This window comes from Vipera ursinii, assembly GCF_947247035.1.
Source record: "Vipera ursinii genome assembly, chromosome: 6".
In the NCBI taxonomy this organism is placed as follows: Eukaryota; Metazoa; Chordata; class Lepidosauria; order Squamata; family Viperidae; genus Vipera; species Vipera ursinii.
Window position 1 is genome coordinate 18849903 of NC_139515.1, and position 59415 is coordinate 18909317.

Below are 59415 nucleotides of genomic sequence, written 5' to 3' on the forward strand. Positions count from 1 at the left end.
GCAAAACTTTACGTACTCATTGGCTTACTCATTATGCACTGCCCTGATTTTAACTACAGATTGTTGACTAAGCCACAATTGACTGGATTCATACACTGAATGAAGCTAAGCTAATCCAACTGAATTTTGATTTAATACAATGTGCAGACCAAACCAATAAGGTGTAAATTCTGTAAATATAACATTAGGAAGCTAAGGTATGGGCTTTAAGCATCACTTTTATTTTTTTAAAAAAAATATTGACAATTCTTCAGAAAGTTAAATTGACCTCAGCTTTACAGATTGTCTTCAGATATAAACTTAAGCTATAAGATGATTTATGGATAACATAAGAAGTAAATCCACCCGCTGTCATTTACTCTCATCAAGGTTATAACATGAGATGTGGGAACTCTGCCACAGCCTAATTCTGATTTTTTTTCACATATTACTAAGCCAGATAGGTTACACAGCAGACTTTGCAGAATAAAAAACAGATTCAATTAGTACTTGGAACAGTCATGTAATTCAATTTATTATGAAGTCAAGCTACACAGAATTTAAACAGTGTTGGGGAACTGCAATGAAAAAAACAGCCTGAAAACCAGGAAAAAGCTTTTTAAAAATGAAATATAGCCTTCTTCATGAACGATAGCTAAAATACATAAGGAAGTTGTGAAGAAAAATGGTTACAGCAATGTGTCTGTAAAACCTTGAAAATACAATATGTGAAAAATATTTTTCTTTTCAAAGAAAAGAGTCTGTAGTACAGTCATACAGGTTAAGAGGTAACAATGCAATTTCTAGAAGGATATGCAGTTCAAAGATTCTAACTCAATGCAGTTTATCTCCATGAGCTAATTCAGCAAATATGCTAGACCTCCACTTTGACAACTAGGTTAGTTTACAGAGCAGCCAAGGAAGTCAACTGTTTTGCTCAGTGCCTTGCTCACTTAAAGCAACCAAATCACTTTGAAGAAGCAGTATTATAAAGATGGTATAATAGAGGACAATGGTCCTCAGAAGCATATTTGGAGGTGGACTGCCTCTTGCCCATCATTTCAATGAGGGACTACATTGTATGATCCTAAAATAGATTAGCCATGTAAGCGTTTCCTGACTGAGACATTTTACCTTATCCAAGAGAATGGAAAGGTGGCATGCCATAATTTACTTAGGGAATAAGATTCCCTGTCTGTCATGTGTTTAATTAGTAAGCAAAGGAATGTGCTACAAGGTACAACTCATAAACTGAAACAAGTAGAATCAATGGTGATTAGGATTATTTCACAATCTGTATACGTCAATTTCAGTTTCACAATATTGTGTCTAATGTGGCATTGTAGATATGAAAGTGCTATCAACAATGCATTCATTTGCAAAGACCTGTATATATCAACCTTAGGCCTGAGCAAGTTAGAACTACAACTACCAAGAATAAGTCAAATCCAAGTGTTTTTATAAAGCTATGACCTAAGATCCAGATAGGGAGTCACATTTTATGGTTATCTCAACTGCATCATTTCTTTTCCTGATAGCACAATCAGGTGATTGAGCAACTTTTAATCTGGACATGTAACAGTGCCATCTAAATTTTCATTAAAAAGACAAACAATATAGAAGATGCCCATAAATTCCACCTAATTGTAGATTGTATATACATGCAGTTGGGTTAGTAGTAGTAATCTCCTCTATTACTGTGACATCTATTGTATTTCTAATTAATTTTTAACCTGTGTAAATCGTCCACATATGGAACATTTTATGCAGATCTATATATATGGTGTCCTTAGTTATCAATTTCTTCATAGTTGGTGTTATAATAACTAATACCTTTAGCAGGTAATTTTCATCCTTTCCCTTTCTTTTGATCATTAAAATGCTTTAGTCATTTCTAATCACATAGAAAGCAAGACCTTCCTAAAAATAATTCAGAATATATCTAAGAAAAATAATTGTCTCAATCTACTGTGACAGGTGAAAAGTTTGTACAGTATCAAAAATGAGATAAAATGCAATAGGTGATATTAATTAGAAATAAATATAACATCTGCAATAACATCTGCAATACAATTTTCTAAGAAAAACTGTTTATAAAAAAGCCAAATCCAGTCTAAGCTGACTATTCAGTGAATGATAATAATTCTGATATCTTATTAAATATAAAAGTTTTAAAATAAAACCTCGCTAATGTTTCACGTGGGTAGACTAGATAAATGGAATAAACTCTTAAGCTGCAGTCTGGAATGAGAAGGAACTTGGTGAAAAAATAAGGAACCATCAGTGTGTAAAACCAAAAAGAAGGAAATAAAATTCACAAGTCCTGAGTGGATTTCAATCCAATTTCCTCAACTTTGTTCTAAGAAAAGAACAAAGAACACATGAGGACATCTTGTGCTGACCCAACCTGACATAATGATTCAAACAGCATGTGGCATGTAAGGACAGCATAGAATACTAATCTTTTGTAGGACCTGAAACAATATACAGGATAAAGAAAGCAAAAACGTTTCTCTTTCATGTTAGATTCATCATCACTCTGTCCCACTAAACAGAAGATGTATTAATTAATTAATTAATTAATTTTATTTGTATACCGCCCTTCTCCCGAAGGACTCAGGGTGGTGAACAGGGCAATACATGTTAAAAACAGAATACAAAAATTAAAAAAGATTAAACAAGTGCCCAGAACTCTTAAATAGATTAAAACGCATTTAAAAGTAATAAAAACCCAACCCTGTCCCATCAGGCCAGGCCAGCTTGTTCAAAAAGATACGTCTTTAGATCACGCCGGAAGGAGCGAAGGTCGGGCGCCATCCGGAGCTCAACCGGAAGATGGTTCCATAAATCCGGCGCGCCCACAGAGAATGCCCTGCCCTGGGGGCCACCAGTCGGCATTCTTTGACCGGAGGCACCCTGAGGAGACCCTCTCTGTGGGAGCGTATTGGGCAGAGGGAAGTTGATGCCGGCCGCAGGTGCTCCCCAAGGTATTCCGGACCCATGCCATGTAGGGCTTTGTAGGTCAATACCAGCACCTTGAACCTCACCCGGAAGACAACTGGGAGCCAATGCAGCTCGCAGAGCAGAGGGAGGTTTTCTTTTCTTTTCTTTCTTATTTCTATATGATTGTACTAGTCAAATTTCAAGGGAAAATAGGCACTGCTCTCTATCTATCTCTCCCTGTAACTCTAGATATCAGCATGTATGTCTAAGGAGGTTTAGTTATCTTGTAAGCTGTTTTCAAAAGAGAAGTGGATAAAAGCCCCCAAGATAATTTTCTTATATATTTTAATCAAATCTTGGCAGCCAAGGATTTTTTACTCCCATCTCACCTAGATGTGGGATGGAGTCTCCAGGAGGGACATCTCCAGAAGGCAAGGGCTGACCTTTTCAGCCCTTGAGGTGGAGGATAGATATTGAAACGTCTTCTCTTTCACATAGGAATTTCCTATTTTGCTTCTCCTTTCTGTAAAACAAAAACTTGCTGTTGAATTTTGGCCCTTGGTGTCCCTTGTCTGAATTCTAATCTGGGAAGATCTTCAAGCCTACAGAAAACAGCTTAATGTGGTATTCCATGCCTTAAAGGTCATTTTCCCATTATCAACTAAAATGAGGTTCATCTCATATTTTATCTGAAAGGTATTTGACCATCTCAGAACTGCAAAAATGGGATCTGAAATGTGTTCATTTTTCCAATGTATATATTTTCAGAAATTGTTTGTCTGGCTTACACAATGCTCTTGTGACTCTGTTAAGTAATTTGTATGACAGTCATGGTTGTGGGCACAAAGTTAATGTGTAACCCAAACTAGCAGAAGCTGGGGCCACAGGACAAATTGCCCCAATTCTACTGGTGTTTTCTCAGTTCATACACTAATGGCATAATCTTTTTTTCATTTAGAATAGTCACCGCCTCTAGGTGGACTGGGCAAAGCTTTGGTCCCACATCAAGCCAAGAAATGGGTGCAGTGCAGTGGTGGGGATTCAATTATGTGAACAATTGGTTCTCTGTATGGATGCCACTTCCAGAAGTCCATTCTGGGCCTGGGCAACAAAAAATTAGCTACCAGTTCTGCTGAGCTTGTGTGAACCGGCTGAATCCCACCACTGATGCAATGACTCCTTCCATGTAATATCCTTGCACATCACTGGAATAACTCTCCATTAAATTATAAATGTTTATTATTTGGATGAGAAAAGCTGAATATAGAGATGTGTATCATTGATGAGGAGCTGGCAGTCTTTAGGGTGGGTATTTCTGCAAGTCTATAAGGACATACACCAAGGCAGAAAAACAATGCAACTTGTACACTAGAAATCTGCTTATAAGTTGCACCATCATGGAGACAAGCATAAATACATATCTAGAGAACAATCACTTAAATAGAAAAATGCAATGTGTGAACTTATTTAAGTCAATGGCATTCTTCATATTTTTAATTTAGAGGGCTGCATTTGGATCAAGAAATAGTCTGTTTTACTCAAATGGATGGACCACTAAGTTTATGACTGCTATCACTTTATTTTTCCTCTTTTGAGAAATCATTTCAGACCCTGAAAGGATTTCAAAATCCCCATTAAAATGCACGTTAAAAAAATCTTCTTTCAATCCACTATAAACCAATGTGCGGCAGCAACTGCAGCTTAGTTGTCATTTCAAAGTGATCTTTTTCCATATGATTTTTTTAAAAAAAATTGAACTGCAAGTCTAAAGACCACAGCATTTTCTGAAGAATTGACAATGAAACATGCAGGGTTTCTTGAGGTATTATGGAGTAGTATTATATGAGGTGGGGACGCGGTGGCTCAGTGGGTTAGGATGCTGAGCTTGTCAATCAGATGGTCAGCAGCTTGTGTAAATTTTACGTTCCTCACCCAGATCTTTTCCCATGTGTCCATTGTAATAACTTCTTGGATGTTCTGGGCCCATTTTATCATACAATCTTTAACAAGCTGAAAATTTAACAAATTTACACAAGCTCAAAACTTAAGAGAGAACTTTTATAAAATGTTTTATAGATGGCATTTAGATCCTAAAAAGCTTGCAAGTATGTATCCGAACTATCAGCCAAAATGCTGGACGTGTGGTGGTGAAGATGCAACATATTTTCACATATGGTGGACTTGTAAAAAGGTCAAGGCTTTTTGGATAAAAATTTGGTGGAATATGCAGAAGATCTTCAAGCAAAAGATAAAGTTTTGTCCGCAATTCTTTTTGTTGGGTATAATTACAGATGCTACTGTTGTGGACACTAAGTTGATGTTGAATTTAATTACAGCAGCAAGACTTTTAATAGGTCAGTATTGGAAGAAGGAGGAACTGCCGACTATAGAAGAATGGACTTTAAAGGTTTCTGACCTGGCAGAAATGGCAAAGATCTCGGCTTATTTGAAAGATCATTCGCAAGAACGCTATATTATGGAGTGGAAAAAATGGATTGAATATATCCAGAAGAAATATGGGACTAAAAAGTTTCATTTAGCATTTGAATAAGTCTTCCTTTCTATTTTCTTTTTTTTTCTATATGAAATATTAGTATTGTTTGTAGTTATCTTATATGAGCTAGAGAGTGATAGATTTAAGAATTTATTGTTGGTAGCATATGGATGTTTATGATTGTTCTTTGTTTTTATACCCTGTACTTAGCTCTGGGAAGTCGGGGGGGGAGGGGGGAAGGGGGGAGGGGTAGGGAGGGATAGGTAGGGGAGGGGGAGGGGGGATTGTTAAAGATAAAATGTATTTTAAAACTTTTCAATAAAAAAAAATCAGATGGTCAGCAGTTTGGCGGGTCGAATCCCAAGTGCCGCATAACAGAGTGAGAGCCTGTTACTCGTCCCAGCTTCTGCCAACCTAGCAGTTCGAAAGCACGTAAAAATGGAAGTAGAAAAATAGGGACCACTACAGTGGGAAGGTAACAGCATTCCATGCACCTTTGGTGTCTAGTTATGCCGGCCACATGACCACGGAGACGTCCTCGGACAAGCGCTGGCTCTTCGGCTTTGAAACGAAGATGAGCACCAGCCCCTAGAGTCGGAAACGACTAGCATGCATGTGCGGGGGAACCTTTACCTTTTTATTATATGAGGTATTATGAGTATCCATTAAGAATAATGGAATAAGAACACATGTACAAGTGCTTCCTTTCTGCCCTGCCCAGCCTTCTTTTGGAAAACAATTGGCTGATTTGTTCAGTTTTGATGAGTCAATGCTAACTGAGTTGTTTCTTTTGTTCTGATAAGCAAGTGTATTTGGCCTTAATCTGAATCCTCTTTCAAAATAAATCAGCAAAAATGATGATGTGACATGAATCAACAACAGGCCAGTTTATAGGCAAATCTTCGAGTCTGGCTTTACTTTTACTTTAAAGCTGTTTCTTTCTAGTTGTTCAGATCATGCAGGTTACAACATACAGGTCATTAAGCTGAACTATACCAAAGGTGAAGAACTGAAGTCACATCTGATTGGGAAAGAGCTTCTTCATGATTCATTAACTCCTTTTTAATCAACTTTCCTTGGCAGGGAAATCCCATGTAAAATATTGCTATTTCCTCCTTTAAAAGTGCATTTTAATCATGGGGAATAAAGGAAAAGAAATCCACATTGTGAACATTTATCATTTTCAGTGCATCACACATACCCACCCCCAACTCTCAAGAATCAGAATGTAGCAAAACATCCATTCTTCACACATAGATGTTCACCAGACATGAGTTGCAAAATTAACTGCACCAGGATACAAGTCAAATCAGGGGATTTCCCTATACATTCTACTTTAAAAAGAACATTAGGTAATGTAGCTTATTAACAGTGCAATCTTGTGCAGTGGCAGCTTTCCCAACTTGGATCTTCCAGGTGATTGGCAATTTAGGGACTTAGTCTCAAAACATTTAAGGGAGACCAGACTGGCAAAGATTTATAAAGGACCTTTCAGGTAAATTTAAATCAATAGTACCTTTCATGCTCAACACACATAAAAGAGATCACCATGGGTGACATTGCAATTCTCCTCCCTTTTTCTCTCACATCCCAACATTATTGTGGAATCTGAATAAATATCTGCAGTATTTGAGGAAAGAGTGCAACTTCTGTGGTATCAGAGTTATTTTGTTATGAATGTTTGCAGGCAAGAGGACAATTTGTCAGGTGGATATTTTTCCAGCAAGGGTTTCTTGGGTTTATTTAGATTTGTAGCTCCAGCGTGTGTGCCCTGACACACTCCAAAACACCTTTTTCTCTTTAAATTCAAGGTGGTGCATAACATTAATCTGAATCACCTGTAGCAGTACATATAGCAGAAAGTGTGGATCAGCACCAACTGATCAATCATTGCATTCCCTAAGGCTCATTCAACCCAAGCTTGGTGAATTATGTTGATCAACAACTTCAGCTGATAACCTCTCAGATAATGAGATACCAAAGTCAGAATGTGGGTGTATGCTTCAACACTGTACCTTTCAAATCATTCTTCAGAAAGTATCCTAGTATGCAACAATGATAATTCACATGGGTTTTTTTCAGGTAGAAATTAACTTAGGCTAAACATTTAAATAATCCAATGAGTTTAGCCTTCCTTCTCTAAAAGTAATAGCACCAAATAATTAGCCCGCAGAGCTAACTCTGCCCATCAAGGGAAACAATAGTGTGGGCATGTTTTCTTCTTTCTTGTAGATTGAAGCATTTCTGCTCTCAGGAAAATTCCTCACCAATGTTGGGACTTCCAGTTATGCTTCAGACATTCTGCTAGCAAACACATTCTAACTTTTTGTGGTCCACAACTCAGTTTTTCAAGCATCCGTTAGCATTTCACAATTTTGGTTTCTAACTCAGACTATCTGCAAGGCTGCCCTCAAGTGGAGTTAATTTAGAAAACCACCATTCTCAAGATATTGCATGCTAAAAGTGCAGTAGAAATAATGTACTTTTTAAATAACACATTTGGTATCCAGAAAGACCAAATCTAACTATTACATATTCAAGTTACCTATTTTAATTACCATGTAAACATACTTTAATATCCAGCTTTTTATTTTGATTTGAATCAAGATATTTTTATTCAGTTTAGAAATTATAACACAAGAATTAATGGTTTGATATTAATCATTAATTCTTGTGTTATAATTTCTAAACTGAAATTGGTGACATGGTGACATGACAATATGCTGCACTTTTTCTGATTTATTTGTCATGTCATACATACATACATAGAAATGTATGTATCAGCCCCAATATACAACATAACAAATCTATTAGTTTTCTGCAAATGTAACCATGAGATTTTCCTGAATCCTAGCACTACACAGATTTATACTTTAGAAAAAGACTGTGCCTAAAAGATTGACATATTTCTCTATGGACACAAGACTGTAGCAAATACACGTGTTCCTCGGTGAATCAGATAATGGAGAGAGGATGATGCTATTTAGAGACTGCAGATATAAATCAAATTGTAACATACCTGTGAACAAGTGATTCCACATTCTTTAATCCTGGGAATGAGCTGATAGCCATATGTTCCATAAAATATTGCAAAAATCTGCCACATAAACTTCATCTTTGGGATTGTTAAGCTTTTTTTTAAGTTACCTTCTTTTCTGGTTTTTATTATGGTGACTGTCCTAAAGAAACAGCTGTTTTACTCTGACAAGGCATTTAAATAGTGTAATAGTCCCACCCTCCCCCCCACCCCCAGTACCTTTGAAAAGAACTCCTCCTTTTAGTAGAAATCAACACTAAAGATGAGTCATAGGGAAGTTCAGTTGTTACTGGAAGCATATTCTAGGCTTTTTCTGAATTTAATAGCTTTAATTTTGAATCAGTGTTGTTTTATTTATTGTAGCTACTATGTAAATATTTTTCTCTTGTTCAATCTTAACCTAATTATCAACTTATCCTTACAAGGAGGGATATAATTGTGCAAGAATGTTTGTTAGGATATAATATGTAACAGACTTCTAACTTCTAACTGGAACTATTTCATTCTATTTTATGTAAGTTGATGACTAGAACTTACCTCAGGTTGTCAATAAGATGCCACAGTTGTAAGTAACAATGAAAAAAATATTATGGACATGATTCCTCCCACTTGCACTTTTTTTCCTTTTTTAATGTAATTTGTTTTATGTTTATATTTCCCCTTTTCCCCAAGTAGTTCAAGATGCTGTAAACAATTTTCCCCCATCAATTCTAAATGAATAAAAGTTCTTATGAGTCAGGTTAGGGTGAGGCTGTGTCTGCCTCAGAGGCAAAGCAGAAACTTCAGTTTCCAAATAGAAATGGACATCTCAAATATTTTATCCAGCAGAGCATTGGCAAGGACAGAGTTCCTTGCCCCAAGAGACTCATATTCTAATTATAAATTTAAGAGACCTCAGAATGGAAAATAGAAGAGTTTGAGGCAGGAGAGAAGCATTTACTATTCTTTCAATTATGTGTATTTAATAAGCTAAGCTTGGTAACATAATAGAATTTAGTAGATGTATGAAAGGGATGATAGAGAAGATGAACTTTCTAAGAACTGCATTGCCAAAATATGCAAATATTGGTTAACCAAATCATGAGTGAGTGGATTTGCATATATGCATATAATTCAAAGTAGCCAGTACCACTACAACATATTGTGTGTCACACAATCTCCCCAATTATCTAATTTTTGCCTTGAGGCATTTAAAGACTTTCAGACATCCATGGTTCATTGTACTACAAGAAAACAGATCCTGCAACAGCAAGGTTGGCCTCCAACTATTACCTAAAAAGTCTACTGCTAATGCAAGGCCTGCTATAACCAAATCAAAGAGAAACATCTTCCTTACATCATAATTATATGGTTTCTTCACCTTATTCATTTTTGGTGGGAGAGGCTCTCCAATTTAGTTGTAAACATTATTTCAGTTACTAATGAACTATTTCAATCTACTATTTCAATCTGCTATTATTGCTGTTAAATAGCAGGTTCTTTGGCGCAGGAATGAAGACGCGAAGCTGAGTACAAGGTAACTCATAGTTTATTTCATGCAGAAACTGTACTGGGGAAAAGGCTGCAACTAGCTGCAATATATAGTCTAGTCCCTAGGAGGCAGCCAATAGGTTTGAATCAACCATTGCCGCCAGGAGATAGCCAATTGCAGCACAGGAAACTTGTAATCTGGGTTTCTGGAGAGCTGTTAGCTGCTCCAGCAAACCACGTGGTATTCTTTAAGAGCCCAGTACATAACACCCCTCCCCTCTTAGACCAGACCATAATAACTCCAATTAGTCTCAACAATTGTCAAGACTCAATATCCAAACACACTAAAATAAAAGTGATAATAATAATAAAAGTTAAAAAAACAATGTAGGTTACAATGTTATTAAACAATGTCTCAATGAATAGGCTTCAAAAATGGCACTATTAGACAGTTACATTATAACACTAGTTTCTGTAGTGTACTGGCAACAGGAATTACAATAATATATAGCTCTTTATTTTACAACGTAATCTGCAAGATATGAAGGAGGCTTTTGTGCCCCAGAGAAATGTCTTGGAGTTCCCATCACTTTGTGGTCTAACCAGCTTACCCAGTGGGCTGGGTAGACTTGTGTCCCTTTGTGCTCCTGAGTCAAGGGGATTTGATGCACTCTGGCTGGCCTCTCCAGGTTGGCACACCCCAGAGTCAGACTGTTCAGCAGAGTAGACACAGCAGTTGCTGAAGTTTGGTTGGCTTGCTCCTTCAGGGGACCCATGTTGCACTCCAGGGCTCCCCAGTTCTCCCTCCAGTTCTACCTCAGTTAAGAAGGAAAAGTCCTGATAGTCCATGTGAGGACTGTCTTGGCTGCAAGTTTGAGGACCTTGGAAAGGACTTATGATGCAGTCCTCACTTAGTAGCCATTCTGGAAACCATTTCCTGAGCTGATCAATGTGTCATCTGACAACTCACCCTCCCTCCAACCCCACTTCATAAGATAGGGGTCCGGATGCCTTGGTAATTTGACCAGGAACCCACACATTCCCATGACCATAGTTCCTGGCCCAAACCCAATCGCCCATGTGCAGCCCTCTCGGGGGTTTTGGTCAAGAGGCTTCTGCTGCCACTCTATCTGGATGCAACCTATCCAGTTTAGTAATCAAACACCTCCCCCAACGTAGTTCTGCAGGGCGTAGAATGCTGGCAGAGTAAAAAATCTGCCAATCTGTGATGCCAGTCACCTATGACAATGCGCTTGAGTGCTTCCTTCATTGTCCTCACCATGTGTTCAGCTTGACCATTAGAAGATGGATGAAAAGGCACAGATGTTGTATGTCTGATGAGATTAGCTCTAAGGAAGGCCTGAAATTCAGCAGCAGTGAATTGGGCCCCATTGTCTGAAACTAAGACAACTGGCAACCCATGTGTGGCAAAGTTTTCTCAGCACCTGGATGGTCCTAGCAGTAGTCATGTTAGGAACTGGAATTACTTCCAGCCTTTTGGAGTGGCTATCCACTACTATAAGGAAGAGCTGTCCCTGAAAGGGCCCAGCGTAGTCTATGTGAACCCTAGACCAGGGAGTGTGCGTTTCCTCCCACCTGTGAATTGGAGCCTGTGGCATTTCAGGCCTAGATTGCTGGCAAGTATAACAACCATGGACTCAAGCCTCAATGTCCTTATCATAGCCAGGCCACCAGAGGTAGCTTCTAGCTAAAGCTTTCATTCTGACTATGCCTGGATGGCCTTCATGTAGTGATTGTAAAACCCTGTCTCTTAGGGGAAGTGGGAATTATGACTCTGTTTCCCCATAAAATGCACCCTTTATGGGCAGATAACTCATGCCTCCAAAATAGCTCTGAAATTCTGAGCCTGGACTTTTATCCAACCAGCCCAGGTATACCCATGACAACACTCTACTAAGTATTTTATCTGTGGCAGTTTCAGCAGCAATGTCCCCTGCATGGAGGAGAAACTCACGTATGTCCTGTATGGACAATATTCTAGCAGCTGGAGCTGGATCTGGATCCATTAGTGGCAGTGGTAGTCTGCTGAGGCCATCAGCATGGCCCATTTCCTTGCCTGGTTTGTGAATTAATTTAAAATTGTATGCAGATAGGAAAATAGACCAGCTCAGAATTCTTGGAGATAGTATGTGGGGGGGTTGTTCGTCTGTTGTGAAAAGTCCCAGAAGAGGTTTGTGGTCAGTGTATACCGTGAAATCCCTGCCATATAGTCATGGAATTTTTTTATTCCAGCAATGATGGCTAGGGCCTCTTTGTCAATCTGAGCATAGTTGCGCTCAGCAGAGGACAATGTCCTTGAGTAAAATGCTATAGGAACCTGTTTCCCATTTTTTTCTATGTGACTTAAAACTGCCCCCACACCATAAGGAGATGCATCACATGCAAGACATACAGGTTTAGACTCTTTGTAGTGAGTTACAGTTGACTTTTCTGACAATAGTGCTTTTAATTCCTGGAAACTTTTTTCATGTAAGTTAGTCCATTTCCATGGAGCTTTCTTATCTAGAAGCCTGTGGAGGGGCTCTGCTATTGCTGCCTTATGAGGTAGAAATGTGTGATAGAAGTTTAGGAGGCCCAAGAATGCTTGTAGCTCTCCTTTTGATTTGGGCCTAGGAGCCATTTTAATGGCCTTCACTTTAGAATCAGCGGGGTGAATGCCGTTAGCATCAATTCAGAAACCCAGGAATTCTGTTGAAGAAACCCCAATACTACACTTGTTCTTTTTTAATTTGAGGCCTGCTTCACGAAGCCTCTACAAGACAGCCCTGAGCCTACTAGCCAACACTTCTGGGGATTCCCCTGCAATAAGAACATCATCAAAATAAGGGCAGACACCCTGAATACCCTTGAGTGTACGCTCCATGATTCCCTGAAAAATACCTAGTGCAACACTGACTCCAAACTGTAAGTGTTTAACTTTGAAAAAACCCCTGTGAGTCACAATCATTTGAGCCGCAGCTGTGGCCTCATCAACTGGCAATTGCTGATAGGCCTGTGCTAAATCAAGTTTAGCAAAAATAGTACCCCTTGCAAGGAGGCTAAAATATGATTGACCACTGGGACCGGGTAAGCGTGTTGCTTGAGGGCTTTATTTAGAGTGCATTTATAGTCAGCACAAATGTGAACTTCCCTGTTGGCTTTAAGTGGGGTGACTATAGGAGTTTTCCACTCCCCACCATCAACAGGCTGTAACACACCCTGTTCTATGAGCTTATCGATTTCGGAATCAATTTTATGTTTTAAGGCAAAGGGGACCCTGCAAGGCTTAACCCTAATTGGAACTATGTTGAGATCTAACTTAAATGAGATAGGCGGGCCTGTGTATGTACCAAGGGTTTAATCAAAAACATCCACATATTCCTCGCATACTGGCGTGAGGTCTGCAGTTTGTGTCCAGTTTATGCCAGTAATCTGAATACCTAAGGCATCAAACCAATTGAGTCCAATGAGACTCGTTCTCTGGCACCCTACTACTATTACATCCAAGTGCCCCAAAAACCCTTTAAACTTTACCAACAAAGTGACTTCTCCCATAACTTTAACATGAGCATTTTGAAAATCCATTAGGATTATATCTGAGGGTCTTAGTTTGGCCCAATTGTTACTGCACCTACACACGAAGTTAAAAGTGTCTTGAGAAATAAATGAAACTGCAGAGCCAGAGTCCAATTCCATCTTACATGGAACTCCTTGTAGCTCTATCATGAGCTTAAGTTTGGGTTTGAGGGGGCGTCGAGCCCCGGTGCGGCATACGCTTCTACGGCTTCTGAAAAAAAACACACTAACTGGACCCTAGGCCCCAGTACCTCTCCTAGTTGGTTCTTCCGACTGGTGTTTGGGTGGCCGGTCTCTCTGGCAGGCTCTGCAAACCACTGCGATGTGGCCTGTCCATCCACAAGCTCTGTACATGGCTGATCAAAATCTGCAGTTGGCACGAAAATGGTTGCCACTGCACCCCTTACATCTTGGTAAGAGAACTGCTTTGTAATTGTCCTCTTGCTGCTGGCTATTTTGGTGTTGTGTGTTGGGCTGCTTTTGGAGTCAGTTGATTTCAGTTTCTTCCTCCTCGGAGAATTCTTCGGTGCGTTTGGCATCCTCAAGGTGGACCGTTTCTTCAAACTTTGTCGATTTGACAGGCTGCACTGTTTGAATGGCACCCCCGGCAGCTTCATTGGCCATCACCTTATCTTGTGCTTCAGAAAACGCTAAATTTGGCCTAGCAAAGAGTCTCTGCTGAAGCGTTCTGTCCCGTAGGCTGCAGACAAGCTGGTCTCGTAGTCGCTCTTCTAAATTTGAAAATTTGCAAAGGTGTGCAGCCTGCCTCAGGCCCGCTATGAACTCGGAAGCTGATTCACCCAGTTGCTGCACTCTTTGGTCGAACTTGAACCGCCAAGCCATTTCAGACATCTTGGGCTGGAAGTGCCCGGTTAGCTTCTTTTTGAGGTCTGCGTAGGAGACTGCTTTGGTCGGTGTCGGTGCAAAAAGGTTCTCGGCCAAATCAAAGGTTGCTGGGCCACACACGCAAAGTAGTATTGCGGCCTTCAGTCCTTCTTCTGCGATCTGATTGGCCCTGAGGTAGTTTTCTACTTGTGATAGATATGATGGCCATTCCTCCAGGTGTTTCACGTCGAATTCTCTCAGTTTCCCAACCTTCAGCATTCTTTTGCTGGTTCCTGCATTCTTCTGGATCCTGCTTCCAGGCTCAGGGAATGAGTACACTGAGCACAAGGTCACTAGTGTAGCTTGCTAGCCGACCTTGAGAGAGGGGAGAAATGTCTTTTCCCTCCGGCGTGTGCTGCCTTTCCCTCGTAGACTTCAACTCTTAATCAGTGAAGCAGTATCCCATCCTCATTGCCACTGTTAAATAGCGGGTTTTTTGGCAGAGGAATGAAGACGCGAAGCTGAGTACAAGGTAACTCATCGTTTATTTCATGCAGAAACTGTACTGGGGAAAAGGCTGCAACTAGCTGAAATATATAGTCTAGTCCCTAGGCCAATAGGTTTGAATCAACCATTGCCGCCTGGAGATAGCCAATTGCAGCACAGGAAACTTGTAGTCTGGGTTGCTGGAGAGCCGTTAGCTGCTCCAGCAACCCACATAACAATTGCCATAGCATTGTTTTAGTCCAGCATGCTGTGGCAACCCATCTATTTGATTCTTCTCCTCTACCAAGCTATCTTAAGACAGGCAGATGGCTGAGAAAATTAGCTTTCTGAAAAGCCATCAAGGAACAGCCTGGTATCCAATAACAGTTACAAAAATAAAAGCCATTCAAAAGAGGGAGCCAAGCATTGTAAGAAAGAAAAGCAAGCCCACAAGGCTTGAACACTGTTTCAACACATAGAGCTTCTTCTTAAATTACAACACTTGCTGAAATTCTTTCCTTGCGGCTCTCAAGTTTCTTCATTAAATATTGCTTATCTGAAATTGTGAGCTTGCCAAAATGGTTTATTCCTGCCCACAGGGTAATGCTTGACATGGCCTCCACACATGTTTTAACTTTTCATTTCTTCAATTCTTTGTAGAAAGAAGATTCAGGAGGCTCACTGGTGCAAAGTAAATTTACAATTGGGGCCAGGTAAACAGGTGGAGCACAGTGGAGACGCCAGCTAAGTGCTTCAATGCCTCCGACCCATAGATTTTTCCATTTTTCATAACTGTTAATATGTTGTTTAGTGCTCTTTCCAACCTCCAGAATCATCTTAAGCATTATTCAAACTAGTAACAGTAACTGCTTCTATTCCAGGTTTATTACATGTTTCAAAATTCAAAAATTAAACTAATCTGCTAATAAAGCAGATTATTCACCAGTGTGAGGGGCTCTCTTCACAAGTGGTTGCTGTAACCTTCAAAGAACTAATCTGTAAAATACTGCATTTTCCCTTTTCTCTTTCAAGAACAAATTACAGAAAAGGGAGAAAAAGAGGAAAGAGATAGGTTAAAGAGAACTGTAGAGAAGAAAAGAGCAAAACTATTGGATCCATCATTCCCCTCCGCCAAATTATGTCTTCATAGTGCCAAATAGAGGGGGAGATCACCTGGCCTCCTACTTTCCATCTCATTCTGGTGCTGTTCTATACATCAAAAGATTAAGACAGGGAAATAATAATAATAATTATTATTATTATAGAAGAAGAAGAAGAAGAAGAAGAAGAAGAAGAAGAAGAAGAAGAAGAAGAAGAAGAAGAAGAAGAAGAAGAAGAAGAAGAAGAAGAAGAAGAAGAAGAAGAAGAAGAAGAAGAAGAAGAAGAAGGAAGAAGAAATTGGAAGGGACCTTGGAGGTCATCTAGTCCAACCCCCTGCTCAGGCAGGAAACCCTATACCATTTCAGGCAAATGGCTGTCCAGTCTCTTCTTAAAAACTTCCAGTGTCGGAGCATTCACCACTTCTGGAGGCAGGTTGTTCCACTGGTTAGTTGTTCTAACTGTCAGGAAGTTTCTCCTTAGTTCTAGGTTGCTTCTCTCCTTGACTAGTTTCCATCCATTGCTTCTTGTCCTGCTTTCAGGTGCTTTGTTAAACTTTAGAAATAATTTGTTAAAATAATTTGTAATAACAAATAATTTGTTAAAATTATTTGTTAAAATTAGAGACCACCAATCTCACTACCAAAATTCCTCTGGGATGTGTGCAAGGAATAAGCAAAAGTCATTCTTTTTAAGATTGTCCAATATTATATTGTTTCCAATAGTTCTGGAAAGTTCTGTAGAAATATTAGGATAGATAGATAGATAGATAGATAGATAGATAGATAGATAGATAGATAGATAGATAGATAGATAGATAGAGACAGACAGACAGACAGACAGACAGACAGACAGACAGACAGACAGACAGACAGAATGCTGCTAACATCAGATGTTCTTGCTTTGACAACATAGGGAGATGCAGCCTTTTTCTTTCCTATGCTTAACCTCTTAGAATTAGATGATACTGGGGGAGGAGGAGGAATGTGATGGTAGTTAGTTAGATATAACAATTCAGGGGCTTTTGAAATAAGAGATGATAAGAAATGGTGGGTTGGAGAAGGGAGGGAAAGCTTTCATTACAAAATAATTGGAGAATGTGATTTATGACTGTTAATTAGAGGAGGGAATTGTGCTTTGATACCATTTGTTTAGGGGAGGGGAATTCAGATTTTGGCTTTGACCATGTACGTGCCGATGCTATGCAACTTGAATAAAGATTCTTTAAGGTAAACAATGCCTTGAAGTTCTTTGAAGAGTTTCATCTGTCAGAACCATGACATTAAGCTGAAATCTACAACCTTTCCAAACTAGCTAGGGGTCCTGAGCCCCAGTCGAGGCAATTATCTCCATTCCACAAACTGCTGCTCAACTCATGCCTCGCAGCCGCTAATCCTGATGACCCTGGGGCCAAGAAAATAAAACAAGCTTCTCACTAATCAATGGTTCAAAGACAATCAAACCAGGGATGGTTTGGCTTACAAGGGGGGGAAACTGTATTTGCCTGAAGCCCTCCGTCTTAATGCTCTCAAACACAGCCATGATGTAAAACAGGCTGGACACTTTGGATATCTAAAAACTCTGCATCTCATCCACCGGCAATTTTGGTGGCCAGGGCTAAAACGGAATGTGGAAAAGTATGTCAGGAGTTGTGCTGTATGTGCCACCATGAAAAGAATTCCAAGGAAAACCCCTGGGCTACTGCAGCCAGTGGCAGACCCTTCTCAACCATGGGAAGAAATAGCTATGGACTTTGTAGTAGACCTACCTGAAAGTAGAGGAAATACTGTCATCTGGACCGTGATAGAACTGTTTTCAAAACAGGCTCATTTCATCGCCTGCAAAGGACTCCTCTCGGCCCAACAACTGACTAAATTGTTCCTGAAACATATCTACCAGCTGCATGGTGCCTCTAAGCAAATAATTTTGGACAGGGGGGTGCAGTTCACAGCAAAATTTTCGAGGAGATTTCTTAAATTAATTGGATCATCTCAAGGTCTATCATCTGCTTTCCATCCAGCTACCAATGGGGCCACGGAATCCGCTAACAAGATGGTAGAGCAGTATCTCAGATGTTATGTTTCATACCAACAAACAAACTGGACTGACCTCCTCCCTTTCACAAAAGTGGCTTACAATAATTCTGTTTAGAGCAGCACCGGCTACATGCCTTTCAGGGTAGCCACAGGAAAAGAATTCAGCCCAATATCCGAATACCCTCAGTTGCCCTCTGCTTCCCAGATACTTGATCAATGGGTGAGGAGGTGGGAAGAAGTTTGGATAAACACAAAAACTACTTTAAAAAAGACTTCCAAAACCTATAAAAAGCAGGCTGATAAAAAGAGGGCTCCCCAAAGAACATTCCAAGTTGGGGAAAAGGTTTATCTGTCGACTAAATATTTATGCCTCAAATTACCCAGTAAGCAATTAGGACTGAAATTCTTGGGGCCTTTCTCCATCGTAAGGATCATCAACCCGGTCACAGTAGAATTGAAACTCCCTAAGCTTTTAGGGAGAGTTCACCCTGTCTTCCATTGCAGCTTGCTGAAACCTTTTCGGGGCTCCACTTTAAGACCTCTCACTAAGGAGTCACCTGGCCCCTCCTAGTGGCAGGTCAGACTCACTATGAAATGAAACATATTCTTGACTCTAGAATTTTTAAAGGGAAATTGCAGTACCTAGTATAATGGAAAGGATACTCATTGTCTGGAGCCACTTGGGTGAAACCTAGCGATGTGAAAGCCGACAGACTCATCAAAAAGTTTTATAAGAAACACCCTAACCAACTGAGGGATAATCCCTAATATATGCTTTTGTTTATGCTACAGGGTCTATCCTTTTTTAAGGGGGGGGCGAATGTCAATGCTGCTAACATCGGATGTTCTTGCTTTGACAACATAGGGAGATGCAGCCTTTTTCTTTCCTATGCTTTACTCTTAGAAATAGATGATACTGGGGAGGGAGGAGGAATGTGATGGGAGTTAGTTAGACATAACAATTCAGGGGCTTTTGAAATAAGAGATAAGAAATGGCGGGTTGGAGAAGGGAGGGAAAGCTTGCATTTCAAATTAATTGGAGAATGTGATTTATGACTCTTAATTAGAGGAGGGAATTGATACTATGTGCTTAGGGGAGGGGAAATCAGATTTCGGCTTCAACCATGTACTTCCGATGCTATGCAACTTGAATAAAGATTCTTTAAGGTAACTCGAAGTTCTTTGAAGACTTTCATCTGTCAGAACCATGACACAGACAGACAGACAGACAGACAGACAGTCTATTGTTCTTGTCACACTCCATCACCCATCCTCTGCATTTGTCTGCCTTTTACCCTATTAGGCTAGTTAACCTTTTTTGATATTTGCTGATGTTTAATAAACACCAAGTTATATTTTTGCTAACTATTTTGAGTGGCATATATGCTTTATCTGATCTTGATTTGACCTGAATGTTGAGACTGTTTGGGAGCATCCTGGGTGCAAACTCAACCAGGAAATTATCCACACTAATTTTCCAACAAAAGCTTCACTTAGGTTTTACAAAAAAGGCTCAGGTTTACTAGCCAAATACTGTATTTGCTGTCTTTAGGCTAGCTGTTAAAAGCATCTGTATTTTTACGGCAGCAATGCAATCATTTATATTTCCTGTTTATTCCTTGATTTTCAACACTTTTAAAGATAGTATGAGCCTTTGTCCCACCCAATGAAAGGATTAATTATTAGACGCCAAAAAAAGTTCTTAATATTGGATGATGGTGGTAATATGATATAGCTCTTCACTGTGGGATTTACAGAATGTACAGAAATGTTATCTCAGTGGGATCTGATGGTGTCTCCCTCAAATCACTACCACAAGCATAATTTGAAATCTTAGGGCAGGGGTGTCAAACTCGCAACATGACATGACGTGTCATGACATATCACAACTTTTTTGACATTGCCGGCAATGGGGTGGCTGCGGTTTCGCTATGATGCATCCAACCTGCGGGCCAACAGTTTGACACCCCTGCCTTAGGGTTTTGAAAGCTTGACAGAAGTTCTTTGAATTTGCATTAGTCAAGCAAGAGACCTTCTGGTGGTCTGTTTCATAAACATTAATCAAGACTTCAGTAATCTGAGGCGCAGCCAAATGTAATATAAACTGTGTGGAGAAGAGCAGCTGAATTCTTATGTGTAGCAATCCATTTGTAAAGAAGGAGAGGGGGGGGGAAGCATTGCCTGCAGCTAGAATGTGGTTGTTTGATTTGTAGCTCAAAGTATAGTATAAACACAGAAACTTTCAAAGTCCTCAGTCATGGAGAAGGCACTAATTCAATCTTCATCTCTAATTTTGGCCTAAGGGTGATGAGAAATTAGCTATAGGAAAATCTGAAATATCATAATTCCATAATATCTACACGTATTATTCTTTTCAAGTATCTCACCTAAAATCCAGACAGTAACATGCTATGGAAGCATGTGTGCATGCCCATCCCCACTTAAAAAAGCAGTGGGCAAGTGTGCGTGCCCACCACTTATGCCAATTGAGCTGTGCCCATGTGTTTGCCTGCCACTCACATGGAATCATCCCTTCTCCTCCCGCCCAGTCAATCCTCAAAGCCAGAAAGGTTGAGGAACTCTGGCCTACAGGGTTAAAAATCTGGGAATGATTTGGAGGAACATGTGATACATCCCAACATTTGCTCTCTAATTTTTTTAAAAATACAAATATTGTCATGACTTTGTACCAAAACAAACTTCAGAATTAAATCACAAAACTGGACTGGTAAATATATTTTTCAGTTTTGTTATCACTCTCAGGTTTTTGTCTACATTATACATATACTATAAATGTTTATGATGTACACTTACCATTTTAAAATAACCACAGACATACACAAAAGAGTGATAGTACAAAACAGCAAATGAAACTCCTTGTTTTTAAAGACTTCCCTATTCCTTGATTTATTGTAGAATTGCAGAAAGTTCTCACTAGAGGAGTGTATCTAACCCTAAAACTTAAATAAATATTATAAGTATAAAGAACCCTTAGGACAATAGATCTATTTGCAGAAACTTTAGAATGGTTAAATAAGAAGGTAACAAAACCCCTAAAATTTTGTGCTGTAGCCATCTGAAATTTCTTAGATCCCGAGACAGCTTAAAGTAAGCAAATATAAAATGTTAATCAGCATATAAATAATACCAGCAAGTATGACAAATAGGTGATAAATAGAATTCTAACCATGCTGAAATAATTTGAACACACTTCTGATGTGTTACTAGGAACAGATTTTCAGGGCAGACATGTGTTGAAAACATGTTCTCTTAAAATAGCAGTCTTAACTCAATGATATCTTCAATTAAGAGGGAAATTCAAGTACTAATGTTTCCTAGTTGTATTTATACAAGGAGAAAATGTATTAGATACACAGTCAGTTATCAGATTTTCATTGATTAGTGACCACATGGCCTATTCCCAGGATTCTTTATAACCCAAAGGATGTCAGTGGGTACATTCTCCACTTGCCTGAGTTGGCTGAGGGGATTGAGATTTTTGGGTATTATATTTCAAACAATTTTGAAGAGTACAAGCTTTCCCCAAAATTGTATTACACTGACTATTACAAATGGTCTGATTAGTCCATGGAAAGGTCTGAGCTGTTTGCACTGCTGAGGACAATATGGCATAGACATTTCAGAGGAACTCTGAACAAACTAGCACCCAGTCCTGGAGAAGCATCATTTCAAAGTTCAACTGACTCCCAGCAAAAATAATAGTGTAGATACTGTATGTTGCTAAAAGAAGAATAAGGAAAAGTACAGTTCTTTTCCAATGGTGCTTTCTTTCATTGTTATTGTTGTTCAGGGCAGTGAAGATGCAACCATAAATTTTAGCCTAGTAGGTTAGTGAACAAGTAGTTCATTAAAAAAAAACCACATATATTAAATTGTCGAAACAATTAATGTATATTACAAAGGTTTACATCTAGACATCAAATTGTCTTTGAGATTGACCACATAAAAATAGTAAAACAGGATTATTCTTATTTTTTATTATTATTACTATTATTCTAAATATGTTACAGGCAGTCTTCGACTTACAACAATTCATTTATTGACCGTTTGAAGTTACAATGGCACTGAAAAAAGTGTCTTCGCCCTTACAACTGTTGCAGCATCCCCCTGGTCACATGATCAACATTCAGGCACTTGGCAGCCAGCATGTATTTATGACAGTTGCAGCATCTTGGGGTCCTGTGATTGCAGTCGTGACCTTCCCAGCCAGCTTCCAACAAGCAAAGCCAATGAGGCAGGCTAGATTCCTTTACCAATTCACTTAGCAACTGCAGTCATTCACTTAACCATGGCAAAAAGGGTAGTAAAACTGGGCAGGACTTACTTAACAAGCACCTTGCTTAGCAATGGAAATTCTGGGCCCAATTGTGGTTAAGTGAAGAGCTACCTGTACAGCCAACCATGCAAAGAGCCTCTGGTGAATATAAAACAATACAAACTGTTAAAAACATACAATCTTACAGGCAGCCCAGATTAAAGCCAATCAAGCAATAACAAATGAAGTGAAATGAGAGGCCCTACAAAAATATCAACCCCAGGCCTGCGACCAAAGGCAGGTCTTAATTGCTTTGGGGAACCATAGGAGAGAGAGAGAGAGACCATTGTCTGGACTCTCTCCCACAAGATGACAACATTTAATAGAAAGGCCTGGAATGTATGATTTTGCTGGAACATATTGGGCAGGCAGAAACAGTTGAAGCTAGGCCTTGGGGACCTGAGGAGTAATGAATGTTCTGTACCAGCCTGCTACCAGCCCTGCAGAAAAGGCAGGGACAACCCCTTTTACAAGAAGGCAAGAGGCTGGAACTAAGCCTGTCAAATTTATTAACATAAAAACATAAACAGAGCAAACAGAGCAAAGAGAGCAAACACGAACCATGAAACAGGAGCTATTCAAACGGTTGCCTTCAGCAAACCAGCCCTCCCACGCATTCCCCTTTTAAACAGTTCAGGGCGTGGCTTCTCTCTGCCTCCTTCCGAGGTGCCCCATTGCCTTCCTCTGTTTACTCCTGATTGACTGCCTCCTGCGTCGGGCGTCCTTGAACAGGGCCAGCTGTGGGTCATCTTCATCCACGCTGTCAGGCTCACACAGCTGGGTCTGCGTCGTAACCAGGTGGGAGGGGCCTGGCTGAGGGCTCTCATCAGCAAGGTCTCCAACACCCTCAGCAACCTCTCCAACACCCCCCTCCTCCTCCTCTGAATCGTCCGACCCAACTGCCGAACCCACAGGCTGACCCTGAATCACAACAATGAAGCACTTTATAGGTAATGACCAGCATTTTGAATTGTATCCAGAAGCCTAACTCACAACACAAATGCTGCTCACATAGCAGTGATGACACACAGGAATACAGGAAGGCAGACATTATTGCTCAGGCATTTTGTATCAGCTGTAGCTTCCAGGTGGGCTTCATGGAGAGCACAGAGCAATAATCCAGTCTGCTTACTTAAGATTTTTTCCTAACCACTCTTCCTAATTCAGCTATGGACCTTGGCTAGAATCTGAAAAGGCAGGGTAACTCCGATCTCTCAGTACAGTTTCTGCTTAAATAAAGTATGAGTTTGTCTGTACTCATCTGCATGTCCTTGTTCCTGCTCGTCAGAGCCCACGACATAATAGTTTTCATGTCTTTGCGGATCTGCAACCTCTTTTAGTATCATAAACTAGTGTCATTCAGTGTTTTGCCACACAGGTTTACTACTGACAAAGCTAAAAATCAATATAGCAATCCCTTCTTAATAAGATGCTAACTTGACTTGTACTATCATTACCGGAAGAATATCTTGGGCAATCTTTCCTCATTTTTATTGTTTCATGTCAAATGTGGTGTTTTCCAGTTTATGCTAGTCAAGCACTGATGTCTGATTTGCCTACAATAAATAAATCTCTCCACTCCATATGACTACAAAGTAACATGGGTATGTAGTGTCCATTGCCTTCCTTCCTTCCTTTTTTCCTCAAAAGGGATGATAAAGAAGAGTAATCCACCAATCAGGAGCCATGGTGAAAATGGTCCAGAAAGAACACTGGGCATCACAATAGCCAGAATGGACAAAGGGACCGAAATCTGAAAAGCTGACTTTATTTCTAGCCAATTGACACACAGGCATCAATTGGGATAAGGCTACACTTTGGAAGAATCCTAAAAATCAGTTCTGTCTATAAAATCCAATACTTCCCTGGTGCTAATCACCTTTCTAGAAGAAACTTTTCCTATTTAAATATGTCCATCCAAATACTGATAAGGCTGATATGCTGTTATGCTGCCCATAAATGTTGAATGGTAAGATTTATACCAATAACAAAATTTTGTCAAATTCCTATCACAGAATTGCACAGGGTTTGGGGGGGGGGTTTACGAGGACTTTTTTAAAATACAAGGATGGTTCTTGAGTTCTGTTTTATCTTTTAGGGAATTGGTTGTAAAAAAAACACTATCTCAAGGCACATTGAATAGAGTCAAAAGTATTTTGGAAACCCATAATATGGAGCAGCCACCCTGGTCTTTGCCATCTTTTCAGGAGCAGAACACGGACTCATAGGTAAGTATGAACCTCCTTGTAATACAGTTGCACAAAAAGAGCTGCAGCATTTACAAGTTTTCTCCAACTGGAAACCATCTCCACAAACTAGGCATGGAGTCTTCTTGGTTTCGTTCCGTAGACCTTTAAATAGAGAGTAAACAATAATTCCTATCAACACGGAATCACATAGCTTTCTGTGTCACACTTAAGGTGTTTCTACAAAATAAAAAGTAAAACAAAAAGAAGTGGTCTTTGGGTCAAGGGTATTTGGACTCTTAAATGAAATACACATAAAACTTTCTCTAACTATTAGAAGTTGGGCTTCCAACAATTTCCAAGCTTTAGATGTTACCTCTTTAATTATTTCCCCAACAAGCATATACAGATAGCCCTCAACTTACAACAGTTCATTTAGTAGAAGTTACAACAGCACTGAAAAAAGTAACATATGACCATTTTTCACTCTTACAACCATTGCAGCATCCACATGGTCACATGATCAAAATTCAGATGCTTGGCAACTGGTTCATATTTATCATAGTTACTATGCCCCCGGGGTAACCTTTTGTGACCTTCTGACAAGTAAAATCACTGGGGAAGCCAGTTTCACTTAACCACTGTGTTACTAACATAACAACTGCCAGGATTCACTTAACAATTGTGACAAGGAAGGTCATAAAACGGGGCAAAATTCAGTTAACAAATCTCTCTTAGAAACAGAAATTTTGAACTTAATTGTGGTTGTAAATCGAGGACTACATGCTTAATCATTACATGGTGTTACTCATGGTTCATATGAAGCTGTTCATCCTTCATCCTCTCTTTGTTATTATTTTGAAAGCCTAAGGGGATTTTTTATCCTCTTTTATCGATAGACACTAGTCCTAAGTTTATATGGCAAGGGAAAAAGCCAAGAATCAGATATAAACTACTGCAAGATGTTAAGGAAAGAGGGGGTTTGGGTTTACCAGATCTGAAACTGTATTCCAATACTTGTTGTTTAGTCTGGCTAAAAGAGTGGGTGAACCTCCAGAATAAGAGGCTACTTGATTTAGAAGATCCTGAATTAAGATTTGGATGGCGCTGTTATTAATGGTATGACAAAGTTAAAGTAAACGTTGATTTCAACAACTAATTTGTTAAACGTGCCATTCTAAGAGTTTGGAATAAATATAAAACAAGGTTTTTTATGAAGATGCTTCTTTGGGTGTCCCCCCAGGAAGGTTTTTTTTAGAAAAGAAATGGTGCCAAAGCTAGACTGGTGGACTTATGGTAAAGTAATATTTTTTAATTTTGATGATCCTATTCTCAGGTCTAAGGAAGAGCTACAAACAGAAGGACATGTCTGCCACTGGTTTACAAATTCAAGGTGCTGGTTATTACCTATAAAGCCCTACATGGCCTGGGTCCGGGTTATTTGAGGGAACACCTGCTGCCGGCATCAAACGCCCTTCGCCCAGTGCGCTCCCACAGGGAGGGTCTGCTCAGGGTTCCGCCGGTGAGAGATTGTCGGCGGGTGACACCCAGGGATAGGGCCTTCTCAGTGGGAGCGCCTGCCCTCTGGAACCAGCTGCCGGTGGAGCTGAGAACTGCCCCCGACCTCCGATCATTCCGCCGGGGCCTGAAGACCTGGCTCTTTGAGCTCTCAGGCCCAGGCTGAGGAGAAATTTTTTAATTGGGGTTTTAATTGTGTACAGGGTTAATTTAATATTTTTTAATATGGTTTTAACTTTTGTATGTTGGATTTTTTAATTCCCTGTAAACCGCCCTGAGTCCTCAGGGAAAGGGCGGTATACAAATGCAACTAAATAAATAAATAAATAAATAAATAAATATTTACAATGAAAGATTTAAATTAGACAAAAAGACTTATGGTTTTGATTTTTGTTAAAAATGAATTGAAAATCCTATGTGTGGTAGTGATGAATATATTACTGCTAAGGTCTATAAAACATTATTGAATTTGAATTTGGAAAGTGAATATGTAAAGCATTGTATGATTGAATGGGCAAGGAATTTTGGATATAATATACAGCTTGAACAAAGGGAGAATATGTGGGGGAAAGGTTTAAAATTTACATTAAATTAGAATTTAAAAGAAAAATTTTATACGATGTTGTATCATTGGTATTTAACACCAGATAAGTTATCAAGAATCAAGAAAGTTATTTCAAATGAATGTTGGAAATGCAAATGTAAAGAAGGGACTTTTTATCATTTATGGTGGACATGTGATAAAGCAAATAAATATTGGAGTAGGAAGTATATTCTAATATAGAAGATTTTAAAAGTGAATAATACACCAGAAACTTTTCTTTTGGGTTTAATGGAAAAAGAATTGGGGAAAAAATGTTGGAACTTTGATGTTATATATGTTGATGGCAGCAAGATTACTTTATGCACAAAAATGGAAGGACGCTTCAATGGATGAAGGGTTGCAAAAGCTGATGGAGTTAGCAGAGATGGCTAAATTGCCTGCTTTGATAAAAGAAAAAAACACAATTACTTTTGTTTCTATTTGGAAACCCCTTCTGGACTTTGTGCTTGAGGTGGAAAAAAATGAAACGTTGATTTTGGGTTTTACTGAGTAGATAGATCTGTTGTTATAGAAATGGCTAGTTTATACTATTATGTAAAAGTTGAAGCTTGATTTTACTAACTTATCCTACTGCACCAAAGGGATTCAGAAGTCAATGGCTTTTCTTTCTTTTTCCTTCCTTTTCTACACTTTTCCCTCCCCTCGTTTTCCTATTATTTGCTTTTGTATTTTTGTATTTTATATACAGTACACAAATATCTCCCTAGCATTATTTTATAGCAATTGTTTTTAGAACCCAACCCAAGGTTGTAAAATAGTGTTCAGTTTTTTGAGTTTGCCCAGTCAAGGAGGAAAAAAAGGGAAGAAAAAGTAGCTGATTTTCTGTATATATCGTGCCAAAAGTCTTACGTGCATCTCTAAACACAGTCCCAAATGCTGTATGTATAATTTAAACATGTGTAGTGGATTTGTATTGATGGTGAGTAACAGCAGAGAAACCTGAGTAATCCCCTGGGAGAAATGCAAGAAATAAAGATGGTAGTGAGCAATTTACCACCATGGTTATATTGAGCAGTGAAATATAGTGTTTTCATTGACACTTCCAAAGCACCTCTAGTTAACAGGGAAAACAACATGGGTGAATCTATCCATATGGTATATCCATTCACATGTTAAAATGTTAGCATCCTGCATGAGGATGTAATCTCATGTTGCAAGTGTGCAAAATCAGGCTTCAATGGCTTGACTGTGAAGAAATTAGTCTTCAATAGACTAGAAAGTGGGGATTATCCCCACCTGGCAATTCCCTTAAGAACCATTTCTCCATTAAGAGGAATGCTTTGTCTTTATAAGAGGTTTCCTGAGTTAGCTATGAATGCCCTTCTTTATTTAAAAGAAAGAAAATAATTTTTAGGGGTACAATTCTTCAACAAAACAGACGCAATTTTGGGAGATTTTGGAGATAGGATTTGGATCTTCTAAGATATTTTTTAAGAAAAGAAACACCAAAGAGTTTCAGTCAAATTGGAAATGCAAGGATGGGAAAGGAGATTTCCCACCTTCACCATCTGAGAATGCAATCCAGGAGACAGTTGCTTCACAGCAGAACTTACATGATGTCTCCATGTTTCTTAGTGCAGTCAGGAAAATTTAGAGAAGGGAAATGTGGCACAGAGAACACAATGCTTAACCTCTGCCCCATGACAATATATATCACCTAAACCACGGGTGGGCAACCTTGGCTCTTTTATGACTCGTGGACTTCAACTCCCAGAATTCCTGAGCCAGCCACGCTGAGGGAAAAGGGAGAGGTTTCCAAGCTGAGACATGCTGGCTCAGGAATTCTGGGAGTTGAAGTCCACGAGTCATAAAAGAGCCAAGGTTGCCTACCCCTGACCTAAACTAAAGATTTGTGTCCGGAGGTTTGAGGTTAAATTGCCTTTGAGTCAAGCTTGACTCCTGATGACTTATGTGGACACAAATGTGCAAATATCTTGGCAATACCAAAGTGGTTTACTAAGAGGGAGAACTGGGAAATTTATCAAAATTATTTGAATGAAATCGAAATAGTTTATGTGTCTGTGTGTGTCTGTGTATGATTTATATATTTATTTTACCTGTATTTTTAGAGGGCTGAAGTAATGCCCAGTCTAATGAATTTGAATTGGGAAAGCTGGTGGCTGCTTGATTTCCAGTCTGTTGTCTGGGTTCTTTAATTGCCTTGGTCTTTTTTTTATCAGGCATGATTGCTGCTTCTTGGAGAATAGTTATGTGAGGGAAGTCTATGATTCTGATGTGCTTTTTGTTAGTTGACTTTACTTTAGTGCTTTTTTCAGACGTCTTCTCAAGGGTCTTTGGCAAGGTGCAAAGAGTGCTATTTCCATGTTTTACTTTTATGTTTTGCTTTTCGTTGATAGGTGGAACTGAATCTCCTTTACTTTCCTGATTAGTTGAAGGCTGCACTATGTTCAACAGGGGTTCAGCAAAATTAAAGTTACTGATGACCATGTGCTTTTTCAGTTTCTTAACACCGATTCCTTCCACAACGAGGTCTGTAGAATTAAATGGTGGCATATCCAATATGGGCTACAGAATAAAAAAAACAAAGCCAATGTTTCATCACTAGTTTTACAATTTTGTCTTAATAAAATAGGTATTAGTTAAGAGATGCTTATTCTCTGAGTTGTGGATTAATGGAGAAATGGAAAAGGCCTGTTAGTTCCCATCTAAAAATAATTATGACTCCTCTAGATATCTGTTGAACATCCAGTTTATTTTTCCAGTCTCTCTTTTTTTTTGGATTCTTATTCTTCTTTTTTCATATATAACTCAAGGTGGAAAATATATCAGCATTTCTTCCCTATTTTCTCCACAATAGCTCTTTAAGGCGAATTGGGCTGAGAGAATGAATGGTCCAACCTTACCGAGCCAATTTTTCATGCTTGAGGCGGGACTAGAATTTACATTCTCCTGTTTTTTAGGCCAACTCCCTAACCACTATGCCACATTTTTTTATTTCTACATAAAATTTTATTTAGTAATAATTTCATTTTATATTTCTAAATTTATTTCCAAAGAAGTATTCAGAGCTATCATTCCTTTCCAAGATTATGTATTAACCTTCATTTGATTGTGCTGATTCAGTGCCTGACTGGTACAAGCATGCAAGGGCCTAAACCTGTCTGAGGCCACCTCATGCAAAAGGGAAGTTTAAACTCTCTCTCTCCTCACCACTTCTTCTTTTCAAAAATTTTCCACAACCACGTTTGGTAGGACCATCAAAAAAGAGCCAATTATTATTTTGGGGGGGGGTTGCATTTACATTTCAGAGGAGTTTTCAGAAATAAATGAGCAATGAAAAGTGTTTTATTAGGTTCACTAAAAACAAAAGGAGAGCTACACACAATGTAATGCATTTTAATAGTTTAAATTTATGAAAGCTAGCATAATGGAATACAGGTAGTCCTTGACTTATGGTACAACAGTTCATTTAGTAGCTGTTCGAAGTTATAACGGCACTGAAAAAAGTAACTTATGACCATTTTTCAGCATCCCCATGGTCGCATAATCAAAATTCAGATACTTGGCAACTGGTTAATATTTATCACAGTTACTATGCCCCAGGGTCAGTCATCACCTTTTGTGACCTTCTGACAAGCAAAGTCAATGGGGAAGTCAGATACACTTAACAACCATGTTACTAACTTAACATGTAAATTGGGACAACATTCGCTTAACAAATGTCTCACTTAGCAACAGAAACTTTAGGCTCAATTGTGATCGTAAGTCAAGGATTACCTGTAGTTAGGCAATAGGAATGGGAAAATCCAGGTTCTTGTTTTCCTTTAGACATGGGAATCAGCTAAATGATTGTGGGCCAGCCACTTCCTCTTAGCCCTAACTGGCATCGAGGTTTGTGACAAGCTGACTGATGAGTAGAGCCTCTTGTTATATCGTGCATTGATCACTTTGCTACAACTCAGCAAGCATGAGGCAAAAGCAATTGGAACCTGCAACCCCATGTAACAAATGCTAAGAATAGCAACAAAGAATGTTTGACTTTACATTAGCAAGCCTAAAAAAGATAAACCATTGCCTTTAGAAGCTATTAAAGACACCCAGGGAAATAAAATAGTATAGTTCCTACACTAAACCAGCACTATGTCAAAATGCTTTCAAACTTACTAAAACATTATTTGCATGAGGAGAGGACCTTTTCCTGGAAGTAGAATTTGATATTTCTCCATTATTATTCATATTCTGAAACCATGGTTCCAATTTCTCTAACCATAGTTAGATGTACAGTAGTTATAATTGAACTGTTTTGTATACTATTCAGCTGTGGAACAAAATGAAACACTACTTACTTGTCTCCACAGAAGTTCAAAATTTCCAGTTTCACAATTTTTGTCAAGCTTCTTGTCAAGCACAACTTTGATTGTGTCATCTTGCACTTTAGCACAAAGGTCCATTGTAATCGGAGTAGAAGGATGCATAGTTGGGCTACTGTTGATTTCAATCAGCCAAGGTTTGAAATCACTGCCAAGAATGAAATCCGCTCCATACAGTTCAAAACTGCTCCTTCGTGGTTCCACTTGCTCCTGAGCCATCTTTATTACATATATTAAGATTTTTTTCATAGATGGATAGATGATGTTGCACCAAACATGGCCAAGGCCTCTCTTCTGCAAATACTCTTGGAATTTGCTACTGGACCACATGTTGTGATATGGCAACTGAGAACTACGATCTGATGCATTTTTGTAATTTTTCTGGACGAAATTATTACAAATATGAACGGAGCTGTAGAAATTAAAGGGACCAATTAGTCCTGTGTAGAGATTATACCAAGTATAAAATATGGACATAAATACCAGTGGGAAAGTGTAAGAATGATCCATTGAACTTACTTTTTTTCCCTCTTACTGTGAAAAAAATATATAAGTACTAACCAGAAGGGACTACTTGTAATTCAGCATCATTTTAAAAATAATCATGATTATATTGAAATTATTCTGTGATCTAATGTAACATTAAAGAAATACAAATGTTTTGCCCCCAAAAGCTAAGAGAAGACTAGATAATCAGACAGTAAAAGTCTGATCTGGCACCAGGTTTTTGTTTTTAATGGGCAGCCATATAAATATTTTAAATAAATAATTATTTACCTGACATAAATTCTTCTATAGGATATTATCCATACACATAATCACATACCATACAATCAAAATTAGAAGTATAATCTTGGTTACCTGTGAAGATTTTCTAAGGAAAACCGTTGAGTTGAAAATCTCAGATAGCTTTCTTTGTAGAACCATATAGTCAATGGGTTCCAATCTGTTACAAGAAACCACTGCCTAATATCAAATTTTGTATCATAAATGAGGAGTGGTTTCTCTATATACTTTTGGACAACCCACTTATGATCTTTAATTGGAAATTGATCAGTTGGTTCAACTAGTTTCAATATTTCATCCAGTCGATTTTTGCATACTATTTCTAGAGAAAAAGATAGGAGAATTATCTTTGGGGCATCATCATACACCAGCATTGATAAGAATATTGCATATTATTCACAAGCGTTGTGCTGCCTAATCACTGCTACTTGGTACTTTCAACCGAAAGTTTAATACTAAAAATTGTGATGCTCTTTATCAAACCTGAAATGGAAAATCTTGTAATAATGTGTGTTATTAGGAGTATAGATTTGGACACAATGGCATTTACTTTTTTTGTTGGGATTTTGATGTTTGCTGATCTTGGTTTTTTCTTTGAATGTTTCATTATCAAAGTAGGTAGCATTATGAGTATTACATTAATTTCTTTGGTAATTTCTCATTGGTTTCACAACTTCTTGATTTTAAGGTATAACATTATTCTCAATACATGGCTCCACAAAAAATTAGGATTTTTAATAATCTTTAATAATAATTGTTTTTTTTTATAATCCTACCTCTGCCACGGGATTTTGCTCCAGGCTTAATGATCCAGATGTTGTGAAGACCATCAATCTCTTGCTGTGGGTTAACTAGCCTAATTTTGTGCAAAATATTTTGACACTGAATAAAATAACTGTCTGCATTACAAATAACTGCACCTTCACTGGAAGCAAACAAGAGAATTAAACCAACCATGTAATAAATTTGTATTCAGAATTATTACAATTACAGATTATTTGGAGTACAGCATGACATTTTAAAGAAAGAAAATTAGAATATAACTTTAAGTCCAGGATCCCTTTGGGAAAACAAGTCGATGTCAAAGTAGCTCAGATACACATTAAAGTTGTTGGTCCCCCTATTTCTAGGGAAAGTGAGCAATTTTGAAAGCTTCTCATGAAAACTCTATTGTGGAAAGGCAGGAGAAAAAACAAACACTTTTCAGAAAGAAATATATTCTATGTTACAACTAATTCACCAAATGATTGTTGAATGCAAAGAGAACATAAAATAAATCATGAGACTAAAAATAATTTAGACAATATAAATGAGCAAATCTCTAAATTAAATCTTCAACTAGAAAGCTCCATGATAACGACTACAAAGTATGAACAAATAATCCAGAAATCAGAAGACGAAACAGAGGAAATGGATTTAGAGATGGAAGAGATAAAAGAACTGCAAGACTTAGTTATAACAACGAAAATGCAAAAGATCTTTTACCCCTTAGGTCTGCAAAATATATCAGATGGCAAAGAAAAAGATTTTTAAAAAGGGTATATAGAGCTGCTAGGGAAGTGTCACAACTTGAAAGACAGGAAATGAAATGAGAAATGGAGGGAGAAAGGAACAGGGAGTTGTTTAAGGAATATAAATGGAATTTATATTAAATTTCTGGAATTCCCCCGTAAAAATACCCGACCCAAATTGTTTTTCTTATGCCAAGCAATTTTCACAAAAATAGAAAAAAAATTCCTGGGCCATGTAATTGCTCTGGCTTGGAAAGCAACTTGGCAAAGAAAGAAAGGGAGAGTCAGATTTTAAAAACAGAAGACTTGACCTTCTAGAGGGGGCATTATATGTTTAAATATTCTTTTGAATAAGATTAAAATAATGGAAGACTTTTAGATATAATTAGACTTTTACAATGAAAGATATGATTTAGAATTAAGATAGCTTTTTTTCTCTTTTTTGGTATGGGAAATATGAAGAGGATTGATTTGAATAAAATTTTCAGCTATATAAATGTAATTAATATTGAGAAAATCATAACTGATAAGGATATTTCAAATACTGATGGGAAATCAAACTTTAACAAGTGCACGAAAAACAGGATATTGATTAATGAATTGACTCTATTGATTTATGAATTGATATTATTATTTGTATATTAGTAAAATATGATTAAGATGCTCATTAACAGTACCAAAAATTGTAATGGTGTAATGAAGGGAAAATGGAAAAAATATAGAGAAGAAAGGAGGATCTGGGGAAAAAATACTGGATTGTGTAGTATTGAACAGATTTATATTGAAAAAGTTAATGTTAAATTTTTGAACCAGACAACATGTTGTTTACTAAGCACTAAAGATTATAATTTTAAAAAATTAATAAAACTTTTATGAAAAAAGAAAGAAGTTAGTTTGGCCATTTCTGTAAGTTCCATTGTTTTCACCATTTCTCCATTGTGGGTAGTACTGAGTCTACTTTTGCACATGTAATACTCTTGTTGCATAGTTCCATGTGAGCTATAGAGCTATACATTTTGGGAGTCTGAGATGGTATTGTCTTATGCACTATACTTGCTTAACATTTATCTCTGCTTGTCAGCCATTCAAGAAGCCCAGGTCAAGAAATGAACACCACAGAGATCCCAAAAATGCTACCTTATTGTTGTTGGGTATGATAACAGATTCTTGAAATTCAAGCTAGCTTCTGTCCCACCCTATACCAAACAAATCAAAACAAGATTGTTTTGAATTGCTTTTTTACACTTCCTCCAATCTCGGGACTGTGTACAGCAGACATGTCAAACACAAGGCCCGGGGGCCAGATCCGGCCCACGAAGTGGTTTCATGTGGCCCATGAAGCTATCCTGGAAACAGTGAGGGAACGGCCCCCACTGCCTTGGCCCTGGCCCAGAGACTCTCCTTCTACCAGAGACCCCCAGATCTGTCCCACTCCTGCCCAGGCCCCCATAGGCACCCTTGATGCAACGATGTAGAGCTGGCCATGCCCACCCAGTAGGCCATACGCACTCTAGCCACGCCTACCCAGTAGACCATGCCTACCCAGACCATACCCACCCGGCCCCCTGAGGGCAACCGCAATGCTGATGCGGCCCTCAATGAAATTGAGTTTGACACCCCTGGTGTACAGTAATCTCTTGTGAAAGTCCCTTTTTAACAGTTCTTCAAACCTTCCCAGTTCTACTTTTTTATATTCCTTATTTACAACAATTTATACATTGATACACAATTGTACGCACAGAGAGGAAATTCATAGTGTGAAACCCTTTTTTGTGGAGTCCTTGGTGCTTTCCAAATGTGGTTGTTTGCTTGTAGACATTTCATTACCCAACCAGCACTGTAATCAGCACTGGTGATGTTACCTAGTTAAGTAATGAAATGTCTGCAAGCAAACAATCAAGTTCAGAGAGCAAGGACTTCATAGTTCAACCCTGAGCCACATATGTTCTCTTCTACTGAAAACCCTTTTTCCTCAACTGATTGGAAACATGATGCATGATGCTTATAAATTTCTTTTCTTTTTTTTCTTTTCAAGTCCTCAGACACCTAAGGAAAACTTATTAGATGAAGGAGATAAAATTTCTGCTGGGTTTTGACTAGCAATCTCTTACATATTTGCATGTGTGAAATTAGTTTCCACAAAGAAAGACTTATAAAATTAAGAACCAAGATAAATATAAAGTTTTTGATAATTTTCAGTTAACAGACAACAACACTTACTGAATGAGAGAATAGTAGTGATCAATGAACTGATTCCATTGTGTTTCTGAAAATACTGGAACATTATCTGTCTGTGCATCAATGTCTTCATGTTCAAATTGTTCAAGGTAGGTTTCACATATTTTGCATGCCATTTCTACAAGTTCTCCAGGTAGCTCCTTAACTTTCTTTAGCTCATAATCTAGGAAATCAAGGCAAAATGCTTATCAATAATGGCACTCTGTATGCAGTTCAATCTATTTCTCCTCAAGGCTTCTTTGTAAGGTCCCTGTAACATTTATACAGTTCAAAATTTGCAAGAGAAAATACGTTTGGTAGATTTTATTTAAATCAACGTTGAAAATAAAAAGGCAAATTGATGCTGTCACAAATGGACATTTATTCAACTGTAGAAACAGCCACGATAGTAAAAAAAATACCTTTAATCTTAATGGCATCATCTTTATCACTGTTTTCTTTAGACGACCAATCATCAGAAATATGCAAATTGACAACCCATTTAATTATGCAGGAGGCTGCTGTTTTTCTGAAGTCATCTGAAATACATGACATTTCTTTTAAGCAGCAAATTGTCTAAATGATAAAGCAGAGAGCAGAACTATAAGCATATGGTGAAAACATCATTAAATCCATCCAGAACCATTATTAGACTGCAGTTTAAGAGAAAATAAGTCATGGCTACAAGTATGAAATGATTTGGAAACATCTCCAGATGCTTTTTCTCTCTAATCACTCTGCCAACTGGTATAGTTCAGTCTTGATGTATATCATTAGGAGGGGATCTTAGTACACTGTGAACAGTGGTGGGATTCAAATATGTGAAGAACTGGTTCTCTGTGTGGATTCGGCTTCCAGAAATCCATTCTGGGCCTGGGCAACAAAAAATTAGCTACCGGTTCTGCCGAAGTGGTGCAAACTGGCTGAATCCCACCACTAACTGTGAATATTAAAATACTGTAGTCTTGTGGGGGGGGAGTTTCTTTTCAAAGACAAGAATAAGAGTTGTCTGGAGTAACACAACTAACAATTTAGTGCCAGTGCAAAAACTCTAGAGTACAATCTGTTTTTGTAAAATTGTAGGCCTAATATTGTCATACAACTTTTATTCCCTAAAACTAATAAGATTAAGAATATGAAAGTTAATATTAAATCATTATTAAAATGAATAATAATTTAGGAGAAAGGGGTTAACTTGCAAGTCTGCTAGAAATAGTACATTGTAAGTAGATCCTATTCAGTCTATTCAGATATTTCCACAGACCCTCGGTTCCTGAGTATGGCCAGAATTAAAATTAAAAGTGATAACAAGTAAGTCATACATTCAAAAACCTAAAATTTGACTTTGAGGTCCTTCTGGCCATTCCTCAGATTGGTTCTGATCACAAGCAGTCAAGAAAAGAAGAAGCACAGCCATCTTCAACATAGACAAGTTTTCCATTGTCTGTATTACACATCCTTCATTCCAAATCTGCCAAATAATTTTCTTGCTATTCTATTTTGCAGGTTTTTTGCAGAAGAAAAAGATGGATGCAGCCATGGAAAACAGGAGCTCATTATAACACTTGACTATCAAACAATTGGAGACCTTTGCGATAGTGATATAGTCAAGTACAAAATTGTGCACAAAAAATGTAATCTCAGATTTAAAAAGTTTAGGACAAGTCAAGAGATTGCATAATCCTGTAAGAAAATAAATTGTTTTCTTAAATTGGTCTATGAGAATTCCTAAATCATCTGCAGAAAGGAAAAATATTACATAGTTGTAAGTGAGCTTATGAAACATTCCAATAAATGTCAGGAGAGCTGCAATTTTAACACACATTGAAAAGTTCTATTCCTCTCAATGGATATGATTTCCAAATAAATGTAACTAAGATTGTAGTGCTGATTTATCAACATGGACATTTCCCTAATTTCCATTGGATTGGAATAAGTGCTCAATAAATGCATGCATTGCTATAGAATTGTTATAGATTTTAGTTGCTTGTTGCCAGCCACAACAATAAAAACTCTTCCACTGGCAGGTTTTCAGGGCTAAAATGAAGGAAATTTAAAATAACTCACCGATAAAAGCAGATTTGTCATCATCTAAACAGATGGCATAACACCGAGGAAAGAAACTGTTTGGGTTCACTGACACATACCATGGCAAATTCCTCATGTGCAAACAGAGTCCTATCTATAAATAATATGTATATATATATTGTCAGTGCTTTTATGGATAATAGCAAACTAGCTGTACCCAGGAATAAGTGTAGTTAGTATACCAACCAAAGTTCTTCATGTACTTAATAATGCTTTGTTCAGTGCTTCTCAATCTTGGCAACTTTAAGATGTGTGACTTAAGATATGTTCCCCTGGCTGGCTGGGGAATTCTGGGAACTGAAATCCACACATCTGAAAGCTGCCAAAGTTGGGAAACAGTTTATTGTAAGCATTTTATTGGAACTATCCTTGTGCTTGGTCAGCTGAATCAGCATCCAACAGTCATATCACTATTCATAATCCACATCTGTTCATATCCCACATCTGTTGAAGTATCTGTCCTATTGACAATTAGTTGTTGAGCCAGTGTCAAGGGTTTTTTTTAATATATATAAAATATAAACAGAATTCATGGGACTAGTACCACCTTCTTAATTACAAACAGGGTAGATATCTGAAATTGTCAATGGAGGTTTTGCTTATTATGTCTCAAGGACTATCTAGTGATTGATCACGGGCAAGTTTTCTTGTACTCTACAATCCCTGAAATCTGTTAAATGCCTCTGTTACATCCTCTAGATATTGTTAAAGAAGCCTTGTCTTTTCATTTTAGAACTTTTCTGGATGAACTTGGCTTCTGCTTTTGTTTTTCTTTCCTCCCCTCTTTTTTATGTGCTCTCTCTCTCTCTCTTTTTCTCTCTCTGCGCGTATGCGTGTGCACATGTGTAATATATTTTAATTCATTTTATAGTTACAATGTTTGCAATGGCTGCAAGGAAGATATGAAAAACAAGTAGTGCTGTTAACACTAGAAGGAATACATGGAACTGATGTGATCATTGTAGCTTTATATGTAAAACTTATAGTTGCAAATAAATAAATACAGTACAATTCATTTTATTGCATAGCATATTTTGTAAAGTGCTTTTTTAATTTTATTGTGCATAAAGTGCTTTAAGGAACTTGAGTATATGTAACAGTATTAAAACATGGAGTCTGTCGTGCTCTCTGAGCTTGGATGTTTTTTTGCAAATGTTCCATTATCCAAGTAGATAATGTCATCAGTGCTGATGATCAACAAGCTCAGAGAGCAACAAGGGCTCCACAGATCAACCCTGAGTTGCATACATTCTCTTCTATTGGAAGTATAAAATATATTAAACAATAATTACAACAACAGCAAAAACATAGCTGATACACTGAGCAAAATTGGAATTGGCCCACCCCATCCATGCTGGCAGAGGAGGTTTGCGGCAGGCCCCATTAGCCAGACTATTCCAGCTGGTGGAGTCCAAGAGAAGAGCCTTCTCTGTCATTGCTCCTGCTCTCTGGAACATCTTGTCCCCTGGAATGAGGTCTCCACCAGAGCTCCTGGCCCTTTGTAAGAGCCTAAAGATCTGGCTCTGCCAGTTAGCTTGGGGCTGCAATGGAGGAGCATCACAGTGGTTGACTGATGAACCAGAGATCCCACCTCCCTCCCATCCTTCTCTGCTTTCCCCATTTTTAATTGAGACTCAGTATTTGGATCTTCACACTATTTTATTTATGTCTTTTAGCTTTTGCATAGTTTTTAATCTTTTTATGATTGTAAGCATCCAGAGTTATCTGTTGTAAGATAGGCAGCCAATGAATTTTGCAAATAAATAAAGAGTTAATTATTGCTTCTGACCACTGTGTTCCAATGACAACAATTACTCTAGGAATAACCTCAAACTCTGTTCTGCTTCTAATACCCAAGATGCACCCTCTACAAGAATTAAAAGCTACTTTATTTCCCATCATCCATACTTTCATTGCATCTAGACATAGGTTCAAAACATGTCAAGTCTTTCCTAATTAAAGTGCTGTAGGATGAGGAGAATGTAATCAGCATATTGATGAAATTCCTGATGAGTGCTCTGATTGGCTTCGTGTGTTTTTGTGTGTGTTTGTGTGTGTGTGTGCACGGGTGTGTGTGTGTATGTGTGTGTGTGTGTGTAGGACTCTCAGGGTGCAGAGATACTGTCATCCAATGTCACTTTTTGAATCTATTCCAGCAAGTAGGAACAGGACTACTGTAACGAAAGCCCCAACTTATAGAAAAATCCAGTAGGATATCATAATGGTGGAATGAAAAACCCACTGAAAAATCAGTCAGGATTAACAGTAACACTCCCCAATTTTCTCCCGTGCAGGAGGTTATCTAACAGAAAAAATATGGTTGATTCAGTCTCCAAACCAGACAATGAAACCAGGTCAAGATGGTCAAGAAAACTGGTGCCCTCCAAGAATATCTTCAGTTGCCCAGACACAACCCCTTCCCTGCTAATAAAAGAACTGAGTATATGATTGAATGGTACTGTAACTGGTGATAGCTGTTTCAGTAGTAGGTGAACCACTGCCTACTGTACTTTAAGACAAGCATCACCAGCTCTTCATCCAAAAATATATTCACTACTTCTTAGAATAGTGGTTCTTAAAATGGTTCCATTCAATTACCACATTTCCTGGTCTAGAATAATGTCATTACTCCCATGACACACACAAACACAAACATGGACACATACACCTCTGTTGTTTTGCACAAATGGTCATTCCAAATCACAAACAAGAAATTATAAAGTGCCTCATTGACCTCCATATATGCCCAAATTTTCCCCCTGGAGATAATTTCTACCAATTTAAGAACCATTGTCCTAGATCAAACCAGTCAGTTCTTCTCTTAGCATCTATAAGCCAAAATAAGTAAGAGTCAACAGAACCTGTGGTTGACTAGACACTATGTACATCCTCAGGCTCATAAATTGTAAGTCCATTCTTATCATACACATCACAAATCAGCTACCAGGAGCATGGCGAAAATATATCCCATCACAGACTGACTATCCTGTATGCCTCTTCCTCCACCAGCACCAACATCATTTTATGCATCAATACAAGAAGCTCATCTGAAACCCTCTGAAGTTATGAGGCTGATCTCCAGGCCTCCTAGAAATATGTCTCTCTTACATCAGATAGTTGAGTTACTCCAAAGGAAGAATAATGTAATATTAAGTTTATTCTTCCCTTTTAACCCACTGTTTTCCACCCCTCACTCTAAAATCATACATGAAAAATTCATCTTTCACCACTCCTATATTACCTATGAATTTTCAACTCAGATTTAATCTATTTTACTTCAAATATTCCAATTTGCTCATAACTTGAGTTGTCCAACACAGACAACTCTAAGATCAAATTATACAATTTCCAAAATAATAAGCTTGCAATGAATTCTGGCATCTGTTGTAGATGACAACTAATGAACAAATCTACTTGCTATCTATGTGAAATGTCAGAATACTCAAAACAGCAATACAAAAAATTTATTTTCATCAGATCAAATTACCTGAGCCTTTGCTTGATGTGTAATATATCTTGGATAATGCAATGGCAACTTCTGTTGTGATGGTAGAACATCTGTTTTCCATTCATAAGATCTTTGATTCAGTAAACATCATTTTTCTTTGAAATTTTAGGAAATTGTTGCCAATCAAGCATAGATATAATACTGGCCAACAGTTGCTTACAAGCTTGGTGTGATAGCAAGCAGATTATTCAATTCCAAAAAATGTTTTAACCCTATTAACTGGGAGGACTACATCCACAAAACTAAATCCCACAATGATGTCAAGCTCAAGGTTTGCCAGCATGCTGTAGATGTTGTAGGGCCAACTAAATCCCCTCAGCCAAATATATCTTCTCAGGAAAAATAAAGCATTGGCTCCAGTATCAAATTGGGCAACTATCCCATTACAAAAAGGCTTTTCCAGAAAAACTACACTGTTAGCATAGCCACAGAATGGTCCGGAGGCCAAGGAATGCTGAGTAAATTGAGGAAAAGATATTGGAAGCTAAGCAGAGCTCTATGAAAGCTAAAGAAAGTAATTCCTTGAAAGATACTGTGGAATAACTGCCTCCTTGTTTTTTCAAAACCTCATTGTCATTGTAGTCCTACCTCATTACCTCATAGTTACACCTTAATGGTCTCACTGACTTCACTAGGCATATGAGTTGTTACAACCAATGAAATGCCAGGCTGCTTTTTCCAATCACAGGTGTGTTGTAATTTGCGACTCTGGCCCTCTTTAAAACCATCTTTGCCTCCAAGATTAATTAAAATATTTATAACTAAACAGCATTGTTGACAAGTTAAACCTCAAGAGGAAATCTCATATTTTATTCTGTTAAGAAATTCTGTAAAAAAAATCACCTATACGAGAAAAGGAATTTCAAATTTTCAGTCCTCACACCATTTTTTCCATCTGGCCTCTGTGCTAGACAGGGATATCCACAGGGAATAAACAAAAAGAACAAGTTGGCAGCCATAACCTTTTTCACAATCATTTCTGATACCAGGTTAAGCTGTTTGCTGGCTAATCCTACTGGGAGATATTGTTTGTTTTTCTCTGCATCTTTCTTACATTTTGGTTTGATGGACAACATGGTAGAAATTATGTTCATCAAAACAAAAATACTATCAGTCAGTAAGATTGCTCATAAATAAATAAATGATTTTTTGAAAGACTTTCCAATAATGCATAACTTCAAACCCAACTCTTGAGGAGTCATATGCAATTTATAGGGAGAAAGGCTGTCAATTTTTTCTATACCTATTTAATATAGTGAAATATTAAAGCCTCCAGGAATGAAGCACCCACAGCTTCTTAAGGCAAGCTATTCCACTGGTTAATTGTTCTCACTGTTAGGAAAGTTCTCCTTAGTTCTTGGTTGCTTCTCTGCTTGATTAGTTTCCATCCATTGTTTCTTGTCTTGCCTTCTGGTGCTTTGGAAAATAGGCTGACTTTCTTTTTGTGGCAGCCCCTCAAATATTGGAACACTGCTATCACATCACCCCAGTCCTTCTTTTTCTCTAGACTAGCCTTACCCAATTCCTGCAACCATTCTTCATATATTTTAGTCTCCAGGCCCCTAAACATCTTCGTTGCTTTACTCTTCACTCAACATCTTTTTTATAATGTGGTGACCAAAACTAGATGCAGTATTCCAGATGAGGTCTTACTATTTTTTTTATAAAGTGGTAGTAATACTTCATGTGATCTTGAGTCTATCCCTCTGTTTATGCAACCAAGGATTCCATTAGCTTTTTTGGCTGCTGTGGCACATTGCTGGCTGATATTTAAGTGATTGTCCACTAGTACTCGAAGATCCCTCTCACAGTTATTGCTTTTGAACCAGGTTTCACCTGGTCTGTATTTGTACATTTGCTTTTTCTTGTTTAAAACCTTGTAAAACCTTGCTTTTCTCTACATTAAATTTCTTTTTTTTTATTGAAAAGTTTTACAGTACATTTTATCTTTAACAAAACAAAACCCTTCCCAACACCCTCCCCTCTTCCCAACCCTCCCTAACCCTAACCCTAACATTAAATTTCATTTTGTTGGATAGGGCCTAATCCTTACACCAATAACATTAGATTTATTTAGGTGCGTGAGGGTGTCTACCAACTGTGCAAGGGAAACCAATCTTGTACAGCTAATTCATGAATAATAAAACAACTTTTACTATAGGGTTAAAACTGAATCTTGCAACCCTGAAAGTTGTGTTCCCTTCCTGCTTTTATCCTAAAGAGACCTATAGAGGGACCAGTTTGAGGTGCTATCTCAAGTACATTTGTGCTTTGGGCTGGGAGTTCTCTTGTCTGGTTGTTGCCTTAACTAAAGACCTTTCTCCTCTTCCTCATGGTTATTTTCACAGCTCATGAGAGTGTCACACTAATTTGTATATCATTTTAAGAATCTATGGCTCCATAGTCTTGCTCTAGTTTAATATTCTATCAGTTAGGATTTAATTGAATTTATTGGGAAGGGTGCTTTCATTACTCTGGAACTGAATCAACCTTACTAAGCTAAAACATGTGTTAAACATTTACTGATATGTTATCGTTGTCACTATTTACGTACTTACTTTGGTTGTAAAAGAGCCAGTTTTTGAATAATGGTTCAACATTTGATCATTATGGAGAGTGTAGTAATCAACTGCATCCTTTTTAGTAGTCCAATAAAAAGATGTTTCTTCATTTCTTACCAATCTAGACTGGCCCAAAGAAGATTGTGTTATGTTTCCACATGGAAAATATTATCCACTTCATCCAATGCTTTTTGATAACCCATCTTTGAATTGAACAAATTGAAGCAACACCTCCACTTCATTTTATAGGAATTCCTGTTTGTGCAATAATTAAGGAACGAGAAGTTCCATGATGATCCAAGGCTTTAATTGTTACACAAAACAATAAAGCGTGGAAGATTAATGAAAAGAGACATTCAGGTTACAAGAAAAACCACATGGAAAGTGGAAAATTTATATGATCTGGACTGAAATCAGGTTTAGAGTCAGATTCACCATAGAGCTTGGCCTTCAAATCAGTGCATATTGATTCCTAAGCTATAAACATTATGATTATCTAAGAATAACTCCAGTTTATTTCTTTGTTAAATTTACAACCCTCTTATTCATCAAAGGGTGAATACATTCATAAAAGGTAATCAGTCATTAGTCCCTTTCACATGCATCAACTGTGCGAAACCTGTGTTCCTATGATGTAGGCAAACTTTTGTGAGTTTTTCAAGCTGAGCCAATGAACTCAAAAAGTAATCACTTCAGATCATGCTACAGAGAAAATGCTGTCCAGTTACTTGCTAGTATTTTTTTCTAGAACTGCAGAGTAAGGAGTTGCATTTTAGGGCAATCCAGAAAGACATTCTGATGAATCTACTACTCTCTCAAAAATAGGTGGGTGCCTCCACCCTCACTGAAAATACTGTAGACTTGATAACGAAAGGGTTGCGGGAATAGAGTAGTGGTGGTGGTGATGATGTTGTCCATTTTTGTGTTCCACCAGCTGGGGACAAGGAAGAACTACTAATCAATTCAAGAAGATCCTTAGCAGCCAGGACAATAATGTATGCATTATTGGCAGAAATGGGAGATGGGAATGATGGCTATGTTACTTTTGTGTGCAATGTCTTTTATAAAACTATAGTGGATTTCCATATGATCCATGAGTCCTGGCCAATTGCAGAATATGGGACTATATTAGAGACATATAGCTCAGAAGATCTCATGAAGACTTCATTTCACCTTTAAAGATATAATTTACAGTAATTAACCATTGTTAAGACACAAAAGAGAATGGAATTATTTTTATCAGAAAATTGGAGCCTCCAATCTGGCTGGGGAAAACATCTCACATCAGGATTCTGCCAAAATAAAAAGTAGATGACTTGCATGTGCAAATTTAAACATATGATTAATATAACTGTACTTCTGGCTCATATATTGGTGTCTTAGATGCTGTGAAAAAATATTAGTCTACTGAGACAAAATAAAGTATGTAACTGCTGCATGATTTCAACCAAAAAGATTCCTGTTTTATCTGTGCAGAACTGGATAGAGATAAGGCCAGTGAAACAAATCAAACTTAAGTGAGGAAGAGATAAAAATTTTGTTTGCATTTTTGTATCTGGTGCAATTGGATCCGTGATATTCAATGGTTCCCTCTTACATGGAAAACTGTAGAACAGGATTCAGGTATTTATCTTAAAGCTGTGGTAGATTTTACAGATGCTAACAATGTTGTAATGACGTGGTCTCAAAATGTTTAATTCTCATGAAAAAAATTCCAAGCCAATCTTTTATTGAGCAATTGCTCTACCTTACAGTATTAATAGAATTATTCACAGGTTCTAAAGTGTAATTTTCCATTAATATCCCTACTGAATCATCTTTCCCTCTACTTTTTCCCTCATTTTTCCACGCTGAAAACTCCACTTCAAGGGAAAGGCAGAATAACTACCCAACATCTTTTCTGTAGAAATACGAAGAACTGTTCATTTGAAGTAGCCCATAGGGGCTATGTAAAGTGTCAGGATGAAATCACTAAAATATATTTGATTTGCTGGCGAACTGAATTAGATTACCATGATGAATTAGAGTGAAACCAAAATATATATTGTTTTTTCTCTGCTGTGACATAGATTAATGGGGCTGAGAATCTACTTTCTGTACCAACAAAAATCCTAAAATTTACTGTAATATGATTATCTCTATAAGCTTACCATTATATCATGGATGTCATTTGAATTGTTTGAATGACTTTCTTCTTCATGCAATACAGTCTTGCTTTCTTAAAAAGAAAATATAAAAAGTTAAATAGGCTGCAGCAAAGCATATTGAAAATACATTATTGCTGTGATTAAAAATTATGTAAGATTCAAATAAGGTTAGTCTATAGTAGAACATTGAAATACGTGTTAAATGTTTTAATGTTAAGAAAGCTATATCCCAACTATGAAAAACCTCACTTCAGTAACATTTCCAAAAATGTTATTAGAAAAATCAAGTCATGAGATAGTATAATCAGAATTTTGTTGTCACCCCCCCCACACACACACACCAAATCTTTTTCCTAGTGTCCAGATTCAGTTTTATATTGTAAAGCAATTTCATTTACTGTCATTAACTTCAAAATGAAAAGGCAAATTTACCAATTGGAATGCTATTACATGCTTTAACGTTGAGCAGGAGAAAATCAAATTTAGTAGATATTTGTAGCCAAAAATGGCAACAAAGAGATGGAGCAAATGTAAATCCAGTTGCAGTACATAATTGTCTAAATTTTTGCAACCCAGATGTGGTGGGCTTCGTTTAAAGGAAAATATAAAATGTATTCCCACTATTTTGAACTGTAGTGCTGGCATAAATTACTGCCTATACCAGAATAACTAACAGAGAGATAATAAATTGTATAAAACCAGACACATCACTGGAAGCTAAAATCATAAGTCTATGTCTGATTTACTTTGGCCATGTTATGCATACAAATTCATTGAAGAAGGCAATGATGTTGGGAATGATTAGTGGACAAAGAATAAGAGGTAAAGCAAAGAACACGCTGGTTTGATAACATCAAATCCGAAGCAAAGTTGATCATACAACAATTGAAAGAAGCTGTGCTTAACAGGATAGCATGGAGAGCACTTCCCTATAGAGTCACCAAGAGTCAGACACAACTAAATGGTTAAAAACAAACATTTCCACTAACAGCTTACAATGTGTATTGTCTATATATCTTAAACCCGTGGTGGTGAACCTATGGCACGTGTGCCACAGGTGGCACGCAGAGCCCTCTCTGTGGACACATGCACCATTGACCCAGTCCTAGGCCTTCAGCTGGGTTTTATAAAACCTTTTTGCTTTAGGCCTCCACCACCATGGGCAAAAAAAAAGGTTCAATCAATTTCAACTTCTCACGGGGGGGGGGGGAAAGATCTCACAAAGTTGGGATTGATTGAACTTTTTAGTCCCACCCAGCCTGCCGTTACCACCATAGCCACGCCCACCCCAATGGGCAATGCCCACCCAATTGGACACACCCACCCAATGGGCCATGCCCTCCCAGCACCTGATGATACATAAGTGGGTTTGGGGTTGCAGTTTGGGCACTCGGTCTCTAAAAGGTTCACCATCACTGGCTTAAGCTGATCGTAACCAACCTTTTATTTCACAACAGTTGCACTTATTCACAACATTCCTTGAACTGGTGCTTCTCCCTCTTCACCAATCAGATCAATTAAGAGCATTCTATAACCTCGCAATTGGTAAAGTTATCATCAAGGGAGAACACTAAATAAGAAACTAGCAATTTTTTGGCTTCTTGGGACAAAGAGAGAAATATATCTGAAAAAGTATATGGACATAATATAAATCTCAAATAATTCATACATCCATGAGAATTATCTGCATTAATCAATCAATCAGAATGGAGCTGGAAGGGACCTTGGAGGTCTTCTAGTCCAGCCCTCTGCTCAAGCAGGAGTCCTTATATCATTTCAGACAAGTGGTGTCCAGTCTCCTCTTAAAAACCTCCAGTGATGAAGCACTCACAATGTCTAAAGTCAAGCTGTTCCACTGGTTAATTGTCCTCACTGTTAGGAAGTTTTTCCTTAATTCCATGTTTAAATGATCATCCACTACAACTCCAGGGTCCCTCTCACAGTTACTGTTTTTGAGCCAGGTTTCACCTAATCTCTACTGGTACCTTTGGTTTTTCCTGCCCAGGTGTAAGATCTTGCTTTTATCCACATTAAATATCATTTTGTTAGATAGGAACTATTGTTCAAGTCTGTCAGGGCCCATTGTTCAAATCTGTCAAGATCTTTTTTGATCCTTAGCTAGTATTCTGGGGTGTTGGCTATTCCTGCCAGGTTAGGGTCATCTGCAAATTTGATAAGATCCCCTTCTATTCCCTCATCAAAGTCATTTATGAAAACATTGAAGAGTACTGGGCCTAAGACAGAACCTTGTGGTACCCCACTGCTTACTTTCCTCCATACAGATGTAGTACCATCTTTAATGGTTTGTCATTAAAGTTCACCAACCCTAAAAGTAGAGTAGAAAAACTTATTTCACATTCAAGCCAACTATTATACATTTCTAAGCAAATAAAAAGCAAGAAAGAAACCATGGTTAAAAGATCTGTTACCATTGTTAACACTGTTGTCACATTCTGCTTCATTCCCTTCATTTTTATGGTTCTGAATGTCAAATTTAAGGATATTCTTTCTTTCCACCCATCCTCTCTTTCTTAAAGAAGAGCGGATTACTGGGTAAGGACCACAGATGGTAAAAATTCTCCTTTCCTGAAATCATAAAGAAATGGGTTTCAGATCCAATGTTAACATAAAGTAATAGTCAAACTAAATGTCTGCAATGATATGTTCTTCATCTTTGTATTTAGCTAATTTTTTAAAAGTCTCTCTCAAAAATAAGTGCAATGCACAAAAAAACCTCCAAAGCTTTGATTGCACTATCATGGTTAGCATCAACATTTTTCACCATACTGTGCAGTTTCTCTTCCATCACTGTATTGCCCTCAATGTTTTCGGGCAAATTAATGTTGCTCTAAACTGCCTGAAGGCTCCATTGGACTTGGATAGCTTATCCAAGCCAAATAGTAGACCAGGACAAAAACTTAATTTGAAAAAGGGTTTCCCTTTTTTAAAAAAATAAAATTGATTTCTGTAAAAATATACATTTAATTAAAGTTAAACCTAATAAAATTACTCCCAGTGAGATGGTTAATATTTGACCTTCTGTTGTATAAAGATAACCTTTTAGTAACAACAGTTGGACATCTCTGAGACTGTCTCCAAGGATGTTGAGCCACTCACGATTCCAATTTAAATCCTGTCAATTTCCAGGTCAGGAGCTATCAGCATCATCTTGTTATTAGTGTTGCTGGCGCTATACAGTATGTGTGCAACTATATTGTGCATTTTATGCCATGTATTTGTGTGAAAGTTTGAACAAACATGTACAAAAGTTGAACTCCATGGCAGCCTCTCAAACAGGTGATACAAAAGTTTTGTGATGGTAGATATCCTCTTCTTTTCCCCAGATCTCAGCACGTGAGGACTCAAAAAAGACAACAACAAAAAATAAAGTTCTCAAACAAGAGTCCCTATTGGTTCCGAGACACAAAGCAATTCTCGAAACCAAAGATGGTCTCATGAGAAATGAATGAGGTCATGGCTCTCAAGTGGAAAAGTATTAGAGAGGAGTGAAAAAAGTAGCAAGCTGATTTGGCTGATTGATAATCATAAAGGTGGAGGGGAAATATAGTATTTGAGAGTAATCACAGAAAATAAGATATTCTGTATGGTGAGTGGGGAGGACTCAGTTTTCTTACATCACAAACAGAGAAGAAATCATGCTCTGTTGAAGAATATAAAATACTAATACATATTATGCTGTGGACTAACTGTAATAGGGAATGGGGAATCTGTGGCCTTCTAAGTTGCTTAAGTGGAGTTTCCCAACAGCCCTAAGACTGATGGCCATACAGTATTAGGAATATTAGGAGTTATAGTTCAGCAGTACCTGAAAGAAGAGTCAGAGATTCCCTCTTCTGAGCTGCATACAACGTTTACAGATAATAATCAGGAAACAAACATGCTTGAGTTTTTCTGTATTGGGGCAGAGGGCAGACCAGCATATGCCATGATACTCTTGTTGTCCCCAAATCATCATGGCAATATACACAGAGGAATCTCGTCTGGATAAGGAAGAATCCCATCCTGACTAGGAAGCCTACAGCTGGGCTTCTGTGTCTTTGACATTATTGGAAGCAGGTCTGGCATGGGTACTTTCCCTCTCATGTTCCACTTGCAATCAGCAAAAGACTAAGAGGAAAAGCAGGCCAAGGAAAGCTAAATTCTCCTATTTATGTATAGGAGAATTGACATACTGGCATGATTTCCCAACGGTATCATTTGATACTTAGGACATTTAGATCTTTTCAGACCTACTTCTGAGTCTCTGTCTATCGGAACCATGACACCCTGAACTCAGCAAAGCACTGAAGGGAGTCACTGAAGAATGAGATCTGAAAGCCAAACTTGACTGGCTCAGGCATCACCTCACCAACACATAATAGCAGTTTGCTGGGGGCAGAGAGCAAACCTGAAGAATTTTGAACAACAGTTGATTGAACCATCCTACAATAGATAAAAAGGTAAAGTTTCCCCCGCACATGGGTGCTAGTCGTTTCCGACTCTAGGGGCCAGTGCTCATCTCCGTTTCAAAGCCGAAGAGCCAGCGCTTGTCCGAGGACGTCTCCGTGGTCATGTGGCCAGCATGACTAGACGCCAAAGGCGCACGGAACGCTGTTACCTTCCCACCGTAGTGGTCCCTATTTTTCTACTTGCATTTTTATATGCTTTCGAACTGCTAGGTTGGCCGAAGCTGGGACGAGTAACAGGCGCTCACTCTGTTACGCGGCACTCGGGATTCGACCCGCCAAACTGCTGACTTTCTGATCGACAAGCTCAGCGTCCTAACCCACTGAGCCACCGCGTCCCTTCAATAGATATACAAATATTATTCTTTTTCTCCCATCACCATCTCTGGATTAATTAGATCTTGCAGACATTTGACAGATCTGAAAACTTGGGGAAATGCACTGAAAAATTCCTTTTCAAATTACTTTAAAATCACTGAAGGAAAAAAAATATTGGCATGAACCCACCTTTTAAGAACCTTTTGGAAGAATGAAAAAATATAGACATTACTCTGAGTGTGAAAAATTATGGAGCTGTATTTTTAAACAGATGCCAATCCTATTCTCACTTTTGCCTGTATTTGTTCAATGAAGTATTTTCCCTTTTTTATTTCAGGAGCACTAGTGCTATATTTAGTATGTTTGTAGAATATTTTTAAATGGTTTAATTCCAGAAATGAGCTAGACATGCTACAACACAAATACTATTTCAAAAATTTTGCTACTAAATATACCCTGATGGCTTTATCTGCTAAAAATCTTGCAAGCTTGTATTTGTCTATTTTGGGGGGAGGAGGCAATTCTTCCACTGATCTTGGAGTGAACTCTAAAAATATAAAGAAAAAAAAACTATGTTATAAAAAGAGTTAAATAAAAAGAGAACAATGTAGAATTAGAAATGCACTGGAAAAAATGAGGTTATTTGGTAATTCTTATCATTCACAAAACAGCTAAAGAATTTACAAAAACAACACTTGGACATCTCATAGAGGGGAGCAAATATTCTCTGCATTGCACTGTCTCCAGAATAATTAAAGACCTAATAATTGAAGATAAGAGTATGATTTCATTCAATGTCACAGCACTCTTTACATCCATAGAACCAGAACTAATGAATGAATCCATGGCAGCAGTACTGCACAACACACTTGACCAAATTCACTAAGATCAAAATACCTGAAAATCATGGATCTTATCAACCTCTGCCTTACTACCTTTTCAGATTGATGGACACATATACCTACAAGTTGGGCTGTTGCTTTGATCTCCAACCTTGGTGATTTGGCTGCAAACATTTCATCTCCATTCTGGAGGACATCTTCAATGTGCTTTGAACTGTGCACTATTCCCCAGCCACAAGTCTTAAAGTTGCCAAAGATGGACACCCTTTGTCTATACTAAATTTAGCCTCATATTTTCAGCAAGTATAATTACCCAAATTCGTAGAAATTACAGTTTCCACCACTACATAAGCTTCCATGAAATGTGCAAACTCTGTTATGCTCTTCATGTTCCGTATTTTTCAGTGGGGTTAGCAAAAGAGTAACATTTTTTTTATTCTGTCTTTATTAATTTTATAAGTAGCAAGCATACCTAATACTCCTTCCTCCTCTTATTTTCCCCATAACAACAACCCTGTAAGGTAGGTTGGGCTGAGAGAGAGTGACTGGCCCCAGAGTCACCCAGCAGGTTTTCATGTCTAAGGTGGGACTAGAACTCACAGTCTCTTGGTTTCTAGCCCGGAGCCTTAACCACTAGATCAAACCATTGCCAAAGTCTTTGAGAAAATTTCCCCAAGTCCTTCTTTCATCTTAGTATCTATCAGTATGGAATGAAGGTTTATTGCCTATTTCTTCTCTTGGAATGTTGCCATGGGAGATTATTGGAAACAAATGCACTTACAATGAGGGACATTCCATCTGAGAAGAGCTGAGAGTCAGAAATGATGGCAGATCTTCTTTCAGAAAATGAAATGTAATGAAAGGAGGTTATTATTCTAAATTAATCTTACTTCCCAACCCCTCTTTTCTCATGCTTTCAAGCACATCATGCTAGCAGTACAGGTAATGGCAATTGGGTCCAGCAACTCAATTACTAAGCAACATGATCATTAAATGAAATATGATGTGACCACACCTGACTTACAATATCAGCTCCATTAGAGTCATTAAGTGAGGTGTCATGTCACTGAGACTTGTGACTCACTGGCCTCATTGACTTTGTTGGAAGTCAGCTGTGACACTCCCAAATGGCGATCACATGACTTGGGACAGTTAACTGTTGTAAATCACACTGGTTGCCAAGGGCCAAAATCATGATGACAAGACCATGGAGATCCTATGACTCCCGTAATTATAAGCAACAGCTATGAACCTACTTTTTCAGCATCATTGTAAGTTTGAATAGTCACTAAATAGGGCCGTTGTTAACTGAGGACTACCCATAATGGGACGTAGCAAAATTTGTTTCAGGGACATTTTGCTCTTTGGATATTTGGTTTCTGACTACAGACAGACATGTCTCCATAGATCTTATAAAAAAGGTAGCAACTTTTAATTTTCTAACTTCCTAATCTAGAGTCAGTTTTTTTATCTCATGCTTCTAGCCTCCACCTAAAGTACCCAGAAAAATTAGACCAAGAGGATGCAAAAGCAATGATGTTTCTCCTTCCCCTTATTAGCAGCTCTGTGATTTTTAACCGTAGTCATTCAGTTGTACGAACCTCAGGCCTAATCTGAATGTTCTGTCAGAGTGGGGAGTTGTGATTGTGAGATACCTGATGGACCCAGTGGCTTCTTTGCTCCCTGTGTCCAACCACTTGTCACACCTCAGTTACAGACTCCCTTGTGTTGGAGTATTTTGATACAGAAATGAACTAGCATTTTGCAGTGAGACAGAAAAAGGAATCTGATCTATATTACACCCTCTGAAGTTGGAATCCTATGATGGTTGGGATCATAGGAGCACAGTCCAAAGCTCTAATCCTTTACTCTGGAGACTTCAAACTTTTAGGGTTGGTGGACACATTTGGAATTCTGGTAAGAAGCTAGGAGCATTCTCACAAAGGACTATGGTGGGGTGTGGGAGGGTGTAACTCATAAAATCACTGCCATGGGGACAGAGCAGTTGGAAAACATGGATTTAACAGATTGCTATCTCCCTTTGCCTGCTTCCATAGGACATTTTCTACTATCTATGCTTTGACTTTACAGTATCCCTTTTCTGGGCATTTGAGTACACTTCCAAACTGTGCATTAACATGCAGCCTGTCATTGTTGTTTTTTTTTTTAAGAGTTTTGGCACCATTCAGGATCTATAGTTACAGCATTCCTGGAATAAATGAAGATGCTGCTGGAGGGCCTAAATATGGCAGCTTCTCATTCTTTTAATTATTTTTTAAAAAATACAAAAGGGAACCAGAGGCTGACCTGTAAAAATATTTGTACTGCAGCCAATTTGGCGTTGTGGTTAAGGCAATAGGCTAGAAATGGGGAAAATCTGAGTTCTAGTCCCATCGTAAGCACAAAGCCATATGGGTGACCTTGGGCCAGTCAGTCTTTCTCAGTCCTAGGAAGAACACAAGGGCAATCCACTTTTGAATTTTACCAAGAAAACTGCAGGCACTAGTCCAGCAGTCACCAGGACTCAAACTGACTTGAAGACAGATACACACGGTGCATACTGAAGACTCTATTTTTGCTCCTCTGATCAGATACAGTTGCTCTAATTTTCTTATACCATATATTCCCGACCAAAATGCACTGTGTGTATTAATCAGCTCCTGTGAAATATTTCACAATATTTTTTTTAAATGAATGCTCAATATTCCAGTACATAGATACTGGAAACATACCAGGAAACATCCCATGGTGGCAGGAGACTACAGGAAGGCAATTGTCCAAAGCAATATTCAGGTTCTTTTCAGGGGAGAGTTCAGACTCTGTTAAACCTGATAGAAAATGAGCAAAACTTGTCAGATGAACGATGATGAATAGAAACTAGAATTGGAGTGCATTTTTACATATGTGGAATTAAACAAACTAACAGGCAAGCCTCCTCTTAATGCTCAAATCAGAGGCAAATTGGCATCTTGCCTACAGGGCAGAAGGTCTATAAATGTTCAATAAATTATGGTTTGTTGTACAATCAGCCAGATGTTTAGACTGGATTTTCCATTTTTAGCCACCTGTTGAATCCTTCCCAAGGATGTAGAATAGGCAAAGGTTGTTGTTTGATGGTGTTAAAGGTATTGTCACAGGATGTAAGCTGTTCCAAGTAAAGCTGCCTTTTGCAATTGACTGATAGTGATTTTGTCAGTGCTGATGGTGTTCAAATAATGCTTCAGTTGCTTTGGGATTGCATCCAAGGTGACAATAACCGTTAGTAGTATTTTTGCTTCCTTTTGCCACAGTAATTCTATTTCTGCTTGCAGCTCTTTCTATTCTATGATTTTCTTCAATTCTTTGTCTTCTATTCTGCTGTCTTGAGGTACTGCCACATCAATACAGACTTTTTTTGTCTGTCTTATCAATAATTGTTAAATCTAGGGTTTTATGTGGCAGGTGCTTGGTCTGTTCAGATTCTAAAGTCTCAGAGTACTTTAGCTTCTTCATTTTCTATTACTTTCTCTATTTTATGGTCTTGTCACTTCCTACTTGCAGGCAAATTGTATTTTTTCAAGATATTCTAATGCACCATTCTTGCTACTTTGTCATGCTATTATTGATTATGCTGAGCCATAGCCTGGCAACAACCTTTCTCTGCCTTGTTCCCATGACATTATTTTCATCTCATGGCAAGACCATGAGGGAGACTCCTTAGGTAGCCCCAGCTACACCTGTGTTACTATAATGTCATTCTCTCTTCAGCCAACAGCATCCGGTGGCAGTTGCATGGGGGATAACTACATTGGAAATGAAGTCAGGTGACCAGTAATGGCTGGGATCACAGTAGAGTAGGGATCCCCAACCCCAGGTCTGTGGGTCGGTACCGGGCCACGGCATGCCAGCAACCGGTCTGCACAAACAAGCAAAGCCCCATCCATGGATGCAGGCAGCACACAAAACCATGCCCTCTCCAGTCTGTGGAAACATCTTTCTCCACAGAACCAGTCCCTGGTGCCGAAAAGGTTGGGGACCTCTGCAGTAGAGCTTATTTTCTGCTTCACTGGGCATGTCCCCTGCATTTCAGAGTCTGATAAGCCTAGCCTACTGCCTTTTTGCTATCTTCTTCCTGAGATACTGCTCAACCAGTCTTCCATTCCTGTTTCCTCATCTTTCTGATGTTAGAATTTTTAAGATTGGAAAAGACTATAGAAACTCTTGGGAGAAGATTTCTAAGAATCTTTGGAATTTTTCTTTATTTTCAGAAAGGCGGAAAATACCTTATGACCCTTCAAATGTTTTAATTACTTCACATTGAAGCCAAATTGTTATAACCTATAGCCAAATTAATTTCATCACATCATTTTCATGTATTAAGATTTAGATGTGTAACTTTTTATGAGAACCAGCGCACATTCTAGGATAAAATATTTCTTCACTTGTCATACACTCATCCATACACTTGTCATATACAGGTATACTGGAGGGTAAACTACTAGATGGCTTGCATTCTGTTCCATAATTATTTTAAACCAAATGTCCATTTACTGTGACCTAGAATCCCATCTTTAGCAATAGCTAACCCAATAGCTCATATGGACATCCTAAAATACAAAATAATCTTATACATCTTTATGTGGGAGCATGGAAGTATGTCCTGCAGGATTAAGCTAAACCTATCTCTCTGCATACAATCATTTACCATCTTGTTAGGAAACTTATTTATGGAAAGCTGTATAGTCCTCAATGGAATTACATCTATGTGGAGGGAAGCATGCAGTGAGGTACCTCAAGGTTCTGTCTTGAGCCCAGTACTATTCAACATCATCTAGATCATCCCACCTAAATGACGGATGAAGGGGCACTCATCAAATTTGTGGATGACACTAAGCTGGAGTATATTGCTAACACTTTGGAAGGCAGACTCAAAATTCAGAAGAATCTTGACATACTTGGGCATTCAGCCCTTTCCAACAAGATACAGTTCAGTAGTGAGAAAAGTAAGTTCCTCCACTTACGTAGGAAAATCCAAATGCACAGACACAGACTAGGCAGTACCTGGCTCAACAGTAGTACTTGTGAGGGGAATCTAGATGTCATAGTGGACTACCACTTAAGAATGAGCCAGCAGTGAGCTGCAGCTGCCAAAATAAATCAATGCAGTCCTAGGCTGCATTAGCAGAGGGATACAGTCACGATCACGAGAACTGATAGCCCCACTCTGTACTGCACTAATAGTCCATACTTGGAATACTGCATCAAGTTCTGGTTACCATGATACAAAAAAGATGCTATGGACCTAGAAAAAGTCAAAGAAGAGCAACAAAGATAAGGAGTCTGGAAGCTAACTGTATAATGAATGGCTACGGGAACTAGGGCGACATGATAACCATCTTCCAATACTTGAAAGGCTGTCACAGGGAAGAGTGGCAGTACAAGAGGCAATGAGCAATGAAGGCAATACAATAAGAAATGAGTGGACACGTATCACAGGAAGATCCAAACTGGGACTAAGGATAAATTTCCTGACAGTGAGAACAATTTGTCAGCAAAACAGCTTGCTTGGGTGCTCCACCACTGAGGTTTTTTTTTAAGATTAGACAACTATCTGTACAGGATAGAATAAGGACTCCTGCCCTGGGCAGAAGGTTAGACTAGAAGACCTCCACGATCCCTCCCAGCCTTATGATTCTATGATACTCTATACTACATAATTAAGGATTTTGGTAAACTTACTCTAAAGTAGAAAGTAGTTTGGAGTTCACTGTAAGAGTTTATGTCTTCAGCTATATTTAGTTTGATTATGTGCTATCAAGATGGTATGAACTCTTACCATATCCAGGTGGATCTGTTCCCAACCTGGTCCTTCGTGTCTTCCAACAGTGCACATATTACTGCTATAATTGAGTCCAACCATATTGATGCTAATCACCTCGTTTCCTGTCACCTTTTTCTTAGACTAGAGGACATCCAAGGTCCCTTCCAGCCTAATGAGTCTATGAGCGTTATAGATTTCTCCAAGTCTTTGCATAACATGTCTAAAATATAATAATTTGAATCTGTTTATTTGCACCTTGAGTGAGAACTCTGGTTGATTGGTTGATTTGATCCATTTGTTTGTTTTCTTGGTTATCAGGGTTTTTTCTCAGGAATCTTCTCCAAAACCAATGTTTAAAAGTTCACTCTACTCTGATACCCTACTTTCTGCCTTGCTTCTTCAAAGCCCATTAACCAAGTTCAACTCTGGATATAGCTTAAAGGAGTTGAACTCATGGTTATTAGAATACCAATAGTAAAAGGGAGTCAGAAATAGAATTTCATGGGATTCATTGAATTCTAATTCATCTTACTGAAGCAGTGAAATAAGACTATTTCACCACAGCAGGTGAATAATAAATATATTGATTAGGATTAGTTCTTATTGGTTGGTTCTCTTGTTACAAAAAGATACCATTTAGAGAATGATTAGGGTATCGGGCTAGAAACCAGAGAACATAAATTTTGGTCCTGTCTTAGGCATAAAACCAGCTGGGATCTTTGGGTCACTCACTCACTCACTCTCAGCCCTAAGACAAATCACTTTCAAAATCTTGCCAACAAAACTGACCGGATGTATCCAGGCAGTCACCAGGAGTCAAGACAGACTTGAAGGCATAAAATAAAATCTGTTGAACTTCTGGTGACATGAAAATACCATCTTATGCATAGATCAGAGCATTCCGACAACAGAGCATTCAACATCTTAATACTTTGCCAACCGTATCTTTGAAGGATGGAAATGAGGGATACAAGTATCTCCCCATCTTCCTAGAGGAATTTAGAATTTTTTATCTTCTCTTGCAATCATTGGGAAGATTTGTATTTAGATCAAAGGAACAACTAGCCTAAATTTTCCCCTGACCAAATTCCTTCATTTCCTGCTATGTAGCAGGATATGTTCCCTTTTTCTGATCTTGGGAAGTGTTACCTGCACTAAATGACACAGAGGTGAGACAGAAGATCAGATATTTCCCTCTGAAGTTGAAATCAGGTTTCTGACTTTGAGTGTGGAATTGAAGGGGATGATCTTTTAAGGGTCATGAAATTATCCAGTCATTTCCCTGTTTTGCTTTTAATACTCCTCTTCCCACAACCCCATTAATAAACCCCAATGCTGTAATTTGTAAATACTAACTATTTTCTCCTTCATGTTTTGTTTCTTCGCTTTTAGATTTTCTTTCTACATGAAGCCGGCTCATCCTGTCATTGTTGCTTCACTGTTTTGTCACAGTCCTGCCAATGGAGAAATATTACAACCTTAACACTATATTTCAATCAAAAGGTACAAGCAGCAGTTATTCAAGAAAATGAAATATTAAAAAATTCCTTTTTTAAGGATTTATGGCTAAATCTCTCCTTAACTTTTCTGTCCACTACCAAATATATGATTTCAACTGTGAACTTCTAAACATATAATTTTCATGGAATACTTTACTTGTAGTCCTTAAACTGATCTGCCGTGGTTGTCAGAAGCAAACCTCCTCTTTCAGTTATTTCCAAACAAAATGTACCGTCAATACATATTATTACTAGAAACAAATGGAAACCCTGTTTATGCCTAACCACACCACCATTTATGTGAACTGATATGAAAAACCCAAAGTGTAATTTGTCGTTCATGAACACCTGAGCTCCTAAATCATTTTTTACAAGGTTCTGATGCATATCCTAGGCATATGTAGTCAATCACTCTCTTTTTTCATGTCATCTTTCTTTCATTATCAAGTACTTACTAGACTTTCAAAAGGGCCCCTAGATTGGCATTCTGGCTATTCGCTTTCCATTTTGTCTTACCCTCCTGGAAGCAGCTGAGCTCCTCTACCTGGTGACACCGGAGACTATTCCTTTAATCCTCCCCTTACAAAGGGTTACATTGCTCCTTACACCTAACTACCATTGTGACCTCTGTAGGCATGCAACCTTGTGCATTGTGGGTAGGGAATTGTACCTAAAGCAGACATATTTGTGAAAGGGGTAAAATCTGGATTATTATTATTGTTTAGTGATTAAGATCCGGTCTCAGTGAGAATA

The 59415-nt window shown here is 38.2% G+C and overlaps 1 protein-coding gene across 1 annotated transcript; it reads right to left on the minus strand.

Moving 5' to 3' along the window:
• Positions 1–24425: 24425 nt before the first annotated feature.
• On the minus strand, positions 24426–58583 carry TTLL8 (tubulin tyrosine ligase like 8; the record flags this gene model as incomplete). The annotated part of the gene is made up of 14 exons (XM_083366629.1): positions 24426–24631; positions 28646–29114; positions 30896–31331; positions 31781–32027; positions 32482–32630; positions 35437–35617; positions 35856–35972; positions 37501–37615; positions 43588–43716; positions 45741–45808; positions 48167–48323; positions 50977–51068; positions 54096–54191; positions 58520–58583. The coding sequence occupies 14 exons, from the start codon at positions 58581–58583 to the stop codon at positions 24426–24428; spliced, it is 2526 nt and encodes an 841-aa protein (XP_083222755.1).
• Positions 58584–59415: the final 832 nt, after the last annotated feature.